This window comes from Salvia splendens, chromosome 22 (genome assembly GCF_004379255.2).
Source record: "Salvia splendens isolate huo1 chromosome 22, SspV2, whole genome shotgun sequence".
Classification (NCBI taxonomy): domain Eukaryota; kingdom Viridiplantae; phylum Streptophyta; class Magnoliopsida; order Lamiales; family Lamiaceae; genus Salvia; species Salvia splendens.
This window is the reverse complement of record NC_056053.1, coordinates 22768011-22839133: the sequence shown is the minus strand read 5'-3', so window position 1 is coordinate 22839133 and position 71123 is coordinate 22768011. Positions and strand designations below refer to the sequence as shown.

Below are 71123 nucleotides of genomic sequence, written 5' to 3'. Positions count from 1 at the left end.
ATTAAACAGTGACAACAGCAAAACTCACAAACCTAGAAATAAAAATGCAATTCCCAATCAAAAATTTCAAAATCAAAATGCAAAACAGCAACCCATAACTCACTATAAGAGTGAATTAGTTCACTACAGGAAGGAGTGAACCAAAACATCATTATAGTGAATTATTTACTTCGTGAAGGATTTAGTTCACTGTAAAGGCGTTTTGGTTATAGTGAACTAAATCGCTCTTATAGTGATTATAGTGAACTAAATTCGTATTCTCTAGTTATGCATTTAAGTAGTAGTTTCCCTAGATCACTACTCCGCTAGACTAATTAGAATTTACAAATAAGATTTTATTTCTCTCTATCATGTTCATCAACTGGAATATATTCATATACTACTGTTCCAGTTCGGGTTAACTCTAACATCCCACTTTTTTGTAGAGTTGTGATTTTGGTACATAATGTCTATGCTATAATGTCTTTATGTTTTTTTTCGTAATTATATTTTATATCTTAACTAATATACCCTAATGTTATTTATTCTTATCTAAATTCCATAAATTTAAATTTGGTAAATTGATGTGACTGAATATCCATTTTGCATTGCTAAATAGCATCGAAATTTGTGAGATTAAATATATGAGTTTGCATTTTATCACTACCTTATAATATTATGTATGAAATATTAACCTAAATTACATTAAAATATTAACACAGTATAATATATATCAATATTATGTATGAAATATTTATCTATGTTTGGATTATAACATTCCAATAATTAAGAATTTAAAGGATCAAAATTTTGAAACTAAAGAATTAAAATAAAAATGATGAAATTCTTAGAACCAAATCGTAAACTCAATTACTATAAATATATCAAATATCAATTTGTTTTTTGATGCGGTGAATTGAGCTAAGAACTATGATATTTTATAAAACAAAAGATAATTTTTTTAATATATTTCAAATATTGAACAGATAAGATGGGAAGATATTGTTATTTTTTGACGGAGGTGCAACTTTAACATTCTAAAAATTAGAATTTTAAAGAATTTTTTTTAAAATGATACAGTAAAATATTAAAATCAAATCATAATATTCTTAAAATCAAAACCTTTATCTCAATCATTATTAGTATACTATATATCAAATTTAACTTGTTTCATGATATAGTGAGTAAAGATAAGAACTTTAATGGACTGTTTTATAAAGCAAAAGAGAAAATATTAAATAGATTAGTTAGGAACATGTGATTATTTAGGAACATGTGATTTTTTTTATCTAAATTTGATTGTAACGTTCGAAGAACTAAAAGTTTAAAGAATTAAAATTTGTGAAGTAAAGTAAAAATGATAAATTTATGATATTCAATATCGTAAACTTAATTAGTATTAATATATTAAATATGTCAAATTGCAATTTGTTGCATGATATACTGGAATAAGATAAAAATGCTTATATTTTATAAATTCAAAAAAATTGATGAGTTAATAACATGTGGTTATTTTTTGTTAATGTTCAACTATACCTTTCCCAAACAAATTTTTTTAAAATCATAATGAGTGATGGCATACCATGAACATATAATGATATATGTTAACGTTATATGTAACTATTTTGATTGTGCCTATATTTGTTGGATTTATATAATTAGCATTTGGTTGAGCCTATATTTGTTGGATTTATTATTGTCTTCGAAAAACTCTAATATTTTGATTTTGATGTGTACCTAAATGACTGATTTTTCCCTTTTCAGAATGGGTATAATATATACTAGCATTGGAAAATATGGAAGTTTTGTTGGTCGACTAAATTTATGAGTTTTAGATTTTTTTAGTTGGGGAAATGATGGTGGAAATAAAACATAAAATCCCAAAAGTAGACTACTCGGGATATTTAATCAAGTTAATATATGGTTGAAAGAATAATTAATTAAAGTTAATAGGAGTATATGGAGAGAAAATTATTTTTTAGAAAATTCAAATCAAGGTGTATCTCGGGAGTTGGGAAAGTAAACGGCTCTTGGTTTCCTTCACACTCAAATCAGTCTTCTCCCTTTCATCTTCGCTCTCAAGTCTCGGAGCATCCACACCGGGTCGGATGTCCCGGCGGACATCCCAACGAACTTCCCAAAAACACATCCTGCCACGTCATAAGAATATCCCACTGCACTGCCACGTCATAAGGACATCCCACTATACAATAGCGGACATCCCCAAGGATATCCGACGGACATCCACAAAAAACAATAAAAAAATTGGGACGTCCGTCGTGTCAACGCAATCGGAACTCCAGTGTCCGCAGCGGACGTCCGTATCCGTATGCATACTACCTAATGACGGACGTCCGGCACTCCGATCCGACGTCCGGCGGGACATCCGCCATTGTGGATGCTCTCAAGTCAAGACAATCATTGGTGGACACAGGTAGAGCTATCATTGGTGGACACAGGTAGAGCTGGGGAGGGCTTCAGCACATGCCAACAAATTTTTTATTTTTCTCTTTTTCTATTCTTAAATTTTTAAAAAAATTTTAATATACAATCTTCAGCTCTTCCTAAATCAGTACTATTATAGACTAAAATTATTGGAGATTAAATTATGGAGAGGCTGAAATGAATTTTTTCATGAAAAAATTGCAGAGCCAAATGAAGAAATAAAAATAGCTGCCTTGGTTTTGGGGAAGAAGATGACCCAACTCCCAAAACATATTAAATCACAAGCATATTAAAAATATAATTTATTTAAATAATATATTTATTAAGATTTCTCTAATAAATGCTCTTACAATCCAAATTAATGTTCGATGAGAATAGTTCACTTTAATTTATCTATTTTTTGTGGTATTAGATCTTAAGTATATTAAAAATGTTATTTAATGAAACACTAATAATATCACTAGAATTTCTCCAACAAATCAAAAGGTTGGATGAAAATAAATCACTAACTGAATTTTGAGTATTTGACTATAAAGCACATTAAAAAATCACTAATTGATTAATCTATTTTGCAAAATGAGATTTCGTTATTACTATAAATTTGAATAATAGTAATACATTTTTTAATATCTTCAATTTTAATACTATAAATAAATAAATTCAACATTTTTAGTTACGTTCCTTTGAATAAACTAAATCCTAGAATATAGGTCATGTTTGGTTGATAGGAAAGTAAAGTTGACAAGAAAAATGATTCCTAGGAAAATGAATCCCAGAAATATGATTCCTAATAACTTTACTTTCATGTATTTGGAAATATCAAAATTTTAAATTTTATATTTGATTTAAATATCAAACTAAAAATATACTAATTATTCTTTTATTTAAAAAGAAGAATACTAATTTAAAATTTTTAATAAATTATTAATTACAAATAATAATAATAATTATATTATTATATTTATTATTACAATGTATAGTTTAAATATGGATTATTTATCATAATATATAATAATCATAATAAATATGATTATTATTATTATTGTATTTAAAAGAGGGAACATCATTTTTGGTCCACGAACTTTGCCAAAGTATCATTTTAGGTCCGTGAACTTTGAAAATATCATTTTAGGTCCGTGAACTTTGAGTTAGTATCATTTGAGGTACTTTTTACTATTTCCAAGTTTTTTTGGACGAAAATACCCTCAATACCTTAAAGTGTATATATTTTTAATAAATTTATCATATACTCATATTTTTTTTATAAATATCTTTACAATATATTTTTGACAAATTTTCTAAATCTAATTTGACCTTAAATATTATCATTTAATTTTGTGACATGCAAGTAAAATTGCTTCTTCAATTTTTTATATTAATTTTTTTTTAAATTGAGTAAAGAACTTTCTTTAATAATAAAAAATTGAATAAAGATCTTTTTATAAATATCTTTACAATATATTTTTGACAAATTTTATAAATATAATTTGACCTTGTATATTATCATTTAATTTTGTGACATGCAAGAAAAGATCTTTATTCAATTTTTTATTATTAAAGAAAAGTTCTTTATTCAATTTAAAAAAAATTAATATAAAAAATTGAAGAAGCAATTTTACTTGCATGTCAAAAAATTAAGTGATAATATTTAAAGTCAAATTATATTTAGAAAATTTGTCAAAAATATATTGTAAAGATATTTATAAAAAATTATGAGTATATGAAAAATTTATTAAAAATATATACACTTTAAGGTATTGATGGTATTTTCGTCCAAAAAAACTTGAAAATAGTAAAAAGTACCTCAAATGATACTAACTCAAAGTTCACGGACCTAAAATGACATTTTCAAAGTTCACGGACCTAAAATGATACTTTGGCAAAGTTCGTGGACCAAAAATGATGTTCCCTCTATTTAAAAATATTATAATTGAATAAATTTTATAATTCAAAAGTTCCCTACAACTTTATTGATTAATTATTAATTTATAAAATAATAATAATTATTTATTATTATTATATGATTTATATTATATAATCATATTTTAATTGTTTAATAAATTATTAATTATAATAGTAATAACATTATATATAAAAAATATAATAATATAGTTATAATTATGATAATTTTAATAATAGTTATTTATTATACGAGTATGATTTATAATTTTAAATTATTTGGAAAACATAATAATAATAATAATAATAATAATAATAATAATAATAATAATAATAATAATAATAATAATAATAATAATAATAATAATAATAATAATAAATATACTATATTGCATTAAATATGTAAGAATCCTAAAACTGGGAAAAAGAATACCTAAGAAAAGTTAGGATTTAGAATCCTGGAAGTTGTACTAACTTTTCTTGTTCTCGGATTCTGATTACTTTCACAGTTTGATTAAAAAACCAAAACAAACACAGGAATTTAAAATTTAAGAAATCAGATTAACATAATCCCGACAACCAAACATGGCCATAGGAAGAAATATGAGTGGCTGCAATTTGTAGGGGAGAAGAAAATGGGAGAGAGAGAATAATTATCGATAGTTAGCGCGTATATAGAAGGAAAAAGATATAGTATAAGCTTCTGAATTATTAAAGGAAAAGAAATGATGGAGGGAAAGTAAATGGGATAGAGGGAAAAATAAATGGGAGAGAGGAAAAATTTAAAAAACATGCGATATTTAGTGGGGAGAGGAAAAAGAGGCGGTAGTTTTATCATGAGGACAAAGAAGTAAATTTAATTATGATTGAACCAGAAGTTGGATGGAAACCGGTTTTTTTCTATATTAAACCACTTTTTGGTTATACAAAATAGATTTATTGAATAAAAATGGCACACACGAATACCATACCAGAAGATAATACTAGTAATATTTTTGGGGAAATTAACCCCTCAAAATTGATGAAAAATGAATAGTCCACCACCTATCGAAGATCATCACATAGACATGTGATCATCGACTTGTCAGTTGTCTCTATTGCATCATTACTGATAATACTATAAAATGAACTCAAATAGTATATGCCTAAAAATTGCAAGCATTTCTCGTGAACATTTACTTTGAATAATTGGTTGATTTCATGTCGCCAAATTTCAAGTAACGACACCATGTCATAAAAAAAAGAGAGAGAATCTCAAGGAATTCTTATTTAGGGATGTACATTCGGGTTTCGGTTCGGTTCGGATATTCGGTTTTCGGTTTTTTTGATGCAAACTATTCTTATTTTAGGGCAAAGCAAAGATTTCAATTATTTGTAATGCTGGGCTAATGGATGGGCTCTATGATGTTGGGCCTCATAAAGAACCCATTTCAGTACATGGGGTGGGTTGATGATGACCAACAACAGAAACATTCTAACCAATAAACCCAAATTGAGTATGATTATATGTTTGGTAGTGTTTGATGTTTGTGGCTTTTATGATCTGCCTAAATAGAAAATTTTAGCAATGAAACAACCAGTTCAGATACATACAATCAAGAAAATGCAAGAACTATTTTTAAAAAAGCCAAATTGTATGATGGGGTTGAAAATTTACTCTATTATAATGGAAGTGTTCATTTTGAATATAAGATCATAACAAATTTAACCATTTTTTGGGGTTAAGTGAATTATAACTAAAAGCACGAATACACATGGGATAGACCCCTCTAATCTTCATTATGATCCTAATTTGGATTTAATAAACTCTAATTAGAATTATAACTTTCTAATGATGAGAAGATAAAACGATTCTAATCAAAATTCTAGTGATGGCTATTAATTCCCTAATCTATCTATCTATACATATATAAAAGGCGAGTTTTGGCCTCTGTTTTGAATATTGATGAGTTATGGGCATGATTTTAAATATTTATGAGTTCTGAACTAAATTTTGAATGTTTATACGTTTTATACTAGATTGTGAATATTTATAAATTTTGGGTAGTATTTCCAATAAACTTAAATATTTGTAGTAACTGCCATGAATATTTATATGTAAAAAAGAGCATGGATCTGTAGCTTTTAAACTCATTTTATTCATTTTTAATTAGCAACGAATTTAGATATAATATTTGTAATAAATTTTTACAATATAAAGGGAAATTTTTGAGGATACATAATGAGAATTTTGAGGATGTAATTTAGGAACAAAGTCAACGCCATTAATAAATTTATAGCTAAAAATGATGAAAAGGACGTGCATTTTTTTTCAAATAGTTTGATAATAAAAAAAAAAGAAACACTTGATGCAGCAAAAAATATAAAGAAATCTATTTTTCGGAAAAACAATTTCAGTTATTTACTCGCAATTACAAAAACAATTTTAATTAGTGAATAGGTCTATACTATAATCCGTCTCTACGTTTTACAAAAATGCCAAATTAATTATATACTAATAATTAATAATCAATTACGAGAATGGAATTAATATAATTATATCATTAATTTCTCTAAACGTTTTTTACTTAAATTATCAATTAATTAATATTGATTAGCTAGATAAATGCATTTAATGTATAGTGACGATTGAAAGGTTTTAGAATTTATTGGTAACTCTAATATTTATCTATAAATACATGTTTATTTCATTGTGGAAGTATCTATTTTCATACTGCAATAATAAATTTCATTATCGCTTTCTCAGAGGATTCAACACCAGCGGCCTACAACAAGAGTTCTCCTGCAACGATAAATGGAGACGGAGCCAGTGAAGATATAATCATGTAAGAAAGAGTGAAAGGCGAAGAGCCAAATATGCGAGTCGGAGATTGTGGAGAGAGAATCGTGTGAGAGATGGTGAAAGAAAAATGACACTTTTAAATCCAATTTTGAGCATTCTCTATTTCATTGGTGTTAGTTCATATTTAAACTTTTTTAATGTCAATTTGTTTTATTTTTGTTAGTTTTATTTAAACATTTTTTGTCTTAGCTTATAGAAATTCTTTTTTCATAACAAAACACATAGCTAACTAACTATCTATAATATTTTGAAGTTGCAACTTTGTATATTCGTTGTCAACTTCATCACTTCCATATTTTTTCATGCAACGAAAACACCCAAAGCCAACGAATGGCAAAATGAAGCAAAGAAAACGAAGACATAAAATTTCACATAGTTTACTCGCAAATGTATAAATCATCAATTTGGAGATTAAGGAGGAAAATAAGGCTGAGGCATAGTAATTGTAGATTGAGATTTATGCTTTACTATTTATTTTTATTTATTTTGCTATTCGTAGATTGAGATTTGTGATTTACTATTTCTTTTTATTTATTTTGTTATTCTTATTATTGTACTCCTACTATTAAGGTTGTTTACAAATAAGTTTTTTCATAGTACGAATTATTGTTTTATTATTCTAATGTTTGTATATGCGTTTTTATTTGTTTTGTAGTTCATCATTTTATCTTTTAAGGCAATATCATTGCCCTCATGATATTTTTTTTATTGTATTTTAAATATTTCAGATTGATTTAATATTGATAGTATTTTAATATTGAAGTGTGTATGTTATTAATGACAATATGTTTCTTTGTTGTAGAGACCTAATAAGTGTTGTAATTAACAAATATCTTCAAGTTGGTTTAATTGAACACTTATTAATTTGATATTTATAATTTTTTAATATATTGTCACTATAGTACATTTTTAATTTCTTTATTTTATGTAATAATGTTATTTTTATTTTATTTAATTTATTCATAATATCAAACTAATAGAATTCTTAGTCGCGCATAACGCGTGGGTTAACACTAGTTACAATTAAGAGCAAATAGCCGAAAAAATCACCAAATTTGGTCATTTATGGGTCTATTATATCACAATTTTGACATTTTTCCCAATTGTCTCATAATTTTGGTTTTGGGGGATGTTATGATGTGACATGTGGAAAATACTATGTGGACAAAACATTCAACTACTTATACGAAGTCGTTTAAACCTAGTTAGTCACATCTTTAACTTTTACACATATATGCTAACGTCACGTCAATAAATTCAGAGACACGTATCATGTCATATGATGGTATGATTGCAAAAAATGTCAAAGTTGTCATACAAATGCTCATTTTATAAAGTTATGAGATTGATCAGATCGACCAAACTTAAGGTTTTTCCGACAATTTGACATACAGATGGGGGCCTTTATATTATACTAATGAAACATGAACCGTGATATTTCATTAGAATAAGCCAAAGTTATTAATGAGCATATGCTCTACCACAAGCCCAACAACAAATCTCAAACTTTTTTCAACAAATATTTGATCCCAACAAACCTAAATTTGCATCGACACTCGAACAAATGCTTCTTTCAATCACCCACCTTGTATTGCCCTTTAATTCGTTCAAATAACACTCCAATCGACCAATTATTTTCAGCACAGCCACTAAATTCACCTTAGTTTAAATCCAACCAATATTATCTCCAATAATAAACTGACTACTGCTTATTTCTATGCTAAGCTTCTAAAATCTACAGTCACTTTCCATATAAAAGTAGAAAAATTATGTAGATAGGTGCTAGATCTGATGCTTTGGTGATAACAAACCACTGATATTAGGAACCTAGAAATAGAATAAGAAGCTATCAATTAATAGTGATATAATCATTTTTAGTCCTTTTCACACCACTAGACAACTACTAATTTGACACTAAACAGATGCATAATATATGGATGTGAAATATTTTTGTTTCCTTTAAAAGATTTTGAGAAAAATGAGCATATGTGAAAGAATTAACCAAAAAAATATATAACTCCAAATATTCTGGGAAAAAGAAACTCTGCTTATCAGGTAAAATAATCAAGCCATAAATGTTTGGTGCAAGGAATCTGAAACTGTTAAGCATAGAGAATAAAGAATGAAAAGGGAGAGAAAGAACCCATTTTTTGTGGCCTTGAGCAGGAAAGAATAAGCAACATTCTTGACTTGAGAATCTGGCTCGTCACCTTTACTTTGAGTTAAGATTCCGATATTCCATTCCCTTGGAATCTCACGCTTTCCTGCACCGAATAGCATCCCGTGGTCGTTTTTATCATTCCGTTTTGGTTTCAGCCAATACGAACACGTGTAGCCAAGGCCAATCAGCACGGTGCGTGCGTTCCTGTCAATGATTAAGATGTCATACGGTCCCTTCTCAATGAAATTATATGAAACATTGAAGTCCATAAAAAGGAAAGTGGAGGTACAAGAAAGAACAGCCCAATTTTAAAGAGGAGAATAATACTATTGTTCATGCATGCAAGACTCACTTTAATTTAGAATACTATGGTAAAAGTGAAAGGTTCCTCTAGTGCTGTAAAAATGCAACGGATAATAGCAGTAATATTCTTCATGGCAACGGATAATAGCAGTAATATTCTTCATGGCAACATCAGATAACGGCAGCTCGAATACTTCTAATTTTACCAATTCAGGTAGATAATTTGGTTCCTAACAACTGTTTTTTTCTGTATGATTTAGTACATAAACTTATTCTGTAAGCCATGATATCGAAGTTTAGTAGCACAAAACCAGCAATTATTCTATTCCCATACCATATTGTAGTAGTTAATTACTAAAATGGAAACTGTGAAGCAGCTATTATTGACTGAATAAGTAAGTTAATTGTCAATGAACAAAAAGATATGCTCTATTAGTGTGCATATATAATTAATGCCAGAACCAAGTTTATAAGAGGCATTAGGTGATGGTGCTTGAAGAGCATCTGCGTCGTTTCCTATCTTCGATTCATTCCTATCCACTTGCCTGCAAACTATGAGGAATCAGCTTTTACCCCTTTTTTGTAAAGGTTTTCACAGATTCCGTTAAACTGCATAAAATACCTAACCTATGAAAACTTAAAAGATTGATTGAAACATCCACACAGGAGAGGAATATTATTTACTTGGCATCGATCAGATCATTATCTGTTAAACAGGCAGCATTGCTATCGGTTGGTGATCAGTTCTCAGTCAGAGAGATTTACCTAGCTATAGTTCATGAACAGATTGCCCACCTCCAAAGTTAATAAAAAAGAACATTACTAGCATGTGAACTCCAAGTAACCATGAAACGAGCTATGTAGTCCCGGATAGGCATTCAACTAAATCAATTACTACTAATACTTCAACCGTTAAACAATTTTGTTGCAAAAAAAATGTCATACAAACTTAGACAACAAGTACAAGTTTGATGGCGGAAATTACAGTTGCAAAATGGCAGTTTATGACTAGTCATGTTTCCAGGCTATAGAAAATGCAAGTATAAGTGTAAGTACAGACCCTTCTCTTTTCTGGAGGGCCCACTGAAGTGCAACAAATTCCTTGTGGCATTTATTAAAAGATCTAATATGGAATTAAGTCCATGATGAATAAGTACCATACTTACTAAAGGAGACAAAAAAAAAGAATGTGTTCTTCATGTTATTCCTGGCCTTCAAACAAAGCCAAGAAAAAGCATTTTCCCACTTTTATGACTTGATGAACTAAATTATGGAGTATATAAGAACACTTGCTATAATGAATAGAAATGATTTCGAAAGAAAGATATACCCAAATCCATTTATTTTAAAAGGGGAAACAGGAAGAATCTGTCTAAGTGGGTGAATCCAGTGGATGAGAGAGGTAGCAATCAAATACTATTTATTATCCTCAAGACAAACTCATTTTATGTTGTCTATATAAAAAAGTCTATGGACACCAGATTACTGAGTTACTATTTATGTCAAGTTAAACATGCAAACTAAGTTTGATGTATGTTAGAACCTTCACATGCTTGCATAATGTTATCCCATGACTCTGAAAACAACCACATAGAGAAGAAACAAGCTTAGAGGAAAGAACTGAATTTCTTACCCAAATTTGGACTTGAAAGAGTTTAACAAGGAGCATCAGTTCACTGGTATTGTTAAATATTTGTCCCCCTCAGAAGGATTGTAGCAAAATTGCTGACTGGGTGCTTTTGTCAACAGAATCTTCCATTTTAAAAAAAATGACTAGAAATGTTTCAGGACATCGTAGATAGTGGGATTCCTCAAATCCGCATCAGATGGAAAAGAATTCCACCATACATTCCTCGAATAAGGTTCGAAAACTATGCAGCTGACAAGTATGAGTGAAACGAAGGTGTATCTGTCTGTAGCTATCAGAGGATAATACATTTCTCATACAGCCATAGTGTAAGGAATTTTAAATATGCAGTGCTGTCAGAAATCGGAAAAGAGAAGCTGGGGACCATAGATACGTTGAAACGGAAGGACGAGATTTTAGTTCAAGTCATTACAAAGATTGGATTGCATCTGATCTGATATTCTTTTACCCCTGTCAAAGATTCTATGCCTCACTTGTATCGCACTCCGAACACCCCCCCCCCCCCACCCCCCACCCCACCCCACCCCAAACCAAGTAAGCTTATAAGACATCCCTTGGTACATTTTCAAGTATGCATAAATTGATCACTAACAGATAAGAGCAGTACTGAAAGCTTCATTTTACCAAGAATCATAACTCAGTCTTGAAGGTGGAAGCAGATTTTCGTAGAGAAAATTGTATGGGGACATCCTTTCCAGGTACGGTGACTTCTCATTAATGAAATCCTTTCACAATCTGCACGATAAACTAATGCTTGTGATTTATCATATCGAAGATAACACAATGTATCACTGCCGTCACCACCAAGAAAAGAATGTCCATCCTTCCTCAAGGGTGTCTATTCCATCGGAAAGACACATGTTTCTTCAAGGTGTGAATGGCACAGGAGATTCTGGTCTTGTACTATCAAGTGATGCTAAGCCAAGACTGAAATGGACTATCGACCTACACGAACGATTCATTGAAGCAGTGAATCAATTGGGTGGAGCAGAAAGTAAGCATGCATCCAAACTCTGAATGTAGATATCATATTGCATTATCATGTACTATTATTTGGCTAATTATGATTTTCTTGCAGAAGCTACACCAAAATCAGTTTTGAAACTTATGGGCATCCCGGGATTGACCTTATATCACTTAAAGAGTCACCTTCAGGTATATTTCAACAGAGATACACCTCCAAGTTGGGCATGTACATTATTTTAATTTCTTCTAAAGACTGGACTTTCCATCATGCAAATTTTCTTCTACCATATATATTTAATAAAATCATCAACAAAACATAGTATACATATAAAGGTGGATATAACCTAGAATTAATTTGTCTATATGTCTGATTTCATAATTCATTTCTGCTACAAGCATGAAATAAATGTAAGATGCAGACACTTATTCATTCTCCTGAATTCATATGCAGAAGTACAGATTGAGTAAGAACCTCCACCAGCAAGCTAATAATGGGAGCAATAAAGCTTGTAAGCAATCATATTATTTTGCAATAGATTGGATCTACACAAATAATTATATATTTTGCTTACCTTGTTGAGAACTGATTTGCAGCCAAAGCAGACAGAGTACCTGAGGTAAATGCACCTCATGTGTCTAACCAAAATATTTCAAACCAAGCAACAAGGTTAGAACCAGAAAATCTCAGTATACAAATTTCTTGTTATTTTGTATGTACTACATTCCATCTGACACTACTATTGTCTATCTCATATCAGTAACTTACAATTGGGCGAAGCAATACAAATGCAAATTGAAGTGCAACAAAGACTATACGAACAGCTGGAGGTAAAGAACTCAAAATTATTCAGTTCGATTCACTAATAACTTATTTCCCTTCACATAGTTTCACTAACAAAAATAAATCATGCATACATATAGAAGATGACAAGGAAAGAAAAAGGTGCTCGATCGAGTACTATAAATATACATCTGTGGTGATTTTCCCAACAATATTGTCCCAAGAAAAAGTTTTATCTTGATGTTGATTACAAGGGCTAACGCTTAGTTTATTTCCATAGGTACAACGTCGTTTGCAGATGCGAATAGAAGCTCAAGGAAAATACTTGCAATCTGTGCTAGAAAAAGCACAAGAATCCCTTGGAAGACAGGACGCAGGAACACTTGGTTTAGAGGCAGCCAAGGTCCAATTATCCGAGTTGGTCTCCCAAGTATCGAACCAATGCCTGAACTCCACATTTTCAAGAATAAACGACCTCTCAGATTTGTGCCTGCAGCAGCAAGCACAAGCAACTCAGCCAAAAGATTGTTCGGGCGAGAGCTGCTTGACCTCATGCGAGAGAACCATAAGGGACCATGAGCTGTACGATAGCCGTTTGGGCTTAAAACCAATGAATTTCAGAGCACCTATAGAGGAGGAGATGATCGACGACAAAGATGACGGTCTACACAAGATGGGACTTAGATGGCATGACAACTTGAAAGACTGTGGTAAGTATCTCTCAACAGAAAATGACAATGTGGAGAACACATTTGCTACAGAAGCGAATCCTGGTAGTTTATCAATGAGCATTGGCCTTCAAAGTGGTGAATGGGATGTTAACGGAAGCAATCCAAAGGAAAAGCTCAATGGAGCAGAAGCAGAGGCCAAATGTTTAGACGAGATCACGGTGAAACAAGATAAGCAGAAGTCTTCCTCAGAATCAAAACTACCTTTCTTCCCAACAAAATTAGACCTCAACACTAACTATGAAAAGGATGCTGCTTCAAGCTACAAGCAGCTTGATTTAAATGGATTTGGCTGGAATTGAGAAGCAAGCAATGGAAGAGTTACTAATTGAAATCTAGAATAAAGAGGCATCAGTCATTAGCCTTCATTTTGTAATGAGATATGATCATTTATCATTCAAAATAGCATGTAAAAGGAAAACAGATTCTCCTGATTAGATTTATCGAGCACTGTTGCATTATGTATTCAAATTTTTCAACAGTGACTCCAAATTACATCATACGAAGTCTCTAACAACATATTCAAATGCAAAAGTATTTCATAAAAGCGACCGAATCAGAAATTGCAGCATGAACAACGGCGCAGGGGGATTATATTACCTCAATTTGCAGATACTGCGATGATATGATTGCCGCAGCTGTGATTTAATATCTTGTTGAGATTGAATCGATTACTGAAGATCATAACTAAAATGGAAATTATAGCTTTAAGATAAAAATCATGAATTTTTAAAGTTAGTTAATTATAAATTTTCGTGATATTTTTCAGTATTTTTCATTATTTTTTATTTATAATATGCTGTTAATTTCATATTGTTTATATAATTAAATTATTTTTGTTGTAAAAAATAATACTACTAAAATTTACGAATTGTTTTATTATTATTTCGGATACCACATTGATGCAATTTGCCTTTAATTTTATTTTTCTTCCCACACAGGACCTTTTTAGTTGATGTATTAATTTCAATTAATGCTCAAATAATATTTAATTGTTTTATTTTAATAATTTATCTGTATAAAATCATAACTTTAATATGCTAGCTAGATTACATGACTGCTGTCTGCTTACACAACTCTCTATTAAATTAGTAGTATATTTTTAAAATTTTAATTTGTAAAACAAAATTTTTAAAATGAAAATAATTTTAATTAGTTCCCTCAAAATTTTAATAATCTATTTGGGATAGTGGATTCGGTTGGAGCCCAAATATTTCAAAATCAAATCATATCGTTATTTAATAGATCAAATATGTCATATTTAATTTTGTAAATGTGATTTACCTCTCATATACAATTATTGCAAATGAAAATAATTTACTCAAGTGCATACTTTGATAGTGGCCGTAGAGAATAATAATAATGATGATGATAATCCTTATTGGTTTCCCTATTTCATTCACTTTATTCAGCATTTATATTAAATTATAAATTGTTCACTCCATTAATATTTAACAAGTGCGCCATTTTGTTTTCGACTTTCACGAGTTCATAATTTTGCCCACCAAAACGCCCCTGTTTTCCTTACTACACTAACAACTTTAAATGAAACTTATAAGAATATTATGTGTTACATCATTAAAAACTTTGTAAGTGTCTATTTTCTTTATAATTTTTTTCAATATAATAAAGGAAAATAATCATTTAAATCTAAAAGTTTGGTCAAACGATAATCAATTCCATAATGTTTGAAAAGAAAATACTCCGTACTACTTACAGTACGAAGTTTTAAAATTTTCTCAATTGACCCTATATACAAAACGGCGTCTTTAAGTGATGCTCGAAACAATGTTGTTATCTCATAAAATAAACACATCCTTTCTTTTCTTATTTTTGATAGAAATTCATGGGTTCCATCTTAAAACCAATTGGTGATAAGAGGAGAGGTCCATGAGACTTATATAGTGGATTAAGCTAAGGTCCATGAGACTTATATAGTGGATTAAGCTCTTTGTGTACACCGATGTGAGATATTATTATATTCATATTTATGCATCAATTGCCAACACACTCCCTCAAACCCTTCAAGGTAAATCTTGGAGGGGAAGTGAATCTTGGAGGGGTTGGACTTTTTTACGATCGATTGGACAATCGGCCCAATTTTTTTCGATCGGTTGGACCACTGGCCCAAAATTTCAGCTCAGTTATACTGCTTGGGTCAGTCATTTTTTCGGTTTCAGCCCAGATATACTGCTGGGTCAGTTAAATATAACCCACAGTCGGCGACCCGCTCTGATACCATGATAGAAATCCATGGGTTCCATCCTAAAACCAATTGGTGATAAGAGGAGAGACCCATGAGATTTATATAGTAGATTAAACTCTTTGTGTACACCGATGTGAGATATTATTATATTCATTTTTATGTTTCAATTGCCAACAGTTTTAATTAAACAACGTAGTTTGAATCATCACTAAAAATGACATTTTCTAGTTGAATGAGACAATTAAAAAAAAAATTTATTCAATATTTTGTTTTCAAAACATTATGAAATAGACTAAAATTCAACCAAATTTTATAATTTAAATAACTATATTATCCTCTAAGTAAAACAATGGAGTATTAAATTAGCTGCCATTAATACCCATAAAATTGGCTAGATTTTCCTCAAAAACATCAACACACAAAATCAAAGTTTTGGCAATTTTAGACGTCCGGATTTAAAAATTAAGATATACAAGTTGTTAAAAAAAACTATATGTATCAAATTCAAATATAATAAAATGGAAGAGAAGAATGGTGAAACGGATTCTAATTTTCATAACTAGAAAAGCAGAGCTAGTGATATTTGTAGTTCTAATCCAACAATTAATGTCTCATTAATGGAATAAATTGACCAAACTACTAAGTTAATGGTCCACAAAAATGTGCAAAATACAAATAAAGCAATACAACAGTACATCAACACAGTTAGTTTCAGAGGAGTGAATTTGCAAGAAGAAAATCATGAGACAAGAAAATGGACAATAAATAACCTAGACTCATCGCCTGGTCCACTTTCAAGCGTTTACCGATCAACGATCTTGGCAAAAATGGAAGTTCGGAGAATATAATTTTACTTATGAATAAACTCAGATTACTGGATATAATATTTAAAGCTACGAAATATACTTTTATTCCTACTGAAAACAAATTTCACAATTATATATCCATAAAATATACTACTAGTAGTACTAAATCTTTTTTAAAGACAATAAAAATTCTTAATTCAACAAACAATTCAACTAGAGCTAGAATTTCCAATATAAATAATTATAGCACAAAATATAGAATTTCCAATATAGTTGTAATTAATTATAGCACAAAATATAATCATTCATTTCTTCTTCCTTCCTATACCACAAATACTATCATCCATTTCATTCTCCCATTTTCAATCATTTTTGTGGAAGATCGTATCAGGATTCCTCCAAAATCTGGCGACAATCGATGGATTGGATGCTGTAATCGACTACCGTATGTCTGATTTTTTCCCTTTCCCCCAATATTTGTTGGTTCATTGAAAGAGGCAGATAAATTTTGTTCATATCTAACTTCGAGTGATAATTTGCAGGTAGCTGTTAATTGCACGATTGAAGCTGGAGATCTGTATGGTGAAGCCGTAGACCTACTTCCAGTAATCAATTTCAACCAGTTCTAACCGATTCAACCGAATTTCACCTCACAAAAAGTGGTTCGCCGGCGCCACCATTTGCAATTCGGTAAGTTGTGAACTCGCCACCAAATTTTGTGTGTATCTTGTGTGTATCTGCATTGGCGTGATTATTAATTTTGTAATTCTGCTTTCAGATTATGTTCTCCATATCTTTCCATTTATTTCGTGTTTTGAATTTGTTCTGCTTTAGTTCATTGTCCACGAGTGTTTGGCCTTTCTGGAAAAATCAATCCAAAATAGAATAGGATGTATAGAACTCCTATTCATAGTATCTGTGAGTTGTCTGTTATTTTGAAATGCTTGTGTTCTCTTTAATTTTTGACCCCAATTTGCGTTTTCCGATCATGCAAACGAATGAAAACGACATTTTAAAAAATCACCTACTATCATTTAATCTGATATTTCTGATCGGCAGAGTAGCATGCGCTGAAGCAAGCATGGCAACTTCGTCCAGTTCGCTAATCCGTCGCTTTGTGCCCTACCTTTCTGCCCAAGTCCGTCGGAATTCCAGGCTTCTCAGTTACTCCTCCGCCCTCCGCGAATCAGAGCTTTCCTCATCAGAATCTTCACCCCCGTCAGACGACGCCGTTCATTTGACCGACAACTGTGTTAGGGTAATTTTTCCCGCCATCCTTTCAAACATATCTCAACAGAACAGATATAGGGGTTGTGGTGGTGTATTATTTTTTCTAGCTTGTTATATGTGTTCAATCAATTGAATGTGTTGGGAAACTCATATGCAATGCGGAGATGCCATGATCGGATTTAAAGATAATTAATTTCGTACCATGGCCCTGAAGAGTAATAACTACATAGTCTCTTATGTTTAGAAACAAATTGATACTCGTATGTTCTACGTTTGGGATGTAAGTTCTCCAAAGATGATTTAGTTTTATTGATTATTCCACTTGATAAGTTGATGCATTGAGGTTTTCATGCAGAGAATGAAAGAGTTGCAAGCTGAAGAGCCCTGTAAAAAGTTGTTGCGCTTGAGCATAGAAGCTGGCGGTTGCTCTGGGTTTCAATATAACTTTTCACTTGATGATATGGCCAATAATGATGACAGGTTATTATATTTCAAAAAATTTCAAGTTTTTTTGCTTGTGGCTGTTGCTGCCAGTTTATAGCAAATGAAAATGTTGATGTTTTGTTGATCCAGGATCTTTGAGCAGGATGGGGTTAAATTGGTAGTTGATAATATTTCATTTGACTTTGTCAAAGGTGCAACTATTGATTATGCTGACGAGCTTATACGCTCGGCTTTTCAGGTCCGTCTGTGGTGGTTGCTTATTTTTTTAGTATTGATTCACTGCTTTTCTCAATCCTTTGCTAGTAAAGATTTGTGATCTTGTGGTTGGTGAGATCAGTAACTACTGTTTTCTGCTGATATCATGCAACTAGACCTACACGAATTCAACGGCTAACAAATTGTTGTCTGTTGAAGGGCAACCAACTGTTTATAACTGGTTATTTGCATTTATACTCTCTATGTTGTTTCTAAGTGGTCGGTTTTGATTACAACTGCAAGTAGAATTATCTTACATTTATCAGTCTTAGTAGCCAATTGTTGGCTCTGAATAACCAGCTTAGCAGTAATTTGGATACCTGAGAACCATAATCTTGTTATTGTGCAAACACTTGCATCTTCCTGAATGCTATGTGTTTGGTCTTTTCTTCTTACATTCCCCTTGGTAGGTTGAGAATTCTGACCCTCTGGTGTAGATGTTTTAATTGACTCTAACCTGGAACACATAGTGTCGTCATGTCTAAATTGCAACAGAACAGAACATTGGTTGACAACATTTGATCTATTTCTAGTATAGCACAATCATGGTGTGGCTAGGCCTGCCCAGTAGTTGTTGAATCTCATAATTCATGAATCTGTGTATGTTGTCTTTGTTCATTTTCAATAAAATTGACTTGATCAAGCCTATCAGCCCCAAAGCAACAATCCATGTAGATTAAGTTTCCCTATCACGGGGGGAAGAAGTTGAATTTTGCTAAATGCTAATTTTTTTTAATCGTTTCAACATGCAGGTGTCTACAAATCCAAGTGCGGTAGGTGGCTGTAGCTGCAAAAGCTCCTTCATGGTGAAGTAGCTATCTCGTTTTCTCCAGACTCTTACGTGAGGAGGGCATATTACACAGATTGCCAACGGTTTGCTCGACTAACCAAATATATTCTGATGCCGATCTTGTCATACCATGATTTTACCCAGCTAGAATACAGAAGACAAAATGTCGGTAAAAGCTACTTGTTGCAAGGTGAAATTGATTGTTCATACAGTATTTTCGATGCATATGTACTACAGACGGCAGAAACTGCGAATGTTTCAGTTCTATCTGTGCTGATTAGTCGTAGTTCTGCTATGATTCGTATCCATTGTATATGCATACAGGAGTAGCTGTTTGCAATATTAGACGATTTTGTGCACTTCGTTGGCGCTTCTTCCTTTGAAAAAGCATAGTAATCTGCTTATATGATGAATAATGTATGAAATGATCATTCAATCATGTTACATGTTTCGAAGGTTTATCCGATGCTGATGTTTGACTTGAGATTGAGATGTTGCTCTATAAGGAATCCACGACTTGATGCTCTTATCCCTCATTCTATCCGTTGCACAATTTGATTTACATTTTCCTTTCCTCATAACACTATTTTCTTTATCACAGTTTGTGGCCTCATTTTTTTTTTAAATTTCTTTCGGAATAATCGAAATATATGAGTTTATTAAAATTTTAAAATTACCTTATATTTTGCTCATATTGCAGCCAATTCAACTTAGAAAGTAAAGGTAAAACCGAAAGTTTACATAACTAAAAATTTATATTACCATGTTAAAAAGTGAATTTTTTTAAAAAAGCAAAACGGCTCATAAACGGAAATAAATGAAATTAGGCACGAATAAATTTCTTTGGTGGTTGATAAATCTTGATAGGATTTAATGCATACGAGTTTGTATTTTTGCAAGACTAAGATAAATTAATTGTTTTCGTTGTTGTCTTAATTAATATAGTGTAAAATGACGAAGGGTATCTATCTATATCGTACCATATGGTCGAATGTTAGTATTTTGCATAAAATAAAAAGCTATTGGAAAATGTTTACAAAACTTTTTATCAACATGTCACGCGTTGTAATCACCACCACTAACAACATCACACCTTCACTTTATCATACCATTCTTTATCGATATTTAGTCCCACCATTAACATTCACTTTATAATACTCCACAAATCTTATCAATATTTAGTCTCATCATTAATATTGTCGCTGTACGGGTTATAAACTGAAGAGCCAAAAGATAAATAAATTAATTTTAAAAAGTTGAAAATCAGTAGTAGTATATACATTAAACATTAGAGGGGGGGGGGGGGGGGGGGGGTCTTTGGTCTTTGTCCTAAGAATTATTATTCTCCAAGCTAAACCTTCTTTTACCACCACATGAAGCCCTTGTATATCTTGCTCAACAATCTCAACTTCTCTATTGGAATTATGGTTAAGAGTAACATACTCATGCATGGTTCATTATGGTTAAGGGTACGAATGAAGTAATTAGGGTTTTCCATCATCTGAAATACTGTGTGGATGCATGTGCATTTCGAGTGAAGAAAATTTAGCCAACGATATATGATATCAAGAGATGATGCTACATGAAGGTGAGTGGCCGGGGCTTGTGGATCATTCAACAATTTTACTTTTTAATTTATGACCATTTTACTAATTTTGGTAATAATTATTAATATAATTTTAGATAATATTATTTGAGATAATAGTTGCAATTTGCTCACTCTTCAAAAACAAAATAGTACTCCGTACTATTAAATTATGAAGTTTCATTTTTTTACAACCGTCTCATCTTTGCACTAAACGACCTCTTTTATTGATACTCAAAATAGCATTCTTTCATTAAATAAGTAGTAGTATGTATACACCAAAGACATCGTTTTACTATATATGCATTTTGTTTCTTCCCTTTCTTTTCTTATTTAAATTAAACAACATTATTTTAAACATCACCAAAGACATCGTTTTATATATGAATGCGATAATTGAGAAAATTTAAAATTTCGAGATTAATATTTTGTTTTCATGGACTCCATCCGTCCCGCAATGGAGTCACATTTGTTATGAGCACATGTTTTAAGAAATGTAAAAAATAGTGGGTTGAAAAAGGAGGTCTTTCTTCTTTTGTGCTAAGAGAGTAATGGAATTCCAATTTAATGAAGGAGAATAGATTCATTCTAATTGAGGGAGTGACGCATAATGATTGTGCGTCGTTCTTAATGAAACGCATAACCATTATGCGTCGTTAAGTAATGACGCATAAGGATTATGCGTCGCTTAACGACGCATAAGGGTTGTACGTCGCTCATGAACGACGCACATTGGTTATGCGTCGTTAAGGCGGCTTTTATCTGCCTCCAGTCACACGCAGATCACAGAACGCACCTTCATACACTTTCAATTCCTCTATCTCGGCGATTTCCGGCGTTTTCTGGCAATTTCCGGCGATTTCTCCATAAGATCCGGTAATTTGTTCATCAATTTAGCTACATTCATCATTATTCATGTTTATTGTGCTTTCATTAGGTGTGTATTTGAGATGTTATGTATGTATCAACATTTGTGAGATGTTGTCGACATTTATGATGTGTTTTATTATGTCTAGACTAAAAATTTTGTAACATTATGTGTTTCAAAAAGCCACACACAACCCGGAAAAAATGTTCAAAAATGTGAATTCAGTGTAGAAACGAAATTCACTTGATGACGCATAAGCATTATGCGTCACCAATAAACGACGCATAACACTTATGCGTTACCAAGTAACGACGCATAAGAGTTATGCGTCACCAAATAGAGACGCATAATAGTTATGCGTCACAAAAGCAATTTCGTTCAGCACTGTTTAGTCCAGAAACTTCGCCCGGTCGGGCGATTTACGTGCCTAAAATGCCCGATCGGGCGATTTTATGATTCAAAATTTTATATTTGTTTCATAATACGGTTTATATTTGGTATTCGTTTATATTTGTAACCGAATTTTATATCAAAATCATAATACTGATTTATCAAAATCATAATACTTCGCTCGGTCATATGTTGATATTCGTTTATATTTGTTTATCAAAATCATAATACTGTTCATTCAACCATAGCAAAATATATCTAGATGGAGGCGTGAACTTTGTCGGATCATTCAATCATAATATTTGTTGATCCTATTTTTCATAAGTATAAAAAATAATCAACCACAACCTGTTTCAATAGACACAAATACTGACATATGACCGAAATCTATCTAGATGGAGGCGTGAACTTTGTCGGAGCCTTCCCTTTGTTCTTCCTTGTTGAGAAGCCCCTGAATACATTCTGCATAGCCCGGCCAATCGTACTTGATGATCGTGAGGATCCCGCGGTCGGTGGTCGGAATATTACTTCGTCATGTTCCTCCCCGCCCTCTTCTTCCGGACCCTCTTCTTCCTGACCCTCTTCTTCCCCTCCCTCTTCTTCCGGACCCTCTTCTTCCTGACCCTCTTCTTCCCCCACACGATCCATAAATTGATAATTCTGAAAGTACGTGTCACGTCCTTGTTGAGATGCATCCCAATCAGACACACCTCCAAAGAATGAATCACATGACGCGCGTGCTCCCCATTGCGAGGGCTCAATGCTTGCACCACTCAACTGAGACCATCCTGGGGGATCGTACTCCGGACTCAAGGGCTCTGGTACCGCATACTCAGGTTGCGGTTGCTGCTGCTGCGCCAACCTATGCTGTCGTGTAATCCCGTGCCCACCCGTCCGGACACCCGGCAGTCCATGACGAAGAGAAGTTGGTGGGCGTGGCGGCACGACCACATTTTGCCGTTGAGAAGATGGATACTCCATCGCATCAGCATGGTTCATCGCACGAAGTGCCGAAGCAGCCATGTCTCGAATCTGCCTGAACCGAGGGTCTGTGTCATGCTCAGAGGTCAAATGCCATATCCCCTGAAGGGTCTCAACCTAGATAACAAAAATACAAATGACATCATACCACTTGGAGCAATACAAACTTTAAACTAAACTAAAGACGTTTTTATATACAAAAACATCACATACCGCCAATAAATTAGAAGAGGCTGCCTCGTTCATCCCGTCAGTTGACTGTGTCCCAGGTTGAACTAGGTACGACACGGTGATCCTATTGTACCACGCCATATAACCCGGATTAATGCGACCACCTAGTGTCGCCGTTGCGTGGTCAAAAGTTGCTTGGAACCTGTCGTGGCGCAAGTCCCATTCATCAATGAAGAACTTATGTACCTTAGCCCAATCAGCGCCCTTCCTCCCACGGCGATGACTTTTACTCAAATGGCCGGAGCTATGTAGCATCCTATCACAGTACTGAGGAATACGCTGGTAGCGGTTAAATTGTCGACAAACGCGTCCAGCCTCGTGTGCCTCGACAAATGACCAGCACACCAAATAAGTATCGCACAAGTAGGATGCAGTCGAATCAATGCAGTACTCAGGGAGGATACAGTCTGCATAGGGTGTCCACAGAAACTACAAACAAATAAAATAAAAAACACAATTAATTTCATACTATAGTAAGTAAATTCATTAATTAAGACAACACAAATAAATTTCACCTGGCCAGGACGGATCAGTGATAACTGATCACGATAATGAGCTACTGAATGTCGGGGCGCATTTCCAATTTCAGTAACTCCGTGCCACCTATACATAATATTAATGTCAAAAGTTATCAACAAAACACATAATTATGTGAGTTAATTTAAACAAAAACATTACTTGGCTCCGCACGGGGTATACGGCGTGTGCATAGGCGATATCAAGAAGGCTGGCCTCAATGTAGGCATTCTTTCCCAGGCCCACAGCTGCAAGAGAACCATAGGTCCACCGACATCTCTTCTCTGTCTGCCTACAGAAGCCTCGCACAAATAATGATACAGGTATGCTAACGCAGCACTACCCCAACTGATATTAGCCACATCTTCCGGATCGTCTAAGGCATTTAACCACATAAAGGGGACCTTGCACCCTGTGGTGTCCGGTAAAATAAGCCCCCCTAACAGGATCAGAGCATGTATGCGTGCTCTTTGAATGTATGCATACACAGGCAGCCCATCACCCAACGGCATCGTCGCTTGGTGGATCAGAGACGTCATCAACAAACCACCGTGCTTCGTTTCGGTTTCTGAGTAAGGTATCCATCCCAACAAATCTCTACACTTGCTGGACCAATCTTCAAATCCAACAGGGTAGTCACGGCCAGTGAAAGCACGACCGTCTGCTCTCAAACCCCACAGGCTTTGCACATCCTGTAAGGTAACAGTAACTTCCCCAACTGGAAGGTGGAAACAGTGTGTCTCAGGCCTCCAGCGCTCGATCAAGGCAGTTATTAGCTCATTGTCCATCCTCATCGGTCTTCCACATTCAACCACGCCTCTGAACCCCCATACACCTAGCCAATACATCACATTTTCATGTATAGGCAATGCCCACACCTTACTCTCCGTCCTACGACTTCTCAACACATTTGTTGTGCCATTCGCCAACAACGAGCTTGAAATGTGTTCGCTCTGATGAAACAGTAGTGATGGATCCTCAGGTCCATAGCATAACTGTTGTTCGGAACTTGCAGATGCCATCTACTTCAAAACATTCACCCATGCTTCAAATTTTTTTCATAACAACTCAACAATCAACAAGCTAACTAAATTGCAACTTAGGGGCACAATATATGCATAAAATCGCCCACCAAAAGGGGCACAATTACAAAAACTTAATCAATTGCTTCTACCCATTCAATTATATGCATATGAAATACCCAAATTACGGAAAATCGACCAACAAATCCAACAATTTCATCATAAACGCTAATTTTGCTAAATTAAATCCATATGAAATACACAAATTACGGAAAGTCGTCCAAAAATTCCATCAATTTCATCATAACCCATAATTTCATCATAATCGCTACTTATATGCAACAAAACAACACAAAAATACCAAAAATCCATCAATTTAATCAAAAACCCTACTTTTACTAAATAACGGAAAACCTGTCCAAATTAAACATTAAAGGATGTATTTAGCCAAATTGAAGAACAATTACCGGAAAATGGTTGCAAAATGGTGGTAATTCGCCGGATTTTGCTCGGATTCGTCGGAAATCGCCTGCCTCGCCTGCTTCGCCTCTTTCGTCGCGTTTCTGCCTGATTCTGCCTTCTGCCCGTTTTAAAACTCAACTAACGACGCATAAGTATTATGCGTCGATAACTAAAGACGCATAAGAGTTATGCGTCGCTATTAAACGACGCATAAGTATTATGCGTCTCTAATAAACGACGCATAAGTGTTATGCGTCTCTAATAAACGACGCACAATGGTTATGCGTCATTAACTAACGACGCACAATGATTATGCGTCGTTTAATAGCGACGCATAAGGATTATGCGTCTTTTTGTTAGTGACGCATAAGAGTTATGCGTCACTCCCTGAGGCGGAATACGACTAATGCTCTTCATTAAAATGGAATTCCATTAAAATCCTTTACCAAAAAAAGAATTGATCCGTTGAAAAAGTTAGTGGAATACGCGGTCCACTTATTTATATTAATTTTATAATAGAACGTGAGCGAAGTGAGTTAGTGGAATATGAGACATACTTACCATTTATAGTAAAAGTGAAATGTGACTCTTATTATGAGATGGACTGAAATGACAATGTGACTCTTATAATGGGCCGAAGAGAGTATTATGGAACTAACTACTACTACCTCCGTCCCCCAAATATTGTCCCATTTTGACCTGACACGGGTTTTAAGAAATGTAATAGAAAGTGAATTGAAAAAGTTAATGAATTGTAGGTCCTACTTTTATATATTAGTTTTATAATAAAATGTGAGTAGGAATGAGTTAGTGGAATATGGGGTTCACTACCAAAAATGGTAAAAAAAGTGAAATTGGACAAACTTTGAGGACGGACGGAAATGAAAAAATGAGACAAACTTTCAGAGACGGATGTAGTAAAATTTAACCAAATTTTAGTGTTTAAATGATTATCATCTCTTATTATTTAATTAGTTAATTTTGAAAATTTTCTCATGCTCATGTTGGTTTGCAATTCTTGTCTATTTTGCACGAAGCCATAGGAATTTTACTTTCATGGTTACTCTTGTTTTTGCTATTATTATTTCATTCAAGATTAATACAAGAAATAGTAATAAAAATAGAAATTTCAGAGATTCGTTAATTTCTTGAGGTAATCAGCTATCTTCTTAAACCAACAATTTCAACACTAGAGAAATACTGCAGTTATTGATTGATGAATCCTCATAAAAATGTAAGGAATATCATTACATATAGTAATATAAATATGAACCTATAAAACGGCATCAACAACTCTTCTGCTGTATCCTGTATCCTCCGGCGGCGGCAGCTCTCCTCCCTTCCTCCATCAACGCCGCCCTCGCCGTCGTAATCCCGCCGCTCCTCACCGCAGCATCGAACACCGTGGAATCGACCCAGTCCTTGAGGAAATCCTCCTTCCCCCACGTCTCCGGCACCCGCACCCTCCCCGCCACCTCCCCGCGGTGCCTCTTCAGCCTCTCCCGCCCGCTCTCCGTCGCAATCTCTCTCCGCTTCTCGTGCCCTAATTTCGATTCCGATCCAGCTTCGTTCCCCACCTTCGCCGCAATTGTCTGATTCTTCTCCATTAGCAGTTCAAATCGATCGAGGTAACAATTAATTAAGCCTCTCTCTCGCTCTAGATCTTAATTTGTGTGTGTGATTGATACGGAACGAGTAGGTGTATAATGTGTGTGTGTGTGTGTATGTATATAGATTAAATTAGGGTTTGATTGAGGGAAATGAATGGGAATGTTGGGTACACGTGAGCAGAAAGTGTTGTGGTAGGCGACAAGTCTACGTGTATCTTTTTCAGATTTCCATTCGATTTTGTGTGGGTTTCTTTTTCAGTTAAAAATAGAGGCTGTGTGTGGTTCAAGGAGTCCCACCAAATGCAGATCTTTCCAAGAGAAAAACACACGTCACCACATTCTCTGAGAGCGGCGCGGAATTCCCGGCGGAATTCCTAAAAAAGCTTCTGCCACGTCATACGGACTTCCCACTGCACTGTCACATCATATGGACTTCCCACTGCACAGTGGCGGACATCCCCAAGGACTTCTCGAAGGACTTCCCACAATTAAAAAAAAATTATGCAATAAACAGGAATTCCGCGCGGACGTCCGTGGGAGTCAACGCAATGGCGGACGTCCGCACGCCCGTCGCGACGGAATTCCGCGTAACGCCGCGGAACTGCGGTGTCCTCAGCGGAATTCCGTATCCGTGCCTACCATGCACAATGGCGGACGTCCGCCACGGAATTCCGGCGTGACGCCGGTCGGAATTCCGCCGGGACGGGCGCCTGCTGATGCTCTAATCTTCTCCTCATTTGTAATTGTTTCTTCCTTCTTTTGATTAGAATAGTTAATTTGCTGAATATCATGTACACCACACTATTTTTCGGACTCAATTCTCTTCTCAACAATTTATTTATTTCTAAGTGTATTTAATAATTTTATGTAAAAATTATGAGTATTTTTTAATTAATTAAAATCGAGAATTTGTAATATATCTCGGCTAGTTTTAACTTATTGCTAATTCATTTCTATATTTTTAGTGTGTTTATTTATTTAACAATTAATATTAAATGTGGCTTTCGGAAATTTGTTAAATTTCTAAAAGTTGGATTAAATTTGTGTTTTGTTTTCAAAATATATGGTTAATTCATTTATCTTTCTTTGAATATTTATTGTTTTAATATTAATATCAAAAACATAGTAGTAGTATTTTTAAAATTTGTACCAGCTGAGTTTAATTTGTAATATCATAAAGCATGATATAAATAGAACAATTTTGTTAAATTTCTATAAATTGAATTAATTCTAAAATAAATCTTGCCAAGAAAGTTGTGAAATATATGGAGTAAACTTTTCGGGAATACTATTATGAAATACTCCCTCCGCCTCTAAAAAATAGTCTCGATTGTGGACGACATAATTTTAATATTAAATTGATAAACTCAGAGACAATGAGAAAAAATAGATAAAATAAGAAAGAGTGGAGAAAAAATGAGTAATATATGAAAGAGTGGAGAAAAAATGAATAAAATATGAAAAAAAAAACTTTTCATTTTTAAAAATAAGATTAATTTTTGTTGATATTCCAAAACGATGAGACTAATTTTTCGTGGACGGTGGGAGTATAAAATGTAGCTTCAATGCATATATATTCCTATAGTGGAAGGAATAAAAATCAGGACAAAAGACTGTTACAGCCACTCAAATCAAAATCATTTAATGTGAAGATTGTGACTTAATTGGTTTTTTTCTTTTGCCTTTTTTTTATGGGGACTTATTGGTTGCAACTTGCAAGTAGTAATAAACCTTCTTCACAGATATTTTCTTGAACACACATTGCCTTCAATACTTTTCTCATCATTGCTCAATGAATTTTCACGATTGATCCTCCATTTATTTATGTCAAATTTTTTTTCAAAAAAAATTATTGCCAGAGAAAAAAAAGAACATACGCATACTCGTTGAATTTGAAGATAAAATGTTTTGCAAGAACACAATTTGTGGCCATGAATTTGAAGTGTTTATTAATTTCAATAGATCCCACTACTTCATATTTTACTGAGGAAGAAACCAACACGATTTTCTTAGAGATGTTCATAATTTTGTTGTTATCTGTTTCTAGTCAAATCTAAACGATTTTAAACTATTGTGTCGAACTTAGAAATTTACACAGAGACCCCTTAAAACAAAACTCCAATACAAATAAAAAATTAAAATTCTCATTTTATTTGGCAGGAATTACTCCTGTAAAATAAAAATAAGAAACCGAAATCCTATCATGTACTCTTGGATAGCTTTACCTTCCTTTCTTCCTCAATCCTCAAGAACTCCGGCATCCCCACCACGCCGCCTTCTAGAAACGACGACGGAAGATGCGTATTAGAATCTGCTTGTCCAACCAGATTTGCCTGCCATACATGTCATAACCCACAGATGCTCAGTAACTACAGATAGATGTAGATGTATGCGTATATAACTCTATATATACGGGGGAGTCCTCCCGTCACCTTCTTCTCGACGTTTAAACCAGTGGCTATCAAAGTTATGCTCACCCGAATCATCACCAATCTGAATCCGTCAAGCCTCAACCGTATTATATGCATTGCAACAAGGTCCCTACATTGACCATCATTATCATCCAATTCCAAAGTGATGCAAATTTTCGATCTTTTTTGTGAACACAGGAAGTGGAAAGGGGTGGAGTTCCTAAACCAGGTACAGGGAAACAACAGAGCAATCAAATTAACTTCTGTTATCTAATCAAAATGTCCTGATCATTGTTCAAGATCAGGGTGAAAATGGAGCAACTTAGAAGGAGGTCACTAATATTTGAGTTAGTTCTATCGAGTAGATGAACTTTTTGCTTACTTGAGCTCTGCTGCAGAATGGAAACCCAATTAGTAATTTACATAATGAACGATTTGATAAGCTTCAGAACCGGAAAATGTACATAGCAACACGCATTTTATCACGTTCAAGCGAGATCCAGCGTAATCATTCAGGCGTGCAAACCACCAACAGAATTCACTTACCATATGCTTGCTATAAACTCCTATTGTCATTCTTGATCAGTCATACCGTGATAATGTAAGAGAAACCGCAAAATCCTAGTCGGAGAATAATAGAATATCACCAGCAAGATTGAATGCATCTGTTACTGGTGTGGATGGAGTAACTACTGTCAGCCTGGAATGATAATTAGGGTAGCAACCTTTTCTCTTAAAGCTGTGACACCTTCTTGCACTTGAACAGCTCTTCCTCTGGAATATGTTCTCGGGAATTCATTCCGAATTTCACAACAGGGCATCTGAACCATCATAAACAACATCGAGGCTTGGATGTCAGAGTTAACTATCCAGAACTCGACCCCCTTCATCGCACTCTCTGTAAGCATGCGATCCACCGCCTCCAATCCCAATAACCTTGATCTTGGCTTCAGTACAATTGTTCAAAGAAGGCTAGTCTCTCAAGACTCTCAGTAACATTTTCACCTATAAGCATCCACAATTTTGAGTTACACCCGAAGACCCAACCCGACCTAGAACAGCCAATACCCCGACCTGCCTCCGAGCATCAGGAGGTTTGAAATAAGGGAAGCTGGGAAGTGCAGGTAGCCATTGATGAAAATAGAAAACTGCAACTTGGTTTATCTGATTGCAGAACCAATAAATGCAGAAAACCTATCAGCTAGATCTCAATTTCAACCTTTCTTTCTGTCTCTGATTCCAATCAGGAAATTGAGCATAATCAGATACAATATGATATGTTCTCTCCCGCATTTCAACGAAGGCTTGCTGGCGGAAAGGCATTCGGATGAAGTCCGATCACCGATCAAAGCTGGGTAAGTCTCCAACTAATGATTAAAGTCTTTGATTTTGTATTCGATTGAAAATACGTAGCTGAAAATTCGGGTGCCGCGCTAGCTTCTTCGGCGCCAAACCGAGTTCTGCAATTCTAGGGTTTTTTTCTTCTTACGTTATTGGGCGGATTGAATCAATTCAGCCATTGATTTATGATTATTCCAATTTCCCTACCTCTAATTCTTATGCATCCTTTCTCGTCTCCCCCAAAGCTTGATTTGATCCATTACGCAAAGATAACTGGTAAATACAGTAAATTGAAAACCAGAGAAACAGAGTAATATACTCCATTGATGCTGATACAGGTAACATAATATGTTGATCTGCCCTACCTTTATAGCTTGAGGAAACCTAATTAGAACAAACACCACATTCTTTGCTTGCTCTGAACATAGATAGCAGATCTGCATATCAAAATATGGATGCTTTTGCTCTATTCATACCTTCTAAAATGGAGCAGAGAGATCATACCTGATTTAGATTTTAGGTATAAGATAAGATTACATATCCCTGTAGAAACAACTTTCCTCATCTAATTGCCCTACCAAATATATTTAGAAGACTCATGAAAAAACCTAGTATAAGACGATATGATTTCTATAGCTGCTTTGATGCCCTCCATAACCATACTTAGCCTTCTCAATAAGAACAGCTCAAGCACCTTCTCATTGCTCTCAATTTCTCATTAGCTTTGTATGATTTTGATTGCAGTTGAGCCTGACTTGCCTCCTCTTCCTCATAGTACTGTTGACATTCATCAACCACATCACAAATCAAGCCTCTTTCCTCTCTCCATTGAAAAAATATTGGAGATTTAATAAATAATTTACCTGCTGTTTTCTCTTCCTCTCTAAATCAGCCTGTTGTAGATGAGGGAATTTGAATTGATTAGCATCTATAAATTTGCAGTTGTGTATTCTTTTTAACACTGTTTTGTTTGCTTACCAGAGCTTGCTTGAGGTGTAGATTCTCTTCTTTGAGCTGGTTCAGTTCGGCCTCGAGCTCGACCGTGTAAGCCTGCCGGAGAAGCCATACACTTCATTAACGGAGATATTGATTTTGGAGAATGGAACCATAAAGAATAAGGCCAGTTTACCTGCTTCCTTGCTCTAGATCTTGCAGCAGACTCCCTGTTCTTGATCATTCTTCGTTGCCGCCTCTCCACGACCTTCTCCACCGGGCCATCTAACGTCCGCTTCCGCCCTCCTCTCATCCCCTCGATTCCATCAACTTGGTTCGCTCCCATTCCATCCGACAATGGGCTGACTGGTGACCCCATTCCCAGCCCCCCGAACCCCCCTCCACTTCCGTTCCCCACTCTCCCTCCGTAGCTCCCCACCGGAGGAGGGGCTTGTGGTGCATATCCACCGCCCCTTTTCATCCCCACTCCATAGCCAGTTGTATCTCCCACACCACTCTGTAGTGGCTGATAACCCGAAACGGAGTTGATCCCGGAAGCAGCAACTCCAACAGCCATCACCGGCCTTTGGGTGAATCCCGGCCCCATCGCGGGATGGTTAGTGTTCTGGTACATTCCGAAAGGCGTCTGCTGTTGCTGAGGTGGCGCCATCGCGAAATTCTGCTCCCTCACAACTCCGGCCCGTATCAAGAAGTCTTCGAGTGTCATCTCTCCAAAAGTAGCCTGTTTGTGAGTAGTAGTCCCGGGATTCGGAATATGGCCGTGGCCGCCATTCCCGTGGTGCTGACTCCCGTGAATCTCGGACCACACCTCGTCTACGGTCTTCCTGCACAGAGGCTCAGGAATGCTGAGTGAGCCCTGCCTAGGCAAACTATGCTGCTTGGCTATTCCCTCCCCATTGTTTTCTTGCAGCTGAAAATGCTGGCCGGGGACGGTGCCAGCGCCATTCATAGCGTGTCCTTGGCCGTGGGCGTGCGCGTGAGCTTGATTTTCCTCGGCGGTCCATATGCTGTTGAGGAACTCATCCATGTTCATAGATCCGAAATTCTTGCCATTCTCAGAGAGAGTGTGTTGGAACTCATCGAGCGTGAGGGAGTATATCGACAACTGCCGCCCCGACGACTGATTCTTAGGCTGTTGCTGCTCATTTGATTCCAAAGGTGAATCCATTTCTATCTCGGAATCTGTTGTTACCATGTCGCAATTATTGGCCAAGATTTCAAGGAACTTCTTGGATCACTGTTAAACCAATCAAGATCAAGGAATTAAGCAGCAGACAAATGAAAATCTGTGTCCAATTTCGGCGCACATTTTTTATTTCGGAGTTGGTTATGGTTACATAAGATTTCATGATAGAGGTAGATGATCAAATTAAATTCAAATCAACCTGATATTTTATTATAATTAAATTCAAATCAACCTGATATTTTATTATAATTAAATTAAATATTTGTTCATTTTCTTTTATCAGTATAGTCACATAATACAAGAATCGAGAAAGGCAAAATTATTTTCTTTAACATCTATCTTTTTCCTTTTAAACCTAATTAGGCCATGTTCGTATAGCATAGCAACATTGGCAAAATCCAAAACATCTTCCCTAATTATATATTAATCACAATTAACAAAATCTAACAGCAAATAAGTGAAACCCTAAACGAAATTAATTAATACATAGAATCTTCTCCAATACATTCGACCTAATTAATTATATATCCTAATTATCTTCATAAACCCTAATCGAAAATAAGTGAAACTCAAATTAATTCAATCACAGCGGATTTAATTACGATTATGCACACAATTTTTTGCCCTATCAAATCCTATCCAATAAATATGCCTACACTAAAAACCTAGAATTTTGCACATAATTATCATTAAATTATTTTGGAGTTAATTAACATGAAATTATACAAAAGGCTCGAAAACAACTAAACGAAGAAGAAAATCATAAGATCCGATACATATATTCAAGAAGAAAAAGGAGATCACAGCAAATCATAACTCATTTATGGAGCATGAATCACAAACTGAATAACACTAACCCCCCTTTAACTAATGATTAAAGGGATAACAATAAATCATATCTTCAAATAATGGGTATTATCATATGCCAAACCCTTGATCACAAACAATGGATATAAAGGAAGCATAATAAATATCTTCTCAGAGAGAGAGAGAGAAGGTTTACATTGGAATCCAATACTTGTAGAGTAGTGGCTGAAGATTGGTCTGCTCAAGGGATAAAGGACTAAAGGTCAGATCATTTTTCTAGCTAGCTAGCACCCTGTTTTTAAATATCATTACCAAATATACACACATAGTATAGTATATGGAAATAAATAAGATTTTGTTTACAAATAGAAATTTTAGTAGCTAGACGACGATGTGTGTGTGTGTGTGTGTGTGTGTGTGTGTGTGTGTGTGTGTGTGTTTAGAGAGAGGGAGAGAAAATGGTTGAGAAAATGAAGGGATGGAGTAAATTGGGTTTGAGTTTTATATGTCTGAAAAAGGAGTGAATAATTTTGCATGGCTGCTGGACACGTCGTGGACACGTGTCGAGTCTTCAGCTCCCCTGAGTTACCATCTGCCTTCCACGTGTCCCGTCTCTATCTCAATATAGTCACGTGCGTATTTCGGCCGCCGGACTTCAAATCTCTTTCATTACAGTTTTTCCAAAAAAAATAAACAAAAATCAGTTAAAAAAGGCACTGCTTTTTTGTGAGAAGTAATGCTATATAAGTAAAATCATCTCCAATCATATATTAAAAGTGAGTTCTAGCGTATAAAATTTTTCTAATCACATATTAAAGTTAAACTTAATTTTAGTTTTTTTATGGAATAATATCAAATATGGTATTATAGAAAAATTTTGTGAGATATATATATTTAAAATTAGTATAAATTTTGAATTTGGTGTAAATGTTATAGTATCTACAGTTTTTGTGTGAAATATATTAAAAATATTAAATTAGAATTTGGTGTAAATGTTAAAGTATCTAGACTTTTTGTGTGAAATATATTAAAATATTTAAATTTAAATTTAGTATAAATGGTTAGAGATGATATAACGACACTATAAATAATACTGTGGCAGAGATCGGTTTGGTTATAAGATTAAATTTTATTTGATTAGTTATAATTTAAGTATTTAACTATTTAAGTTTGAGATACTGTCATTAGTTTTAGTTGATGAGTCTGACCTCTTCTTAACACTACGATTATCTTAGATAATTATGGGTGGACAAAATGAATACATCAAAGGACTGAAGCTCTTACTAAAGTAATTTTTTTATTTTATTATATAATTTTCAATTTATTAAATTATGATGTAAAAAAATATTATTAATAATTTAAATTATCTAAAAATATGTTAAGAAAATTAGCATCTACCAAAATCTTTTTTCTCTGTTATATATAATTCTGAACTAATTCTATATCAGATAAATTTTTAATAATTTAATTTAGAGGCTAGAGCAACTGAAAATTCTTTTATTTTTATCATTTAACTATTCCTTATTGTTTTAATAATTTATATTATATAGATCGATACATCCTATTAATTGACCTCGTTTATCATGCTTTGATCTGTAAGCGATGCTGGATTAATTTTTTTGTCTTATTCTCGGCATGCAGAATAAGATTGCGTGGTCAATGCACGTTATTACAAAATTTTGTTGCCACTCATAAAATTTCGATTTCATCTGTTTCAATCAAGATATCTTTTTCATTGGTGTAAAATTATAGTGGTTACCAAGTACTATTAATTACTTTGATCTTATTGTTGCTTTAAAATAGTTAGTCTACATTCAACTGCAAAAATTATGTATTTTTCCTTCTTATATTTTATAAATATCTTTAGGTGCAATCTTTGTGGTGAAGGTGTTAGCGGTGATGAAAGAAATTTCAATTTTATTTTACTATCTTTTTATATTGTATCTTTCACATATCACCCAAAGTAACCAATTTAGTTGAGCTTTATTGGTCAACCAACTCCACTATCCGCCCATGAAAATCGAAAATTTTCATTAAATTCAACTTAAATTTCATTAAATTCAACTTTTAGAGATACTGTTAGTCCACAATCCGCAATGAGCAACTCCACCCTAGTTTTACCTTCAAGAGTTGTTTTACAAATACAATCTCATAAATTAAAACACAATACATTTTCATATATCAATTGACACATTTTTACATACGTAATAAGGGACATGCATACGACTTTACGAGTTATATACCCTCATCTTGAAGAAAACAAGATTTGAAACAAAATACTCATAAAATTAGACGAAACAACCCAATAAAGTTATCAAAATGTGATACGAATTCATGTAATCTAATGCAAGCACCTTAAGAAACAAGTGCTTGTATGACTGAATCAGCTATTCCATCAGCAAGTGGAAACAAGTGGCCCACGCCACGTAGCTCGTGGTAGTGAATCCATGGCAGCCGGCGGACGATCTCACGCTGCAGTATGACAGGGACGATGCGATCCTCATCACCCTGCCACAGGTGAACCGAGCCTTCGCCTTCAGGAAAGGGGTTTCTCACCTCCGTTGGGTCGAATTCCCACTTCCCAAAGGCGAATGCCAGATCACGGTGAATAGACTCGAACTCACCCTGCTGCGTTACCTGAGCCTGGATTGCAAAATCAAGTTATATAGCTTAAAATACTCAATCATATGTTTTGGTAATCGAATCTATACGAGCAAAGTAAACCCCTTCTCGAATGAATTACATTTACTTTCAGTGCTGCAAAACTCAGCTTGATATAAGATATTGACATGACTTTGTTATATATATTCACAAATGAAAATATGTTCAAGGCTGAGAATTAGGGGTGATGTATATGCTAGGAACAGTCTCGACAGAGGGGACATGATGGCATCTTGAGCAGAAAATCGGTGAGGAAAGGATGTCGACTTAGTTTTAGTATTGGCTAGAGGTAAGGAAATCAACAGATGTAAATACATGAAATTTCCGAAGAGGTTTTGGTAAAACACCAAAAAGAATTTTTGGGTTTGTACAACGATGGATTTTCCAGGTTCGGATATAAGCACAAGACCAATTTTTGAAAAAACTAATAGTTTGTATTTCACTTTTCCTGTTGTGTGCATTCAAATTCAAAGAATATAGTAACCACTACCACAAACTCTTGTCGTATAGAGCGCAGCCTCGGTATTAGTTCTTCATCTTGACGAGAGAAAATTTTGGGGCTGAGAGCGATAACACTCACACCAGGAAACAGCTTTTGGGTGTTCCACCAGTAGTTAAGCCACGGTGCATAGTGAGCTACACGAAGCCCCCATTGGTCCTGAGGAAGAAGTTGCTTATATGCTTCTGCAGTGAGGTTCGAAGGAATACCTTTCCACCAATAATTCACCACTGGTTCAACCAGAGCTGCTCCTGCCAACCTGCACACCGTTGTATTCAAAATTCAATTACTACAACAAAGGAACTGATTTAGGCTTTAAAATGCAAATGTCACAGTTTCAAGCAGTGCCACAATGAAACTACAGGAAGACACATATTATAGTACAAAGAGACGTACCTGTGAGGAATGTACTTGAGGCAGGTCCACACGATCTCCCCACCCAAGGAGATTCCAGCAACGTAAAATTTGGATCCTAAATCCAACTGATCAGCAAGCTCCTCTATGTCAGAAGAAATGCTTCTAAGTGTTGCGGAAGGGTTAGGATCACTCTCTCCATAACCAGGTCTATCAAACGAAACAATATAAATCCCTCGGCTTTCAACAATATCCTGTTTTGTGGGGCAAAGCAATCCAAAAGAGATCAGCTCATACACTGCTTTTCATAACTACCAGGCAAATACAGGAAGAAGCATTACCGGGGAGAGCCCTGCAGTTATAATAGACATGTCATGCCTGCAAGCACCGAAGCCATGGACTAACACTATCTTGTGCTTTGCATTATCCTTTTGTACCCCAAATTCTTTGTAGGCCAAGTGCCTTCCATCCTTGAGCTGTAACCGAAGGCCCGTCTTTCGAGCCACAGATCTTCGGTGGGGGAGGCTTCGTTGCCTGATAAGCCGAAGCCAAGATTCCCACAAAGAAAACCAATAGAAGTTTCTGGAAGATCCCTTAAACAATTGAAAATTGAGGGCACAAATATCACACATCATGGCCTTAAAATGCAAATATTGAAAGTCATCTCTAGCTCTAATTTATGGATTTGATCAATTATCAGATCAGGAATAGAGCTGTTGTATCCTAAACAAACGGCAATAATTCCCGAGTCACGGCTCCGATTCGGTATAATCAGTCAATTCCCAACATCAAAATCACCAATTTCTACGATTAGGCAACACTGAAGCTTACATATGTTATGCAAGAGCAATATAATCAACTAAAGCATGCGCATAAACCCTAAAAAACTAAATTTAGTAAACTGGAATGGGCATTTGATGAAGAAATTCGACAATCACCAAGCGAAATGCCAATCTTAAAATTGAGGCAGAAAAAAAATGAAAGCTCACCTGAACTTTTTGAAGGAGACTTGGATTTAGGTTTGCGAGTGTGAGCTCTTGCTGAAGAAGCTGAGATTTTCCTGGTTGTTTCACTTTCATCCGCCATTGAAATTTGAAAGAATTGTTGGAACTTTGGACATGCAGAAGAAAGTATACAAAGCGATAAGATTTTGTAATTATTATTTTCAATGCTTGTAGATGGAGTAAGTTAATAGTTACACTGCTCCTAATTTAATTAATACACGTGGTTTTACCTTTTTTATTTTAGGTCACAAAGAAAAATTATTCAATTTTTTATTTTTAATGAGTTACTTTATGATATGCAAATTAATTTAGCTTTATATTTTTCGCTTGATTATTAATTTATATTAAAATTTAACTAGTGGGCGATTGTGACTATATTACATGAATGTTTGATTTATTAAATAAAATAATCTTGTAGTCTAAGATTGAGTCGCGAGATTATTTTAGATTGAGTCGTCGGATTATTTTAGTGGTAGGGGCAGCTATGACTAAATGTTTTTCGCTGGTCCAATCCAAGATTTCTGTTTCCCAAATCAGCCATTGTCACCACACACATGTGTAGTATATAATGTGATGTGTATGGAATATAATACAATCTCGTGTACTACAAAACAAGCCATTTTCATATATCAATTGAGACATGTTACAGCATGGCACATTTTTATATACGTAAAAAAAAGGACATATTTACGAGTTCTAGTCATCTTGAAGAAAACAAGAAAAAATATAGAAATACTAAAATTATACACAAAACAATCCCATAATGTTATCAAAATGTGATGCGAATTCATGTACACCTAATGCAAGCAGCCTAAGAAACAAGTGCTTGTATGATTGAATCAGCTATTCCATCAGCATATGGAAACATGTGGCCCGCGCCACGTACCTCGTGGTAGTTAATCCATGGCAGCCGGCGGACGATCTCACGCTGCAGTATGGCAGGGACGAGGCAGTCCTCATCACCCTGCCATAGGTGAACTGAGCCTGAGCCTTCTGGAAAGGGGTTTCTCACCTCCGTTGGGTCGAATTCCCACCTCCCAAAGGCGAATGCGAGATCACGGTGAATGGACTCGAACTCACCCTGCTGCCTTACCTGTGCCTGGATTGCACATTCAAGTTATATAACTTCAAATATTTAAGATATTGACATGATTTGCTATATATATTCACAAATGAAAATATGTTCAAGGCTAGTATAGGGGGTGAAATATGGCTAGGAAACAGTTTTCACAAAGGTGGCGGCATCTTCTGCAGAAAATCGGTGAGGAAAGGATGTCGACTTGGTTTTAGTAAGGATATCAGCCGATGTAAACACGTCACGTATCCAAAGAGGTTTTGCTTCACCTAGTTCATCTAATCATGAATTTTCAGGTTTGGATAACAATGCCAGTTTCAGGTATAAAAGAATGCATTGTCACCCAGAAAATCAAGCAATATATATAGCACAAAATTGATATGCAATTATATGATATTTTTTCTTGTTGTGTGCATTCAAGAATATAGTAACCAACCATTACCATAATATCCTGTCGTATAGAGACAATACTTGGTATTAGTTCTGCATCTTGACGAGAGAGAACTTTCGGGCTGTGAACGATAAGACTCAGACCAGGAAACAGCTTTTGGGTGTTCCACCAGTAGTTAAGCCACGGAACATAGTGAGCTACACGAAGTGCCCATTGGTCCTGAGGAAGCTGCTGCTTATATGCTTCTGCAGTGAGGTTCGAAGGAATACCCTTCCACCAATAGTTCACCACTGGTGCAACCAGAGCTGCTCCTGCCAACCTGCACACCGTTGTACTCAAAATTCAATTACAACGACGAAGGAACTGCTTTAGGCTTTAAAATCCAAAAAAAAAGAAATCATAATTTCAAGCAGTGCTACGATACTACAAAACTACGAAGAAATGTACCTGTGAGGAATGTACTTAAGGAAGGTCCACACAATCTCCCCGCCCAAGGAGAATCCAGCAATGTAAAATTTGGATCCCAAAGCCAACTGATCAGCAAGCTCCTCGATGTCAGAAGAAATGCTTCTAAGTGTTGCGGAAGGGTTAGGATCACTCTCTCCATAACCAGGTCGGTCAAATGAAACAATATAAATCCCTCGGCTTTCAACAATATCCTGTTTGTGAGGCAAAGCAAAAAGAGATCAGCTCATACACTGCTTTTCATAACTATCAGGCAAATACAGAAAGAAGCATTACCGGGGAGAGCCCTGCAGTTATAGCAGAGACGTCATGCCTGCAAGTATCGAAGCCATGGACAAACACGATCTTGTGCTTCGCATTATCCTTTGGCACACCAAACTCATTGTAGGCCAAGTACCTTCCATCCTTGAGCTGTATTCTCGAAGATGTAACTGGAGGCCCATCTTTCGAGCCACAGATCTTCGGTGGGGGAGGCTTTGTTGCCTGATAAGCCCAAGCCAAGATTCCCACGAAGAAAACCAATAGAAGTTTCTTGAAGATCCCTTAAACAATTGAAATTTGAGGGCACACATATCACACATCATGGCCTTAAATGCAAATGAAAGTCAGCTTTAGCCCTAATTTATGGATTTGAGCAACAATCAGATCAGTTATAGCCCTAATTTCCGAGCCACAGCTCTAGTTTGCTGTAATCAGTCAATTCCCAAGATCAAAATCACCAATTTCTACCATTAGGCAACACTGAAGCTTACATATGCTATGCCAGAGCAATATAATCAACTAAATGATACGCGTAAACCCTAAAAAACTAAATTTAGTACTGGAATGGGCATTTGATGAAGAAATTCTACGATCACCAAGCGAAACGCCAATCTTAAAATTGTGGCAGAAAAAAAAATGAAAGCTCACCTGAACTTTTTAAAGGAGACTTGGATTTAGGTTTGCGAGTGTGAGCTCTTGCAGAAGAAGCTGAGATTTTCCTGGTTGTTCCATCCGCCATTGACAAATTTGTTGGAACTTCGGAAATGCAGAAGAAAGTAGACGAAGCGGAAAAATTTTGTACTCCTCTGTGTCGAAACACTCGGAAAGATCTCAATGTTAATGTAAAATTAGAATAGTAAAACAGACTTAGAGAGAAAAAGTAATTAAAATATATTAATGAGAGTCCATCTTATTAAAGAAAAAAAGACTTTTTTAAATTAAAAAATGTATATTTTTATGCAAGAATAGAGTGGTAAGTATTTTTAATTGATTATGCTCCACCTAATTTAATTAATACACGTAGTTTTACCTTTTTTTTATTTTAAGTCACAGAGAAAAATTATTCAACTTTTTATTTTTATTTTTATTGAGTTTCTTTAGGATATGCAAATTAATTATTTTTTCTTTCTATTTGATTATTAGTTTTACATTGGTTATCAACGCAACGAAGATTAGTGATTTAATTATTATCAGCGTTTTTCATGTAATCTACTTTTTTTAAAAACTTTTATCATTATCATAGTACCAAATGTTTTATTTATAGTAATTCATTAAAGAAATTAAATTAAATTATGTAGGTACGTATATGGGAAAAGATAGTAATCCATCTATCTCATTTAAATTATACTGTACTACTTTATTTTTGCGAATCAAGAAATATACTGCCAGTATTTAATAAATTAATAAAGAGATTTAGTAAGAAATAAATCGTAAATAAAATATACTACGAGATAGGGTGGTGATCAATTGAGATTTTTTAGCAATTGAGATGCATTATCAGCTACTCATTTTTATTAAATGAGTGGTCCAGAATTTGACACATGTAAAATATTTTTAGATTACTTAATTATGAAATGGCAGAATGATAATTTCATGGTACATTTTATTCAATAAATATTTTTTTTAATTTATTTTTACAAAAAATTAAAAAAAAAGATTTTAAATTTTTTTTTGTCATCTACATATACAATTCATGTCAACTATACTCATATAATGTCAACTACATATACAATTCATGTCAACTGCACACATATAATGTCAATTATGTGTACAATCCATGTCAACTATACACATATAATGTCAACTATAAGTTGTTGACATTTGATGTGCAGGCTATTGACGATAATATTCCCGAGTTGACATAATCTACTTGCAGTTGACATTTCAAAAATGTTGTGGATGAGTGACTGAAAATGCATCTCAATTTTCAATTAAGCTAAAAAATCTCAACCTAACCAGACCATATATATATATATATATATATATATATATATATATATATATATATATATATATATATAGTTGTGATCAATTGAGAATTTTTAGCCTAATTGAGAATTGAGATACATTATCAGCCATTCATTTTTATTAAATGAGTGGTCTAGAATTTGTCACATGGAAAAAATATTTTTAGATTAATTAATTCTGAAAGGGCAGAATGGTAATTTCATGGTACATTTTATTCAATAAATATTTTTTTATTTTAATTTATTTTAAAGTTTTTTTAAAAAAAAATTAATTTTTAAATTTTTTTTTGTCAACTACACATATAATGTCAACTACAGGTACTATTCATGTGATCATATCAATTACACATATAATGTCAACTAAATATACAATTCATGTCAACTATACACATATAATGTCAACTATAAATTGTTGACATTTGATGTGCAGGCTATTGACATTTGATGTGCAGGTTATTGACGATAATACCCCCGAGTTGACATAATCTATTTGCAGTTGACATTTCGAAAATGTTGTGAATGAGTGGCTGAAAATGCATCTCAATTCTCAATTAAGCTAAAAAATTTCAACCTACCCCTAAGAGATAAACTATATGCATTTTGTTTTGACATAAAAATCAAGAAATATACTACTCTCGTATTAAATGAATAGTGAGATTAAAGTAAGAGATAAACTGTAAATAAAATATATAAGAGATAAAGTATGGAGGAAATAGTAATTAATTTTTGTTAATGTAAATAAAATATATAAGAGATAAAGTATGGAGGAAATAGTAATTAATTTTTGTTAAAAGATAAAAAGAGATTTTATGCAATAGTTTGTATATGTTAAATGCATAGAAAATTAAAATAGAAATAATATCTCATGTGTCTATGGAAAACAGTCTCATTTTGCCATGTTAAAATGTTCATAAAAAATAGTTTAATTTTTTAGAATAGAAAGCTTCTCTTGCATACTTTTCTCACTTTTTCTCCTCTCTTTACTCTACTTCTTTTTTACTTTACCTAATTTTTTTCTCTTTTCCCCTTTTACTTAATCAATTTTTCAATAAAATTTGTGTCGTCCGTAAGTGAGACTATTTATTTGGACGGAGAGAGCATTGTTTTTTAGTTTTAGAAATTAGTCAATTTTCGTTCAACACTTTGAACACGCGCGTCTCTTATCGATTTGTATTTTTTTGTTCAATCATTATCTATATCTATTTAAAATGTTAAACCATTTGACTCAATAATTGGATGGTTGAAAGTTAGAACATGCTGGATGAGATATGCATCACAAATCACAAGGCTTTGTCATCTTTTGTGATAGTCAATTTAAAATCGATTACTTTGAAAGAATAACTCCACATGAAAAGAAGTTTGACTAATAATAAGATTTGTGAATTATAAGTGAAACTTAGTTGGTAACATAATTTTTTTAACTTGATAAACCAAATGTTGATAGTTTGAATCACCACGGTCACTAGTAAATATGAAACCATTATTCATCATCTTAAAAAATACTTATATTAATAAAAATGTTTGAACACTATTGATTAATAATGTTTTGAATTCTCAACTTTTAAGTTGGAGAAATTTTGAATAACATGCTAAAAGATCTAACAACTAAATGTTGGATTATATATGTAAAATTGTTTATCTTAGAAGTACTTGTTAGAAGATCTATAATGCACGGGAGCGAGATATCTAAAATTTTGGGACATGGAGAGAATATATCATCAATAAGACTAAGAGCTTAAACAATTTTTATTTTATACTCCAGGATGTCAAATTCTTTTTGTAGTTGTATATAAGCGATGAATTTACTATAATTAATCTTATTTTTTATATATAAAGATTTATGAAATAATTTAAAGCTCAGAAAGGGGATTGGAACATATTACTCCTATTTTCTAGAATAAAATAAATTATTTTGCACATGGAAAGATCAAGTAGAAATATTGCTGAAATTGATAGATGATATATTGGGTTCAATTAGATTTAGGGCCCAATTAATTACCCAATAGTCCCCACCAAGATTGAAAAATTAAAGAGGCTGGACCATGAAATCCAAAAAAAAAAATTCATTCTACCACTTTCCAATTATATCAATAATCACCGAATTACATCCTATCATTTTCAAGCTAATTACGCACAGGTGTGAAAGCCGTTTTAAAATAACTATAAAAACTAGACTCTCATTTTGCCCGATGTACACATGTTTTAAATCGGCTGCCACATTAGTGCGAAAAAAATAAAGGATGAAAATTATAAAAACTCAAACTTGTAATTTAGTACTACTATTTTTCAGATTGCAAAAGTGTAAAACGGACCAGAGTTGGACCATTTTTCTTGATTTATTTGATAATTTCGCGACTAACAAATAACACATTGCTAATTAATGACTTCCACATCACAATCCCAGAAAGTATAAGAAAATAAAAATATAAATAAAATTATAAAACCTTCTAGCTAGATAGGAAATGAACTATTTTTCCTAAGTAACTAAAATCATAAAAACAACCACACCTATTTCTTGCTGGGCTTGGCGGCGGCGGAGCTAGATCCGGCGGCGGCCGCCTTAGTGTATAGGCTTTGCTTGAGCTGGTAAAGCAGCGTCTGATTCTCTTGGTTGAGAAGCTCCGCCTTCTTCCTCAGCCTCTCATTCTCTTGCATGATGCAGTACTTCTCCATCGATAGCTCTGAGTTCGCCTTCTCCATTCTCTCTTAAACCTTAAAATAATTTTCAAAAATCTGTTGGCAATTGAAACTAAAAATAAAATACAACTATCCAAAATCAGTGTAATGAGAGAACTGAAACAATTATATAAGTCTCATGGGCCTTTCCTCCTATCATCAATTGGTTTTACGATGGAGCCTCGTGAATTCTCTTACAAACACATCTCATTTTTATGACATTAAAATAATACTATAAAAAAAAACTAGTGTGTGTGTGTGTGTGATCTTCAAATTTTTGGTTTCTAAAAGATTGACCTTTTCACTGAAACAGGAGAGGGAGTTTGTTTCTTGGTATAGTGAGGAAAAAGGAAGAGGATAGTACTAATACTATATATCGAGAGAGAGAGAGAGGGGGAGGGGGAGAAATGTGTAATGATGGGTGTGAAAAGGGCAGGATTTAAATGGTGCATGATGAGTTTGGAAGAAGGGGGCGGCTGCTGCATGTGAATTAGAGCACCCGCAACACGGGCCGCGGGCATTCCGCGTTTCGTTCCTTCGGAACGAAACCGTAGCGGAACGCGTTACGGCGCTGCGTTTCGTCGCGGTTCCATTCCCATGCCGTCGCGGGTGCCGTCGGCACGAGACGCGGCACGGTCTGTGCCGCCACGCGCCGAGGCGACGTGGCGGCCTCCCATTCGACGCGTGACGCCCACTCGCTGCCCCGCGAGTGAGCGTCGTCACGGTGACGCAATAATTCGTTTTAAAAAAAAAAATCGAATTTAATAAAAAAAATTGCAACGGTATTGTTACCGTTTTTTTGCCGTTATTTATTTATTTATTTATTTTTAATTTATTTACTCTATAAATACTCCTATTTCATACTCATTTCACTCACAAACACACATTTATTCCTCTCAAATCCTCTCTATTTCATCCTCTCTATGCAATTGGTTCGACCCCGAATCCCCCGGAAGCTCAACCGCAAGTAGTCCGCCTCGAAGTGGAGCGCATCCGTCTATACAAGAACGGTTATCTATTCGTGCAAGGACACGCGACTCTAGCGCACACACCCAACTCCAACAGGATCTAATTGAGCACATTTGGGCAAACTTTGGCGGATGAAATTATTAAAATTGTGTACTTTTATTTTTTTAGGATTTTAATTGTGTGCTTTTTATTTTTTTAAGTTTAAGTTGTAACTTTGTTTTAATGTTGTGTGTTTTTTAATAAAGTGTGTTTGTTTTTTATTAAAGTGTGTTTGTTTTAATTGAATTGAGTTGGAAATAAAAAAAAAATGAAATTGAATGAAGAGTAATTTAAGGAACGGTTAAGGAACGGAGGGTTGCAGGTTCCATTCCTTAGTTAAGGAATGGAGTAAAAAAGTACAGTGGGACCCGCAAATAGTAGTTTAATGAACGGTATAGGAACAGCGTTGTGGATGGCCTTATGGCGATTGCAGCCGCTGGGATGCAGGGCGCAGGGCTACTTTCGTAATTTCACTCCCACTCTAAATGATGAGGATGCTTGCAATCATGGTCTGGATTGGTATATCATAATATACCAATTTCAATCATCCTCATTCAATGGAGGTAGAATTGATATATACTCCGTATAATATTAAAAATAGTGCAAAATGACTTTTCAATAATTTTGTCTTTGTATTTTACACTGTTTTTATTCATTCATCATATACGAGTTTTTTAAGAGTTGGTAGCCGGTAGATGCTTTGATTTGGTTTGTATTAGTTATTGATTGATTTGTGTGGCGATTCATCGTAAATTCATTTTCTTGTTTATTGATGGCTTTATTTGTGGATCTTGTTTTTCTTTATTCTTTGAAATCTTAGTTAATTAACACACTACCTATTTATTACATTTCATTATAAAATAATTTGATAAAGGGCATTATATGTTTTTACATATAAATTTTTAATATCAAAATTTTTGATATTAATGTTTTAATAACGTTTTCATAATTACAATTTTGGAACGTAAAAAGTTAATATCAAAATTATGAAAAACTTAAATGAAACCGCATACTTAATTAGTATTAATACATCATAGATTAAATTTTAATTTCTTGCACTATACAGTAAATTGAGCTAAAAACTCTAATGTTTTGCTAAAAAGGAGAAAATATTAACTATATAGCTTTACAATATTAAATAAATGACTTAAAACTATTTGATTCTTTTTATTGATGCTCGATTGTGACATTCTAAAATTTAAGAAATTAAAATAAGTTAAAATTTTGGAATGTAAATAAATAAAATCAAACCGCAACTCATGCAATATTAATGTATCATATGGAGTATAAGTACGATAAGATTAAATTGTTGCGTGGTATAGTGAATGAACCAAGAACTCTAACATTTCTAAAGAAAGAGAAAATATTAACTATATATTTTTAGAATATTAAATATATGAATTAAAACATGTGATTATTTTATCGATGTTCAAACATAACGTTCCAAAAATTAAGAATTAAAAGAAACTAAAATTTTAGAAGTAAAGAATTAAAATTGAAATTATGAAATCCTCAATAAAACCGTAAACTTAATAAGTAGTACTATTTCATATATCATATATTCAATTTTAATTGTTGCATGTTACAATTATTTAAGCTAGGAACTCTAATATTCTCTATAGAAAAAGAGAAAATATTATTTATCTTTAAAATATTAATTACTATGAACATGTGATTAATTATTTTTTCGGGGTTCAACATAATCTTCCAAAAATTATTAATTAAAGAAAGAGAAAATATTAGCTATATATTTTTAGAATATTAAATATATAAATTAAGAGCATGTGGTTATTTTATCAAGGTTCAATGTAATGTTCCAAAATTTATGAATTAAAATAAACTAAAATTTTAGAAAGTAAAGAGTTAAAATTGAAATTATGAAATTCTTAAAATAAAACCGTAAATTAAATGAGTACTATTTCATCTATCATATATTCAAATTTAATTGTTGCATGTTACAATTATTTAAGCTAAGAACTCTAATATTCTATAACAAAAAAAGAGAATTTTTATTTCGGGGTTCAATATAATCTTCAAAAAATTATAATAAAAGAAATTATAACTTTGAAAAGTTAAGAATTAAAATATAAATTATAAAATAATTAAAATAAAAACCGTAAACACTAAACACAATTAGTATTATTGCACCATGTATCAAATTTTAATTTATTACTCCATGTTTCAGTGGGACGAACGAAAAAGTAAATTCGGCATATTTTTATAGGACAGGGGGAGTCTTTTATAAATAAAAAAGAGAAATTATTATTTGAATATATTAGAAATATGAAATAGATAAGATAATAACATGTGATTTTTTTTTATCGAGGTTCAATTGTAACGTTCTAAGATATTAGAATTTAAAGAAATCAAATTTTATAAAAAAAAGATAAAATTCTTAAAATCAAAATCATGAGTACTATTACTTAATTAGGTACTATATAATATAGAATCAAATTTTTAAGGTACTATATAATATAGTATCAAATTTTAATTTGATGGATGTTATAGTGAACTGAGCTAAAAACTCTATTGTTACATAAACATTCTTGTGACTAAAAAGTGATTAAAAGAATAAGTTTATTAATATTCAAAATTACAATTTAATTATAAAATAATTATTTGTATCACATGTTATAAATATGATAATTTACAGTTCAATAATTATTAGATAACAAGTTTTTAATATTTCAGAACACTAATTTGTTATTCAATTATTTAAATTAAAATTTATAAAGAGTAATTAATAAGAGATCCGATATTATTTATTTTCTAATAATACATCTTTATTTAATATTTTAAAATTTGAAGATATATTTTTAAATAAATGTAATAAAAGAGGAAGAAATTTTAAAATACATTTTCGAATCATATTTTAAAAGTTGTATGCCACACTCATGTCATTAAATATACTTATTGTTTAATCGATGAACTATTAATAGGAGATTTAGAATTGGGGTTCATTTAATTTGATGGAGTAGGAATAGGAGATTTGGTTAGCAATATAATTAATGATTCACCTCGGAAATATCAAGATAGATTAAGGAATTGACAAACAACTAAAAGTGATAAATTTATAGTAGTAATTGTTTTGCAGATACTAATAAATATTTGAAGGAGAAAAAAGGTGGAACCTTTTACAAGATTAATCGATAGATAAATATCTGAAGGAGCAAAAAGGGTGGAGCTTTAAAAGATTAATCGGTGGAGTAGGAGTGTATAGATATGGAGATCTTAATTTGGAGATTTATATCAAGATTAATGTTTCTTTTTAGGATTTTAAATATAATAGGGGTAATTTAGTAAGTAAACAATATAATTTATAATAAACCGGTTAATATAAAACCGATTCGGTCCAATTAAAATATTAAGAACATTATGTACGTAGTATTTATGTACAATTATCTTTTCCATTAAAAAAGATAGTACTCCAAAAAAGATAGTACAACATAAAAATATGGACATGTTTCCAAACAACTTGGAATATAAAACAAAACTCTTAATTTACTGAAAATATGTGACTCAAATTTTTTTTCCAGCAAACAACAAATATGTGCTAGTGCTATATTTAGTAAGACCAAATTATCCCCACAAAATCAAAATTCGAGCAAGTTGGGATCATACACTGTATCAAAGTTTGTAATTAAAAGAACAATAGTACTATATTGCTGGAATAGGTAAGACTTCAATTCACTTTGGACTGGGCCCTATAAAGATATCATGTTGACCAGGGATGTCAATCAGGCCGGCCCGTTGGGTTTCAGGTCATTCCTATTCTGGTTGCGGGTCAATCGGGTGCGGGCTAATCGGATTGTACTTTCTTTCGGGTTATAAAAGTTCAACCCTGACCCTAAAAGCTCGGGTTTCGGGCTAGCCCAACGGGTTAATCGGGTTGCTACCGATAATATTAACATGAGATCAATCCAATAAATAATAATTAAAATTACTAATATTCATACAATGTAAAACATTTAATTATGATATAATTGAGACATATGCTTAAACTCAATCATAAACATGATCAAATACTAATATTTTGAGACATTTCATGGAATTTTAATGTATGTTTTAAAATTTTAAATATTTTTAGTGAATTTGAAGTTTTTAATTTATTTATCAATTATCATATTAATAAAAATTCAATATATAATTTGTATATTCAATTATAAAATTGAAAGCTATTTTATTAGTTAAATTAATTAATGAAGTGTCGATTTAGGAGTAAAAAAATAGAATAATAGAAATTTTATCAGATTTTCGGGTCAGCCCATCGGATTTTCGGGTCTGGCCCTAACGGGTTACGGTTAATCGGGTGCGGGCTAATCGGGTTAGAAATTTCCAGCCCCAACCCTATAAATTTGGCGGGCTATTCGGGTCAGCCCACGGGTTACGAGCTACATTGACATCCCCACATGTTGTCATCATCCACTTGTGCAGTTAATGGTGATTAGTGAGGACTTATTACCTTAATTAAGGAAATAAGAATGGATTAATTAATGATTGCAATTAATGTTAAGCTTGTATCAATTGCAATCTCCATCATCCGAGTCATCACACATTTGTGCAAGTGGATTTAGACTTGACATTTTTGTGCTCATGTGCATCTGAATATTTGAGTATCTTATATTGTTCGATGTAAATCATTATAGAGTAGTAGTACTTAGTCTTTTATGTCCGAACGTGATACATGCATAATATGAGATTCTTTCTCTTTGCCTATTGTATTTCTACTCAACATATAACTTTATTTTAGTGGTGTTAGTGGTGCATGTGCAGTGTTTGTAGTAATGATCTAATTCGATAAAAAAAACATTATATTTAAAATAAATAATATTCAAATTTAAAACATCATTGTTTTTTTTGATAAAGATAAAATGATGCACATCGCGCAGCCATTCAAAATAAGAGATAAAAACACTAACTACACCAATCAAGATATACACATAGCAATAACCATAAAACAACAAGGCTGATGAGCACTCTAACTAAAGAACAAACAAGCCGACACTAAGGAAGAGCAAGTAAAACGCTCAAACACAATGAAAAAAAAACATAGAGAATGAGAAAACTCCCAACAAATAACTCTTACTGCAAAAGGAGAACCAACTACACAAAAGAAAACGCGAAGATAAAGACTAGATTTGAATACAATGTAATGTAAGAAGTGCGTTAGGGTGAGACACCACTCTTAAAGTGACAACGTGACAACAAGTAACAAGCAATCTGCAATGCATATGCAAGCAATATGTGATACATAGGCAAACAATTCGGTATATAGTTCCAAGCAATATGAGATACGAAATCAAAGCACTATGGTGATGTCGTCCCAGTAGCAATCATTTTACTCGGAGTGGAAGGAAAGTTCGGACATCAGACACACACATGCACCCATATATACCAAGAAGGCATAAAAGTTTTTTATCTCTTTCTAAACTCTCAGTTAGGTTTAAATTCTTGACACGTAATGTTATCCGAACGTACACTACAACCCAAAATATGGAGGTCCGTATAGTACGTATGTGTACGTACGTGTATATAATTTAATTTAATTTCCTATAATTTCATTAACTATACATCTAAATCAGATGTCCCTTCCAAGAAAATTCGAGAGACAAACAACTATAAAGTGGTGTAGTTGCTTTACATAATTGTATTATTGCTGGCCTACCAACATCTTCGAAATTAAGAATCGACTAAACACCATGTGAAAACACAAGCACGGCCAAAAAAGAAAATTAATTATTTATTATAAAGTATTTTTCTTTTACTATTAAATAATGAAAAGAATTATAAGAAATTCCTATGTCCCATGTAACGTGGCCAAACATTTCTAGGGCAGCTGGCGATTAACACTAATATGTATCCACATATGAAAAACGTGTGTCCTCCATTAGTGATATAATTAGTGATGTGATTATTCCCAATCCCAAACGTATATTTCTTCGTAATGACATAACGCTATAAATAGATTGTTCCTTGTACTCATATCCCACTTTGAGATGTAGGTCATAATCTTGATTTTAGTTTTAGAACCATCCCCTATCAAATTACAATGAAAAATTAATAAACTTCATTTATATTGCGAAGATGTAGAAACTCTAATTAATAACTATTGAATGTGATGCACAATTAAATAAATACCATGTAAAATATCTAGAATATATTGATATATCTTGCGTTGATCGACAACTAAAGATGATTTTAGTCAATTAAATATATTGATGTGTAACATAACATACCTAAGTCGAAGATGATCTAGCAAAAGGTTTGAAAAAAGTTACAAATATTATAAAAAAATCGGAAATAATTAATAATTCACTAAATTAAGATAAATTCAATTATTAACCCTCTTAAAACTCCTTTTGTAAATTAATTCAAAATTTGATTCTATATATAGCATTTATCCTCATCCATGTCGACTGGAATCAATTATTAGCAAGTGGACCTTAGTATAGAAGAATCACATAACTAATTACAAGGAGTATATATTTCCATATATAATATTGGTGTCAATATAGTCTCACTTCAATCAATAGAAAAAACCTCACAAATAAAAGAAAGAAACACCTCTTCTTACCTCAATTGATCATTCCTCATTTTTCCTACTAAATTAAACTTCCTCAAAATCCATGGATTCCTCAATCATATTGTTCTTCTCTTTAGCTCTCGTAATTATCCTATACATTTCCATAATCACGAGACTAAGTAGAGGTTGGTGCAGCTGCACCATCTGCCAATCCTACGTCGACTCGCGGTGGCGCAGCCGGTTCACGAACCTCTGCGACTGGTACACCCATCTCCTCCAATCCTCGCCGTCGCAAACCGTCCACATCCACGTCATCAACAACGTCATCACCGCCAACCCCGTCAACGTCGAGTACATCCTCCAAACCAGGTTCCACAACTTCCCCAAAGGGAAGCCCTTCTCCTCCCTCCTCGCCGATTTCCTAGGCCGCGGCATTTTCAACGCCGACGGCGACACGTGGCGCTTCCAGCGCAAGATGGCCGGCCTCGAGCTCGCACGCGCCTCCCTGCGCGCGTACGCCCTCGAGGTCGTCGATCGAGAGATCCACCGCCGGCTGATTCCAGTGATGGATTCGGTCTCTAGAGAGAGAGGGGTTTTGGATTTGCAGGATGTTTTCCGGAGATTCTCCTTTGATTGCATTTGTCGATTCTCCTTCGGGGTGGACCCCGCGTGCCTGGAGCTCTCGCTGCCGCTGTCGGACTTCGCGGCGTCGTTCGACGTTGCGTCGCGGCTGTCGGCCGAGCGGGCGATGGCGGTGTCGCCGCTCGTGTGGAGGGCCAAGCGGTGGCTGGACGTTGGGAGCGAGAGGCAGCTGCGTCGCGCGGTCGCGGATATCGATGCTCTGGCGAAGGAGGTGATCCGGCAGCGGCGGAGGTTCGGATTCTCCGGCCGGAGGGACCTTCTGTCGAGGTTCATGGAGAGTGTGAGCGACGAGACGTATCTGAGGGACATAATAGTCAACTTCCTACTGGCAGGGAGGGACACTGTGGGGTCCGCCCTGACCAGCTTTTTTTGGTTGGCAGCCCGCCACCCCGAGGTGGGGGCTGCTATACTGGAGGAGGCGGATAGGGTGATAGGAGTGGGGAATACGAAGATCACGGGCTACGAGGAGATGAGAGGGCTTCACTATCTTCGTGCGGCCGTCCATGAGAGCATGAGAATGTACCCACCAGTGCAATTCGATTCGAAATTTTGCCTAGAAGACGACGTTTTGCCTAATGGAAGCCCGGTGAAAAAGGGCACTAGGGTTACGTACCACCCTTACGCGATGGGGCGTATTGAGGAAATTTGGGGGCCGGATTGGGCGGATTTCAAGCCAGAGAGATGGTTGCGAGACAAGCTTTTTTGCCAAGAAAACCCTTATAAGTATCCGGTGTTTCAAGGCGGAGTTAGGGTTTGTCTAGGGAAAGAAATGGCGCTGCTAGAGGTGGAAAGCGTTGCACTCACCTTGTTAAGAGAGTATCGTGTCGAGCTAATCGACTACTGCCCGGTCCCAGTGTTCTCGCCCGGCCTCACAGCCACCTATCGTGACGGCTTGCCGGTCTTGGTGCATCGCCGGTGAACCATGCTAGTCCATAGACCATTTGTTAAAGTTATCATGTTCATACGGTAGGGCTTTATTCTAGTAATGTAATTATGAATGTCCTTAACAATTACTACTATTGATCATGTTGATTAGTATTGATTGATAATCATTTTAGGTCCCATTTAATTCATATCAATGTACTACATGTACTACATACTTGTGGGAAGCCATTACATAGTGTATGCACTAGTGGCTGTCTAGATCTTGTATTATGATGTCTAATCGTCATTTACTTTTCATAATGTTATGGATATATGACTATATGTACCGTTGATGTAGGTGATGATATATAATCATTTTTGTTGAATATTCCATCATTTTAGTTTAGTCAGGTGTATATATGTGCAACAACTATTCTTTTTAGCGAGGAATTAATTAATATTGTTAGGTGGAGTTCGGTTGCCATGACTAATATCATGAGACTATCCATTTACGATTAAGTTGTGGGATTATTTTAGTTGGAGGGGGCTATGACTAATTATCATTAGATTATCCATCTAGGATTAAGTGATAGGGTTCAATCTTATGAACCAAACAGAATACATATTTAATCATGGGATTTAATCTTCGCAACTGAACACCCCTCGCCTAACTAATTAGTACTATTAAAAAACATGTGGTTCGCACGTTGAAGGATTTCAGATAAATACATAACAAATAATTAATATATATCCTCGTCAATGCACTTGAAAGTTTATGTTTTACCTATTTTCCACTTGAATATTATTTTATCTCAATTTAATATGTGGTAACTTAATTAATGTTTTGGGCATTATAAATTATAAACATCACACGCACATATATGGTGGCGAATACTGGAAAATAGACTGATAAAATTAACTGGGGATGTAATGTACTGGGGATGCAGTCACATAATTTAATAAGGAAATTAAAGAAAAAGAAAAAAGGTGTATGTTATTTCATATATTGACACAAATAATTGAAATGAAAGGTACAATTTTATTGTTTGAAAACAACTTTAAGCACCCACAACCGTGCTCTTGCCAACGAGCACGGTTGTGGTCCCGGCCTCACTTTTTCTGCCTGCTCTTAGGCAAGAGAGCAACACCCACAACCGTGCTCTTCCGCAAGGACGAGCACAAGGGTCCCACCATTCTATTATTCAATTTAAATAAAAACATTTCCATAATATTAAAATTCTTTAAAAAAACTGAAATAATATTACAAATTATAAATAAAATAAAAATTACATAATTAAAATCTTAAAAAATAAAAATTACATAATTAAAATCCTAAAAATAAAAAATTACATAATTAAATTCATAAGTGACCGAATTTCGTCCAAATGGATGGTGAATGTGTGTATTTATAGATGGTTTTTGGGATACAATTTTTTTAAAAAAATTCAAAAAAATTTCAAAAAAACGGTAATAAAACGGCTATATTTTTGGGAATCCGAAAATATATATTTTTTTTATTTTTGGTATTATTTTTGATTTTTTTTAAAAAAAAGAAAAAAAAAATGCCAACGGCCAATAGAAACACGCCACGTCGCCCTACTCGCCGGCACGGACGTGCTCTATGCATAAAACACGTCCGTGCCAGCGGCAAGGACGGACGGTGAGCTTGTGCTCACCGTTGCAGATGCTCTTATGCTTATACTTTAATATGTCGGTATTATGAATATTTAGTTTGAAAGAAATATTTGAGAGGAGAATGAGTGGAATATATGAGAAATGGTTTAGGAGAGGTAATAGGGGAAAACTAAGGACACTTAATTTTTCAAACTCTCTCAAGTTCTCAACTCTTTCAACTTGTGAAAATGGTACAACTATGCCATATTTATAGGCATTCATTTCCTATTCTAGAATTTTCTACTAGATTCTTTAATATTTTATATCTAGATTTTTCTTCATAAAAATCTAGATATACTCTACCAAAAATATAATATCTAGATATTTACAAAATCAAGTTTATATTTTAATATTCCAACAAACTTACCATATCTTATCCCGAAAATTAAAAAGGGATATAATATAAGGCAATACAATTTCTTTCCTAATTCGATTCTGTTTCCAAAAGGAAATACTAAAAGTTTTTCTTCTTTATATATATCCTTCAAACTAGATCTCTCATTCAAATTTCGATCAAATTCTGTGTGTCCAAATCAACTCTCTGAAAGCAATGGCTTCTTCTTCGTCTTCGTCCCCATTCCTCATGCTTCCCGTTGCTGACGAAAACACCGAAAAAATCCAACACCTCTCCTTCTACAACTTCAAAAACAACAAACCCTACAACCTCAAACTCCCACCAACCCTCAAAAACACACAATTCCAATGCATTGGTTCATCCAAAGGTTGGCTTGCTTTTTTGGACCAAACCCTAAAAAACCCTTTCCTCTTCAACCCCTTCTCCCAAACCCTAATCCACCTCCCCCAAAACCACCCCGACATCACCAAACTCATCCTCTCCCAAGACCCCTCCCTCCGCCCCCACACCTACTCCGCCATCGCAATCCAAACACCCCTCCTTTCCACCAAGCTCTCCTACTCACGCAACCGCGATGCCACGTGGCATGCCCTCCCCAACCAGAGCAACACCTACTACGACGCCATATGCTGCGATGCAACAAACACCCTCTTCGCCCTAGCCCCCGGTTTGCAAGTCGAGTCGTGGAACTTGAACGATGATTCTCCTACAAAGAGCACGATAATTAGGCCTTCTTATCCGAGATCGTTGCGCCTCGCGAAGGAGGCCTTCCCGCGTGATCTCTACTCGTCTCAATTGTACCTCGCGCTCGCCTCCGGAGGCGATATAATCGTGGCGGTGAGGTACGTTGGGGAGTTCGTGAGGTACGACGGGGAGGCGGTGTACGAGGGGGACACGCTGACGGACTACATGGCGGCGCCGCTGGTGTGTCCGTACAGGACCATGGGGTTTCGGGTGCTTAGGGCTGACGTCAGCGGAGGGGAGTGGGCTGACGTGGAGGGTTTGGGGGATTACGCGATGTTTTTGGGCGGGAATGAGACGGCGGTGGTGCCGGCGGTGGGATTGATGAAGAATGCGATTTATTTCACGGATGATTATTGGGAGAGGATTGATGAGGATTATAGCTATGGAGGCCATGATTTTGGGGTTTTCTGCATGGAGGATTCGAGATTTGAAGAGGTTCTTGATTTAGAGATGGACAAGATCAATCCCCCGCCGTTTTGGATCACTCTCCCTTCTTCGCCATGATTAATACTCCATCATCAATTCATAATCCATCCTAGTATATATATTTGTTAGGTCAATTTTGTTCATTGAATGAAATATGTCAGATTGATTAGTTCTAATTTGTTATTGGTGAGAATGTTATAAGAATTTGTGATTATTTGTTGACAATCGGTTGTTAGTTATTGGTTAAGTCTATGTACGGACAGGACAGTATTGTTACATAAATTAATTATCAACAACATATAATAAAATTGCAAACTCTAAATATTGTACAAACTCCAAACTATAATCTGAACATTTAGAAAATGTCAACAGATGACAAAATAATAGCAACAAAAAATGTCAACACGGTATCAATGGTTGATGTTGTGTTGATGCTGTGTTTACACTGTATTGAAATTATTTGTTGTTATTTTATCAATCTGTTGACAATTTCTAATTGTTCAGATCATGGTTTAGAGTTTGTTTAATATTTAGAATTTGCATTATATCACCAGCCTTATGACACAAGGGTGAAATAACGTGAGCTTAGTCTATGTAAATGAAGCCCTTGCTTTATAAAAGGCCTTGTGTTTTGAAGCATATCGCATGTATTCACACTGAAAAAGAGATCGGAGGAAGCTCATCGATACGTGCTCCTAGGCAACCATAGAGATGCATGGACTTACAGTGCCGTGTACCCTAACAGCAGCACCGCTGCTCTACTAGGCATTGCTCGTCATTTGGCCCTTCTCATGCGATCCGGTTGGGGTCCTAGACGAACAGTCGCTCTTTTTGTTTTTTTATTTGAGATGTTGTATGTGTGATGAAACATTTGATATTACTTTTCAAAGGAAAAACACTATCTATATTAAAAGCAACATGATTCTCTTTTTTCCAGATGAAGACCCTACCTTATACAGACACAAGATAGAGCCAATAGGGAAGGGGGTATATAGGGGGTTCAAATCAAAATCAAAATCAAAATCAAAATCAAAATCAATATAAGATGCATTAAACAAATGTAAGGCCTAACTATACCCACTTTACAGCCCAATCTGGAAAAAATCTCTTGTTAAATTATACATAATGACAAGGTAAAATTTTCCAACTGCTACTTCAAAACCAGAAAATTTGGGGAAGATGAGAAGTCCAAGAACTACCAACCACGAAAAAAACATATATATATAGCAGTGGAGGCTCCGCTTCCCATCCGAGTAACAAAGAGAAGGTCGTAGTAATCATAATTATAGTAACCAAAAAGACCACCAGATCCCTTGGTGAAGTCAAGGGAGGGGGAAACCCTCAACGTGATTTGTCCACCTTTCTACATCATCCATGCTTGAAGATTTTAGAACTTTTCGTTGTGGCATCAAAGTCGCGCAATAAAAGATTAGCAGGAATAGGACTTAATTGTATATTTTTACTGGCTTCTCGAATGTGTGGCGATTCTGCAATGATTTCAAAGGCCAAAAAGAAACAATGTATTATGAACCATCATGCATTGTATTTATACACTTGATGCTGCCAATTGAAAGTTTAGCAATATAATCAGATAAGTAGTAAGCAATAGATGAAGAAAGTGAATAAGAATGTCTCAAAATATTACCTGGCTCGCATTATAAGACCTTTTGGGGGTCGTGTCTGAGTGCTCTAACCCCAGGTACTGCTCCCAGGCACCATATACATCTCTTCTCTGGATGATAGAATTGCAAATCCCTCAGTGTACGTACTTAGCATTGAAAATGCTTGAATTGCATGATCGATACCAAAATTTAAAACTAAAAAAAAGAAGGAAAGATTTGAAAAGTAAAAAAGACCTGGAAACGGGTCGACACAATGTCCGAGTCCTCTAGGTACTCTGGACGTCCCAATGACAAAAAGGCAAACTTCCACTGAATATTTAACAAGGTACATGAAACAGTTAGAAAACTCCCGGTCTCATTTTATAACCAAACCTTTAGCAAAGTGAACATACTGGTTCAACAGCAAATGGCAGTACCTTAGAAAACTCCTCATCTGGGACCTGCAATTTCTTTTGAATCCGTGCTTTGACCTCAGCTAATGTCTCTCCTTCATGAATGACCAAAAAGAAAGGTTCCCCGAAATTCTGAACTTGCTGTTTGACCACACACAAAAAAAAGTTAACAAATATAAATGTTAATACTATAATGCATATTAGAATCCTGTACATATATTGTACCACTTGATTCTGTGCAGTCTCCTTTGTGAAATGGTAAACATGAATCAGGCGATCATGTTGCCCCAAGTTCTTTTCTTCTTCCGGAATCTAACATAGAGCAAGAAAACAGGCTTTATAAGATGAACAAACATAAAATATACTCCCTCCGTCCCACAAGAATATGCACACTTTCCTTTTTAGTTCGTCCCACAAGAATATACACTTTCCAATTTTGAAAACTCTTTTCCCTCTAATGAGGTGGGACCCATTCCCCACTAACAATACTTTAATTACTTTTTCTCTGTACCTCCCTCTTATTTTACCAATTTTGCATTAAAACCCGTGTCGAACCCAAAGTGCATATTCTTTGGGGACGGAGGGAGTAATAAGATAAAACAAACCAACCAAAACCGTAATATGTAATGTATGGTCTTATAACTCGGAACCGAATACCACTTTCCACTAATATGATTAAAAAATACTTATGTTTTTTACATCTTGGACTGTTGTCACAGCACGTCTGGCATTCGTTGATTTGTATAATTCAAAACCATATAAGAGTACAAACAAATATAGCAGTGTCAACAACAAAATATTTTGAGAAAAGATACCTCCTCTGCACGTAACGTCCAGTATTGATCATTTATATTTTCAATCTTCTCATGTGTAGGGAAAATCTGTAAAACGAAGAGAGCAGCATGTGGATTACGAGTCTAGGACGTAAATGTAGTTTTGTGATCTAAGGACACACAAATCATAACTTCTAACAAGATAGTGAACAGACGTCAATGTCATAAACAGGTTAGTGTACAAGACGTCACAAGATCACATTTGACATTTTGTTCCAACCGAAATCACAAGATAATGAAAAACAAAATCCTCAAGCAGAAATGTCCAATCCCTAGTATGAAAACAAAGTAAATTCCAAAGTGGCATTTACAAACATCAAAAGATGAGAATGTCACAGCAGTTCTGTTCAGAAAAAAGAATGTCACAATAGAGAACATTACCTTGTAAATCTTGTGATAGAAAACTTCAAGCAGTCTAAGTTCAGCATTTGGTTGAGACAACTCTACCTATCATTAGATGAAAAGGATGTCAGACATCATCAAGCTGCTCATGATATACTCTCACTTTCTTGTACTCAACACCAAGGAAACTTGCTATAAAATGTTAAACAGAAAACACTCCAGATAGCAGTGAAGGTATTAATGACGAATCGGTTTCATGACCTGTTAAATTAAATGTTTACCCTTACTTCTCTTACATCATGGGGCATTCATTGAACACAAAGCAGCTCCATGTTTACATAATTGACTACAACTTGCGGAGAACCAAGCTTACCTTTGTTTTAATTTCATTGAGAACATCTCCAACAGTGCTAGGTTTAGGCAACCTAATATTAAGGATTGTAGCCTGAGAAAAAACATAAGAAACATGTCAATGATTTATAGGATTCAGATTAACAGAAATTTTCAAGGGTAGGGCAGTTTTAGTACCTCATCTTTTGTTGCATGATGGAACGCAACCTTTAAAGTTTTCAGGCACTGCAACTCTGGAAGAGGGATGTCCAGGACTTCATAATAGAGTATATCCGATATCTATCACAACCCAGTAAATTATCTGTGATCAGTAATAGTATTGCACAACACAGAAGAATGCTTGCATACTCTCTGCTCACAATTGGCCCATGAATGAGCAAAATAGAACCACCTGATTGTAGTGGACAAGCATGTCTATCAAATGATCAACTGATCGATATTTGATAGGATTGGGCTTTGGTTGCTGGGAGTAGCAATTGTGAGGAGTAAGCCGGATTTTAGATGGATCATCCAAGCTAAGGTGCTGGGCTACTCGTTCCACAACATCATCATAAGTGTGATTCTTTGCCCTGTACGTTAAGTCAAAAATGGTTATACACATTTATCTCAAAAATGGTTCTGACTAATTAGATGAAACAGAGTCGATAAGTGATATCAGATAGTACTCACAACTCCAAACAAAATTCATCATCCTTGGGCCTCTCCAAAGCTCGAAAATGGACAATCTGTCAGAGTTGAACCACACATTGAGGTCCAGAGGTAAAGGGGAAAAGGTCAAAGGGTGCAAATAATAGTTGCGCACAAGAACTTCCAGGACTAGCTTTTCGCACATGTACATCAGTTTCCGTCAAAAGTCCCATATAATATTAAGAAAACATACCCAAGTTGGTACAACCAACACCTCAACAATGAAATGGGGTGGAGTTGAGAGTTGACATAAAATTATAGTAAAATGAAGTTTGCCAAGAAGCAGTTGAAAAGAGAACGGAAGGGAGTGAATGAAAAAAACACAAAGTGATATTGACAGTAAATGATCCGAGCATTTTTTGGCAGCAATTAATTAAAGATGGAAAGCTTGAGTAACAGCACATTTCATTAATTATTTCTTAAGAAAAAATCCCAAAACTCAGTAGAGGGACAGGGGAGGGGGAGTATTGTCAACCTGGCGATTTTTCACATATTCCAGATAAGAAAGAACATCAGGAAACCGAACTTGCTCGTCGGTTTCAGGGGGTGGCCATTTCTGGAAGCAGATAATGTCCCCATCTTCAATCTGTGTGTGCGTGAGAGAGAGACAAAGAGAGTTAGCATATGGTACACAAAGAGCCACATACAAGTTATTTATAGTAAATAAAATAGAGAATACCTGACTGAAACGAAATGAAGCTCGTTTATCAAGGCGTTCACACATAACAGATGGCTCAAATTTGATTTCCTGTAGACATTGGAAATAATGTTCCGTGAATTATAAATCAAGAAAAATAATACTACATGTTTGTCTTATGTGTAACATCATATTGTCCAACAGAACAATCCAGATGTGAACTATTGTATAGTGACACAACATACCTCAAAGAGTTCGATTTCTTGATCTGAAGCAAACCCAGCAAGCTCATTCAGCTTCATTAGGATCTCAAGAGGCTTGCCAGTACTTTTTACAAAAAGCCTGCCAACATATCTGGAAAAAGAATGATTCAATGATCATATTAGCAGGCAGAATTCTTAGAAGTTAAAATGATGCAGTACGTTTTTGTTGAGTGTGTTGTACCGGAGCTCTTCTTTATGGGGATCGTAGAGTTTAAAGAATAGTAGTATGTCTTCCTTAATCTTTTCTGGGGGAGGAACCAGTTGTAAATCCTATAATTTGAAAACAGTCAACTCACATTGAATAGGAGAACTGAAATACCTACAATATATCAATAAACATGTACGAAGTAGTAGTGTATATTATTTCTTTATTGGCAAAAGATATACCGGTCCACGCTCCACTTCCAAGAACAACTTCAATTCTGCATTATGGGCTTTATTTGATACTTCCCGCAGTGTTCCTACCTGCACAGCATAAGCATGAAAAAGAAAATAAACAAGATGCCACTTTTAAGCATTCTGACTGAGTCACAGGAATCGAAGACGCATCAATCAAATAAATAAGATTAGGAAAGCTAAAACCAACTGGGAATGAAAGTTACTGCGTACAGAAAGCCTAAGACGATAGTTGGAAACGAAGCACCATCAATCATATACACAACAGGAAGCAAAAATAGTACAAAATCACTTGATGTCTCATATTAAATAGGGAACCTTTTCTCCTTCATAAAAAAAGGACTGTTATTTTTAACAAGTACACCTTCTAATGACAATAGTTGGAAACAAAGCATCACCAATCATACACAAACAGGAAGTACAACTGTACAAAATCATTCGATGTCTCATTGATTAAATAGGGAACATTTTCTTTTTGAAAAAAAGGACCGCTGATTCTTAACAAATACACCTTCTAAATTCTAATGTGAGAAAACTGTTAAATTATCTCCTCCATCCCTATTCCTCTACAACCTCCCAAATGCACAACAAAGAAACAAACAAGAATTAACTTAGAGAAGCCAAATAAAACACTCAATGCCTCAAGAATTATAATTGACATAAGGCTTGCCAACGGCATCATAAAGAAAAAACAAAGAGAAGTAGATATAAGCAGGCCACCCATCTAAAAGTACGTAGTGCACAACTATTGTGACATTTTAGTTTTCATAAATGCTATCGACGAGTGCCCCAAGCACCATCAAAATGGGAACTACCCATATAAATAAAATACAGATAAGTAACATAGCTAACATAATTACCGTTTGAGCTTCCTCCTGGGGTGTCAATGGTCTGTTTGGGCGGTAAGTATGGTTTTGTCTTTTTGCCCATATCCAAAAGCGCTGAAATTGAACAGGTATACCAAGTTCTTTGGCGACCTCCTCCTACAAAAATAAGCATAGACATAAGTGAGACCTGTACTTTCACAAGAAACATGAAAAATGCTTCATCATGTTGAGATGAATCAAAAGGAAAAGGAAATAAATATGCACATGCACAGAGTCAGAAAGGGGAATATGTGTGTTGCAGTAAAGAACCAAATGTGACGGAAAAGAGTAATAACAACCAGGAATACCAATTTACCATCAGCTCTGTGCAAAATCTTGACAAATTGAAGCATCAACCCAGGATTTTTGGAAAAATAAATCTTTCTAATTTTAAGCATCATTAAAGCTTGCACATGCATTCCTTAGAACGGGTTATTATTAATAATAATTTCATGAATGACTCATCGATAAATTTCTAAGTGGATTGCTGTAGTGTAGCATTTAATGTTTTTACTAGGAATAGTTGAAGATGAAGCATACTATTTCCAAATGCATTCCATCTCGCAGGTGTTATCCTAGGTAAGTTAAAATTAGCACCTTTCTCTCCAAGCAATCTTACCTGCCATCACCAAATTTAGATCCAGAAGTAACAAATGATCTCAATTTGTGCATAATTACATCATTTATCAGTAGATTCAGTATCACTGTTGATTTACTGAAATACCAATAGAATCACTACGACTGACCAGAGCATCAAGGAACTATAATTGAACTGTTTCACTTCATCCAGTAATCCCAAGCATAGGAATTATCAAAGAATAATATTTTTCATCACACAACAAGCTACATTTAGGGTAACAACTATTTCCCTAATTTCAACCAAAAGAGAAAGTACCTTGAAAAGGTTAAAAGGCATCTGTTTCTGGATTCGGAAATTGCGGACTTTATCATGATCAACAAGGTCAAAATAGATATCCTTTCCAATTTGTTCCCTCAGGTCCTCATCTCGAGCAACCTGCATTGGAAATGCTTCAGCAATCCATTTCAAGAATAAGAAAGTAAAGTCTACATGAGAATGCCAGTTGAGAAAAATAACCTTTATAATAGTGTAAAGGTGAGCCTGTGCTTTGTATCTTCTCTTATCTTCCTTTTCTTCTTGTTCCTTTTTCAGTCTTATCTGGTTTAAGTAGGGCATGTCAAGTTTCAGGTAAGAGTATGAAAAAATTACCTTAAGAAATGGTAGATGTATAAAACATAAATATTACCCTAAGATGCTCAGCAATGTCCTTCTCATCCACATCACAGATTATTTTGTCCTTGTCACTCACTCGTATATACACAAGCATGTACGCATTCGAGTATTTGGTGAATTTGAAAGGAGTGTTATTGTAACCAGGATTTGTCTGTGGCAACTGTAATGTAAATGACCATAAGTACCACTACAATAGAGAGTTTGAGAGGATAAATATCAAAAGGCAGATATATCACCTCCTCCTCGCCACCATACTGCTCTTCTAGTGCCCTTTTCACATCTTCTTTGGTGACCCTCTCGTCATCAAATTTATACCTGAAGAGTGCAAAAGTAAACCATCAGGAAGCAGCACAAAAGTGCATATGCAATATACAATGGCAAGATGAGACTGAGCATAAGGCAAGACCAAGTAAACTCATTCAATGTAACAAATAATTGCATGTCTTAGTGCAGTGATCATCACAATGGAACTGGTAAGCTCCAAACCATTCAGTATCCATGCATATCTAAGTGTAAATATATGAAGGGACGAACAAGAGAAAGGGATAATAGATTCTTCAAAAGTATTGAGACCTACCATTGATCAGTAAGAGTTGGCCTGATGAAGGCATAATAGTGTCCACCATGCACCCCACCACTATGAACTAAGACACTGTTGACATGAAACAAGCAAGACAAGTATTCTTCAGCTTATGGTCAAAGGTATAACAGAAGAACATGTGAGGGTAGACATAAATATAAAGGGGTCCAATCACCTATGAAGCGTGTAAAGGTTCCGTACACTCCTATCAGCATCGGGTGATAAATATTTGCCATTATCTCTATCCAGATCAAGCTCTAATGGAAATTCATAGCGGTCATTTATCTGCATCAGTGACAAATTACAATGGATTCAAAACCTAATTTTCACTTAAAGATCATCAGACATAAACCATGAAGCACTGAAACGAAAGTTGTATTAGGAAAAAATATTGATTATGCATACACTAGTTATGTAAACCAAGCTGGAAAGGTCAAATGGTTTTTTTTTTCTCGTCTACATTGAGGAGCTGTAGCAAAATGAGCCACCGGCATAAGGGATCAAACTGAGGCCAGAATAAATTTACACGACAACTGATTGGGACAGTGTGTAACAGTTGAACAAATTCAGCATCATCATCTCAGTATAAGCACAATTTCGATATCATGAAAGAGATTTGAAGCAAGAACAATTATATTTGGCAAAAGAAAATTGGATCTTGTGGAAGCACTTGTGAAAATCCACTCTTAAGATGAAGAAGTTTATGGTGTGAGCCACTAACCTTCACCATTGTATCTCTCATAAAATCATACTCGAATCGCTTTAACTGAAGCTGTAGAACTGGTGGAAAGTCAATGAACAAGACACCCTTCTTGGCATCCTAATATTCAAATAAAGAATTTAATTAATATGTAGAGAAAAGCTTGTGTAGAAGAAACAATGCATCAATTATCATAACGAATACGAATAAAAGCATACAGAAACTGTAAATCCTAAATAAAGCTAACTAAATTTTCATATACTTGTGAATTGTGATTGGTTAATCACTGCTGCATCTAATGAAAAAGAATGCATCTGTCATGACTACCATAATTTACGACGCCGTCTGAAATGACATTCAAACAGAATAATGAAAGTCTTCCTCTAATGAAAAGAAATTTTTGTTCCCCACGATCTTGTTGCTATTAGACCAACCTAACAAGATTTCCTTCCAATGATGACCTGTTCCTTGGACTGCAGGCGTAGCCATCATCACAACGAGTCCACAAATTACTTCACTTGTCAAAGTCAAGTACAGATTGATTGCTTTATCAATGCAAAAGACAGCATGCACCTCCCATAATGTCAATACACTTTTATCTGTTGAACACTATAAACTTGCTTGATAGCCATGCCATATCTCTAAATAAAACGAAACAAAGACAACTTGTTCCTCCACCGTAACATAACCCAGACAGGTTCCTACGATATGCAGTGTATCCTTAAAGATCTGTCTGAGCAGACGACTTCAGAGTTCAGAGCTTTACAAACCACAAGGTCTACTGTTATAAATATGTTGTCGAAATTCATTAACAATCTCTCAATCAAAATTCACTTATCCCGACCCATAAATTGCAGGACTATTATAACATCATACATTGGAGGCACCAGTCACATTGACATTGACTATGTGCATGACTAATCACAAGAAGAAGGCCAGAGTTCCATAGATGTATGACTATTTCAAAAGCTTTTTACATTTATAGACTGTTGAACTATTCTCAATAAATAGTTGACACAAGACAGATTAACATTCCTTCAAAAACTTCAATTTATGGAAATGTAACTTTCCGAGTCAGGTCTAGATTATCATGCAGCACAGAGATCTTCTTGCAGTTATCAACCTTCAAAATACATAATATAGATATAGCTAAACTACATCATTATCTAGTAGAGGAATTACATACCTGCAAACCATGTTCCTCGGCATGGTATTTGTTATCTCCTTCAAGGCATTCTACTTCCACATACTTGTCAAATGAAGCATAAACATCCTTGCAACCTTTTACATCAAGTTGAAGGTCTGCACCCACAAGAACAACTGTTAAAATAAAGTCATCTCTATTAAAAGACAAAGGCCATCCTCAGAACGAAATAATACCATAAAATGACTCTTTTCTTGTTGATTTGAAGTCCACATTAATACATTCAATATAATTCATATGATGGCCTTCGAATAACTTTTGTATGGTCCCTTCGACAACAGTACCCTGTCCAGTAAAAGAAAAAAATGAAGTCCAAAATGACCTTATAAGTACAGAAAAGAATCTTGAAGGAGGTCTGTTGTGTCAGAATTTTCAGTACCTTCATCTTGTCTTCAAGCTTCTCACATAAAACTCTGTTAAGTTCTTGAACATCATGTTGCATGAATGAATCATAAGTGTCCCATCCAAATGATTTAGTCAATTCTTTTGTAGCTACACTGGTGTCATTGTATTGGAGCTTATAGAATAAACTCTGTAAAGCCAAAGGGATACTCCCAGTAGGGATATCATTCTCCGTTGTTGGCATGTGATACACGGCCTGATATAACATGTTTAAAGTAAGGCTTCACCATACTTCTCTAATAATGGCCTTGAATAATTAAATATTGGTCATTCAGAACTAGATAAATTGCAAACTTAAATAACCTTTCTGAAATAAGGAATATGGTACAAAGTCTGCAGCAAAGAGTTCATGTAACAAGTTGCCCCCTGGTTCTTAAGCCCAACATAACCTGTCTCCTTCTTTGAGTCATATGCCCAGTAGTCAATAACCTTGCGTACAGCAACATCGGCTTCAACTAAACAGGTATCATTCATGAGGTACCCCTTGTTGGGATCATAAAGATCACTGAGAGGCATGAAAGATGTGAAACCCCAGTCACTCTCCCTTTGATTAAACTGGTGTTGTGTGTCTGCAGAGCCCCAAACAAAGGAAGAATAAATCACAACAATCATGATTTAGGTAGCAAATGCTTTACCAAGTGACAGAATGTAGACAGCATTAATTTTTTCAACATTTTATAGCCAATGTACTCACTCAAAGTGAAATCAGCGAATTGTGAGGCCAATAATACAATCAACTAAAATGTTTAGAAGAGATTTTTGTAATAAAAGTCATGTACATAACTGAGAATCTTTTAAGCACGATTTACAAAAATCAGTATCTTGATTGCCATGTATATAGAAGGAAAAGTATCAGGGTAACTCTAGATTTTTTGCCTTCTAGTTTACAAGCTGGCAGCATCCAATACAGGACCTATACCATGAATCAATGAAGAGATATTTATTTAAAAACCTATATTATGATCATATATATACAGACACATGAAAGTCTCTATTTTGAGTCTCAATACATAATTACATATCAAGCTTTAGCTACATAATTGCATCAAAACAGATCTAATTCTTGGGTATACCTTTCTTCACTGTAAGTTTGTTATGCATTTGATTGACTACAGCCAAGCTAAACTGAGCATATCTACTCCACCCATAGGGCAAGGTAGCCGAATCGGCCACATCTAAATACATCGACAAGAAGTCCACATTGTTTCCCTTCGGGAAAATAAGCACGCGCCTGCAGAAGGAAACTCGTGTCAAAAGGCAATCAAGTTGCTTTCCATAATAATAAAGTGCTAAGTAGCTCTAACAGACATAATAAAATTCATTCTTTGGATGCCACCAACACGTGAGCGTAAATGAATCATGAATGAGGCCATATTCGAAATTCAAAAAAATTACCATTTATAACTCCCGACAGTGAAGACATCAGAATATAGCTTCTTCATATTCAGTCGAGAAAAGTTCTCAATTGTCCACGTGAAACGTGATGCTTGTGGCTCTTCATTTCCCTGATTCTCCACACTTCCCGTGTTGTCATTGTCGGCCGGTGCCACTAGGAAATTATAAAAAGCTACTAATTTTAGTACACTCGAGTAAAACAAAGACAGAATCAGAAGTTTTGCTTATAAATCATAAAAAATGAAGAATCCAACAATGGCATAGCCATATGTAACCAATACATAAAACTCAAAAGACCAAATCACGGCAGTATTTAGCATTTATGCATGCTTCCATCTTATAAACAGACATCAACAATTACAATAGTGTAGCAGAGTGAAGCACCTTCCATCGGCTGAGGACCTTCGACTAAAGGCTGAGGACCTTCAACTAAATCTGAGTGTGGAACCAACATCTCTTCATCTTCCTGCTGCTAAAGTCCAGAAGCAAAAAAGAAATGAGAAAGAAATGAACTTGATCTTGATCCAGCAAAAATTAGGCTTCATTCCAGAAGTCGAAATCTCGAATTCAATCATTTGCACTAAATCAGCACAATTACAATAAATTCAAATTGAACTAGCTTAAACCTCCTTTCTCGCTCACGCAAAACCCTAGTTGATCCAACCATTCAGCCCCCACACACCATACAAACACCTAAACTTGCGGCAAAAGGTATGAATTTGGAGAAAATGCAAACAAATTGCTAATATGCATGAACACACACAGCAATGGACCACGGAAATGATAGAAAGCCGGAAATGAGCAACTAAGGAAAAATGAGAGTGAATAAGATAGTGGAGTTACATCCAACGGCTGAGGAGTCATCATCGTCATGGCTGGAGAGACAGCAGCCGACGGATCGATACTATGCAGGTTGTTAGGGGAGAGAGGGGAGGAGGGGGGGAGACAGAGGAGAGAGAAAGCGGGAGTTAGAGAGAGAAAGATGAAAGGTCTGACGGATTTCTGAGTGATGGGTCTCGTCTCGACATTCGATAGGGATCATTTGGGTATTTTTGCAATTGAAGGGGGCAAAATGGGGATTGGGAAATTAGCCAACAAAATCGCGACGTGTAATGAATAACAGTATGAGGGCATTTTGGTCAATCAGATAAAACTTTGGAATTGTCGACGGTGTGAGTTTGATGTGATTTTAAGACTTTAATGACTTTAATCTCTTCATCAATTATTGATATTACTGTATACTCCATATCTAAGTTAATACTATCATAAAAATATATACATTTAAAATATCACGAAAATTAATACACAATTAATAAAGTATGAAAGAGGAGTATAATGATAATTAAAATAGTATTAGTGAATAATGAGACTCACGTTATTAGTGGATAATGAGACTCACGTAAATGTCAATTTTGGTCTAAACATATGACTATAATATGAATTTAGTCCAAAAACTTTACTTTTTGAAAAACATACCCATAACAAAATGAAATCTTTGTCGGAGTGGTTCTTTTTTTACGGTTCCGTCAGAAAAAACTAATGTCATGGCACTGTGCAATTAGCATTGACCGTTAGTTTTTTTACGGTACTTCGGCGACGTTTTCATTTGTTGTGAACCCATTTTTTAAAATGTGAATGTTTTGGGGCAAATTCGTATTTTGATCATATGTTTAGGACCAAAATCGATTCTTACTCTAATTTATAATGATGATCAATAATGATATAAGTTGTAAATAATTTAATGAATATAGGTAATTAGTTGTAG

The 71123-nt window shown here is 34.7% G+C and overlaps 8 protein-coding genes and 1 long non-coding RNA gene across 14 annotated transcripts; 4 read left to right on the top strand and 5 right to left on the bottom strand.

Moving 5' to 3' along the window:
• Window positions 1–7017: 7017 nt before the first annotated feature.
• LOC121785723 lies at window positions 7018–11755 on the bottom strand. Its single transcript, XR_006047037.1, has 3 exons — window positions 11263–11755; window positions 9309–9530; window positions 7018–7105 (listed from the first exon to the last, which is right to left on the bottom strand). It is a non-coding gene; the product is annotated as an uncharacterized LOC121785723 (long non-coding RNA).
• Window positions 11756–11844: 89 nt separating this feature from the next.
• On the top strand, window positions 11845–14252 carry LOC121785722 (myb-related protein 2-like). Of its 2 annotated transcripts, XM_042184139.1 has the most exons (7): window positions 11846–11975; window positions 12053–12271; window positions 12356–12432; window positions 12695–12752; window positions 12838–12910; window positions 13002–13071; window positions 13305–14252. In XM_042184139.1, the coding sequence occupies exons 1-7, from the start codon at window positions 11957–11959 to the stop codon at window positions 14052–14054; spliced, it is 1266 nt and encodes a 421-aa protein (XP_042040073.1). In that variant the 5' UTR covers window positions 11846–11956; the 3' UTR covers window positions 14055–14252. The 2 variants fall into 2 exon arrangements, with proteins under 2 accessions (XP_042040071.1, XP_042040073.1); XM_042184137.1 differs by having other exon boundaries at window positions 11845–12271.
• A 2765-nt stretch (window positions 14253–17017) lies between these two features.
• LOC121788094 (iron-sulfur assembly protein IscA-like 2, mitochondrial) lies at window positions 17018–20019 on the top strand. 2 transcript variants are annotated; one of them, XM_042186969.1, is made up of 6 exons: window positions 17018–17209; window positions 17307–17454; window positions 17829–18022; window positions 18350–18474; window positions 18568–18676; window positions 19446–20019. In XM_042186969.1, exons 3-6 carry the CDS (start codon window positions 17846–17848, stop codon window positions 19506–19508), a joined length of 474 nt encoding a protein of 157 aa, XP_042042903.1. In that variant the 5' UTR covers window positions 17018–17209; window positions 17307–17454; window positions 17829–17845; the 3' UTR covers window positions 19509–20019. The 2 variants fall into 2 exon arrangements, with proteins under 2 accessions (XP_042042903.1, XP_042042902.1); XM_042186968.1 differs by having other exon boundaries at window positions 17034–17209; window positions 17824–18022.
• A 2655-nt stretch (window positions 20020–22674) lies between these two features.
• On the bottom strand, window positions 22675–24254 carry LOC121786300. Its single transcript, XM_042184909.1, has 4 exons — window positions 24217–24254; window positions 24054–24141; window positions 23521–23967; window positions 22675–23424 (listed from the first exon to the last, which is right to left on the bottom strand). Exons 1-4 carry the CDS (start codon window positions 24246–24248, stop codon window positions 22714–22716), a joined length of 1278 nt encoding a protein of 425 aa, XP_042040843.1. The 5' UTR covers window positions 24249–24254; the 3' UTR covers window positions 22675–22713.
• Window positions 24255–29256: 5002 nt separating this feature from the next.
• LOC121786238 (protein ABSCISIC ACID-INSENSITIVE 5-like) lies at window positions 29257–33293 on the bottom strand. The gene is made up of 4 exons (XM_042184830.1): window positions 32030–33293; window positions 31879–31950; window positions 31764–31793; window positions 29257–31677 (listed from the first exon to the last, which is right to left on the bottom strand). The coding sequence occupies exons 1-4, from the start codon at window positions 33047–33049 to the stop codon at window positions 31573–31575; spliced, it is 1227 nt and encodes a 408-aa protein (XP_042040764.1). The 5' UTR covers window positions 33050–33293; the 3' UTR covers window positions 29257–31572.
• A 2807-nt stretch (window positions 33294–36100) lies between these two features.
• On the bottom strand, window positions 36101–41398 carry LOC121787709. The gene is made up of 9 exons (XM_042186525.1): window positions 41206–41398; window positions 40573–40838; window positions 40279–40490; window positions 39883–40150; window positions 39252–39464; window positions 37703–37855; window positions 37404–37615; window positions 36999–37266; window positions 36101–36490 (listed from the first exon to the last, which is right to left on the bottom strand). Exons 1-9 carry the CDS (start codon window positions 41294–41296, stop codon window positions 36203–36205), a joined length of 1971 nt encoding a protein of 656 aa, XP_042042459.1. The 5' UTR covers window positions 41297–41398; the 3' UTR covers window positions 36101–36202.
• An 11228-nt stretch (window positions 41399–52626) lies between these two features.
• LOC121786365 (cytochrome P450 94C1-like) lies at window positions 52627–54583 on the top strand. The gene has a single exon (XM_042184981.1). It carries the CDS (start codon window positions 52835–52837, stop codon window positions 54290–54292), a length of 1458 nt encoding a protein of 485 aa, XP_042040915.1. The 5' UTR covers window positions 52627–52834; the 3' UTR covers window positions 54293–54583.
• Window positions 54584–56461: 1878 nt separating this feature from the next.
• LOC121786938 lies at window positions 56462–57514 on the top strand. Its single transcript, XM_042185531.1, has one exon. The coding sequence runs from the start codon at window positions 56462–56464 to the stop codon at window positions 57512–57514; it is 1053 nt and encodes a 350-aa protein (XP_042041465.1).
• Window positions 57515–58453: 939 nt separating this feature from the next.
• Window positions 58454–70376, bottom strand: LOC121787044 (ubiquitin C-terminal hydrolase 12-like). 4 transcript variants are annotated; one of them, XM_042185645.1, is made up of 32 exons: window positions 70202–70376; window positions 69743–69830; window positions 69359–69512; window positions 69037–69194; window positions 68267–68532; window positions 67941–68159; window positions 67738–67846; window positions 67544–67659; window positions 66379–66477; window positions 65833–65942; window positions 65655–65729; window positions 65314–65392; window positions 65091–65237; window positions 64922–65002; window positions 64721–64840; window positions 63820–63942; window positions 62951–63028; window positions 62745–62833; window positions 62546–62654; window positions 62343–62411; window positions 62139–62249; window positions 61646–61701; window positions 61365–61545; window positions 61154–61255; window positions 60999–61070; window positions 60665–60730; window positions 60266–60331; window positions 59676–59762; window positions 59475–59591; window positions 59293–59367; window positions 59082–59168; window positions 58454–58923 (listed from the first exon to the last, which is right to left on the bottom strand). In XM_042185645.1, exons 1-32 carry the CDS (start codon window positions 70229–70231, stop codon window positions 58882–58884), a joined length of 3381 nt encoding a protein of 1126 aa, XP_042041579.1. In that variant the 5' UTR covers window positions 70232–70376; the 3' UTR covers window positions 58454–58881. The 4 variants fall into 4 exon arrangements, with proteins under 4 accessions (XP_042041579.1, XP_042041581.1, XP_042041580.1 ...); XM_042185647.1 differs by having other exon boundaries at window positions 69743–69827; XM_042185646.1 differs by having other exon boundaries at window positions 61368–61545; window positions 70202–70375.
• Between the last annotated feature and the right edge of the window lie 747 nt (window positions 70377–71123).

Coding starts and splice junctions, on each gene's coding strand:
- LOC121786365 (XM_042184981.1), top strand. CDS start 52,835: ATGGATTCCTCAATCATATTGTTCTTCTCTTTAGCTCTCGTAATTATC.
- LOC121786938 (XM_042185531.1), top strand. CDS start 56,462: ATGGCTTCTTCTTCGTCTTCGTCCCCATTCCTCATGCTTCCCGTTGCT.
- LOC121788094 (XM_042186969.1), top strand. CDS start 17,846: ATGGCAACTTCGTCCAGTTCGCTAATCCGTCGCTTTGTGCCCTACCTT. Junction 18,023..18,349: donor TGACCGACAACTGTGTTAGG/GTAATTTTTCCC, acceptor GTTTTCATGCAG/AGAATGAAAGAGTTGCAAGC. Junction 18,677..19,445: donor TTATACGCTCGGCTTTTCAG/GTCCGTCTGTGG, acceptor TTCAACATGCAG/GTGTCTACAAATCCAAGTGC.
- LOC121786238 (XM_042184830.1), bottom strand. CDS start 33,049: ATGGTAACAACAGATTCCGAGATAGAAATGGATTCACCTTTGGAATCA. Junction 31,794..31,878: donor TACACCTCAAGCAAGCTCTG/GTAAGCAAACAA, acceptor CATCTACAACAG/GCTGATTTAGAGAGGAAGAG. Junction 31,678..31,763: donor AGAGGAAGAGAAAACAGCAG/GTAAATTATTTA, acceptor GAATGTCAACAG/TACTATGAGGAAGAGGAGGC.
- LOC121787044 (XM_042185645.1), bottom strand. CDS start 70,231: ATGACGATGATGACTCCTCAGCCGTTGGAT. Junction 65,943..66,378: donor TGAGAGATACAATGGTGAAG/GTTAGTGGCTCA, acceptor TCACTGATGCAG/ATAAATGACCGCTATGAATT. Junction 61,071..61,153: donor ATCATGCAACAAAAGATGAG/GTACTAAAACTG, acceptor GTTTTTTCTCAG/GCTACAATCCTTAATATTAG.
- LOC121787709 (XM_042186525.1), bottom strand. CDS start 41,296: ATGGCGGATGGAACAACCAGGAAAATCTCAGCTTCTTCTGCAAGAGCT. Junction 40,839..41,205: donor GTCTCCTTTAAAAAGTTCAG/GTGAGCTTTCAT, acceptor CAATTGTTTAAG/GGATCTTCAAGAAACTTCTA. Junction 37,856..39,251: donor CATGGATTAACTACCACGAG/GTACGTGGCGCG, acceptor GTGGCTCGAAAG/ACGGGCCTTCGGTTACAGCT.
- LOC121786300 (XM_042184909.1), bottom strand. CDS start 24,248: ATGCACACGCCGTATACCCCGTGCGGAGCCAA. Junction 23,968..24,053: donor CACTGATCCGTCCTGGCCAG/GTGAAATTTATT, acceptor ATTTGTTTGTAG/TTTCTGTGGACACCCTATGC. Junction 23,425..23,520: donor CCTCTTCTAATTTATTGGCG/GTATGTGATGTT, acceptor TTTGTTATCTAG/GTTGAGACCCTTCAGGGGAT.
- LOC121785722 (XM_042184137.1), top strand. CDS start 11,995: ATGAAATCCTTTCACAATCTGCACGATAAACTAATGCTTGTGATTTAT. Junction 12,433..12,694: donor ACTTAAAGAGTCACCTTCAG/GTATATTTCAAC, acceptor ATTCATATGCAG/AAGTACAGATTGAGTAAGAA. Junction 13,072..13,304: donor GACTATACGAACAGCTGGAG/GTAAAGAACTCA, acceptor TTATTTCCATAG/GTACAACGTCGTTTGCAGAT.